The sequence below is a fragment of the Lolium perenne genome, chromosome 5 (assembly GCF_019359855.2).
Source record: "Lolium perenne isolate Kyuss_39 chromosome 5, Kyuss_2.0, whole genome shotgun sequence".
Taxonomy (NCBI): domain Eukaryota; kingdom Viridiplantae; phylum Streptophyta; class Magnoliopsida; order Poales; family Poaceae; genus Lolium; species Lolium perenne.
The window spans coordinates 181,435,766-181,507,854 of NC_067248.2; the positions used below are offsets into that span (position 1 = coordinate 181,435,766).

The window sequence follows — 72,089 nt, forward strand, 5'->3', positions numbered from 1 at the left end:
TAACACAGTTCTCGTCCACATGTAAGTACATTAATATCTTTGGTGGGCCATACTTCTGTGTAGCATGTGTTTCAATACAGAACAGCTAGGGTAAAAACAGAGAACCCGGAATAACAGTGGAACATCACAACATCTTGAGAGGGGATATTCCGCAACTAGTTACGCTCGTACCTCATTTTTGTTCTAACATTTCCAAATTTCCAAAAAAATGCAAACTAAAATTCTAGACATACATTGTATTATTGTATTGTTTCTTATGTATCGTTTCTGTGAATTCGATTAGCTTATACTACCTCCATTTCAAGAAATAAAGTGTCCTCGTTTTACGTAATTTTTGTTGATAAAAAAAATACTTCAAATATAAAAAAATTTGTATGTGCTTTTCAATACGGATCCAACAATACTAATTACATATAATATAATCAAGATTTTTCTGCTCAATTTTTATAGTTAAAGTTCATCATGAAATACGGCGTAAGCCTTATTTTTTTTAGTTAACAGGCCAAAACGGCCGACGCTAAATTAATAACGCCCTGAACGGAAACAAGATACATGGTGCTGAACCCATCTTACAAGGACGCACACCACACCCACTGAAAACTATCAAGGAAGATACAACAAGGATAACGCCATCCGAAGAGGCACCGCACCTCCGCCACACCACCGCCGGAGAGCCGCGCGCCTAGAACTCCAAGACGATTTCTTCAAGAAGAGAGCGACATTAATGATTGCAATGCTGACAATGAAAAATGATATGGAAAAGCCAGGAATATAACAACTTTTGACACAACGCAGGGATTCAGAATTATACTTTGGACACAATGCATGAATTCATAATTATACTGTGGACACAATGCAGGGATTCAGAATTATATATGATTTTAACATTAATGATTGCAATGCTAACACTGAAAAATGTTGTGGAATGGCCAGGAATATAAGAACTTTTGACACAATGCATGGATTGAGAATTATACTTTGGAGACTCGATAAACGATCATGAAATAGTAGAAGCACATGACTACTATGGTGTCGAAGGTACGAGTGTAGATACAAAGATTTATTTTATTCTCAGACATGGATAATGAAAAACAATTAGTATATATTAGGAAATGTAACGATAAAAGTGGATGTGAAAGGAATTTGCTTACGATAATCTCGCGAAGTGAATGATGATTCAATTAATGACAGTCATGGAGGCAATGGAGCTACTCCATCAGGGCACATGCTTCGTAACAACAATACACCTAGAAGCAGTTCAGGGTTCATCAGCCATCTTTAACAGGGGGTGTAAGAATATCTCTAGTCACGTCCCCAAATCGTTCCCTAGAGAGCGCTGGATTGAGCGTTTAGGGGACGCGTTTTGTTTGTATCGTGTTTGCGGAACGCGTCGGACAAAAAGAGGCTTTATGGAACGCGGCTGAAAATGTTTTTTGTCCCACGCGCTTCAAATCCCTTTTAGGAACGGTTGAACGACGAAGATGCTCTAAACATGATTCAAAATAAAGAGCACCGTGCAACGGCACACTATCCCTCCTACCGCCACGTACAGGACTACAATTGACAGCTACAGGACAAAAACACAGTACGCGTTGAAAATTTAGAAACATGTTGGGTATGCTGTCAGCACAGTTGGTGTGCACGTGGTACACATTAAATGAGCTGTGCTAGGAGATACATCAGCGTCGCTCATATACGTGCATATATACTCCAAGGATACTGATAAATGGATGGTCAGTTTGACAGAATGAACGGCTGAGAACAGCGGGAGCACTGAAGCTCGTGTGTCATTAACACTTTTCGCGTGCTGGACTGGTATCTCTCCTGGTACTTACTTAAAAAACAAAAACAAAGATGAAAGGGTTCCGTCTTCCGCTCGCTCGTGTTTCGCTCTCCCGTTTTCCTAAAAGAAAAAGAAAAGGAAAACGCTAAGAGCATCTCCAACCGCGTTTCCCAAAATATTTGGTGCACATCGGACGAATTTTTTTTCCAGCCACGTGTCCAAAGCCATTTTTTTCCGGCACGGTCCAATACCGTGTCCGACGCCTTGAGCCCGTCCCCGCTACACAGGGGATGCCCGGACACGCCGAACACAATGAAAAGCGAGGCGAGGAGGCACGGGAGTCTAAAACCCTGTCGCCTACCTTTGGTCAAGCGACGTTAATGGCGTCCCAGATTTCCCAGACGACGCAGGGACGCGTCTCGTCGTGCATGGCCGCGTGACCATCCGCGCCGGTGTTTATTGCGTCCAACGCCCCGATGCCGCTTCGCCTGCCGCCGATGTACATTAAGAGCGCCCCTGCTTCCTTCCCCATCCCAATCTCTCGCCGCTCCAACCTCTCGCCGCTCCCAAATCTCCTCTCCCTAGCCAATGTCATCGTCCTCCCGCAAGATCGTCGCGGTGAGCGCCTTCGGCCGCGGCAACCTCACCGTGGCGGACGCGTGGGCGATGTACCACGCGGGATATCCCGCCCCGCCGGACATGCGTCTGCCAAGCAGCGGCGGGTGGAGGATGGCCGTCAACAGCATAGGCGTCTCGTCGTCGTCGGGCACGGAGCGCTGGAGGGACGCGATCAGGGCCCACCGGTCTACCGCCGGCCTCATCGGCCGGCGGAACAGCTGGAATAAGGACGGGTGCGTCCTCTTCTGGGGCGTTCCGGGGCGCACCCTGGAGAACGTTGTCGACGGCATCCACAACCGCGCTCCAAGGTTAGAGACGCCGTCCTCGCCGCCACCGTCTCCCGCAGCGGGCTGGCAGCCGAGGAGGACGTACTCGTCCTCCTCCAACTCTTCCTCGTCAGGACCGACGCGATGGACGCCGTCCTCGTCGCACCATGCCGCGCCCTACACCGTTCCCAAGCGCGAGGTGAAGGAGGAGCTGGAGTTCGTGACGCCGCCCGTCAATCCGAGGCGTGGCGGCAGCGGTAGCCGGCATCAGCAAAGGCGAGGCGGTGGTGCCCTCCTCATCCCGAAGCCGGAGGTGAAGGAGGAACATGACGACGAGCCAGCCGGGAAGGCGGTGCTGCTGGCGGAGTACGACCGGCAGCAGCGACTCATCACGAGCAACGATGACCCCGAGAACTTCCCAGGGCTGCACGCGGCCTTCGCGGCGTCGCTGAACGATAAGGACGCATGGAGGGCGACTTCGACATGGCGATCGCCATGTCCATCCGCGACACCGAGAAGCCGCTCGTGGACCTCACCGACGACAGCGAGGCTGGACCAAGCGGCGTGGTGAAGGACGAGACCGTCAACGAGCCCGACGAGCTTGTCAAGCAGGAGGTCGTCACCGACGACATGTACAACATCCACCAGTACTACAATGCCTCTGGTCGTCGCAAGTACTTCTAGATTAGGTTCTAGATTAGGGTTTAGTTTAAATTTTATCGAATTTCGTTCGAATCTTTAATATATAGCAAGTTTGAATGAATTCGCTCAAGTTTTAAATATCTAAAATTTTGTTTAGGGAACGCGGCTGGGGAGCGACATCCCCAAACACCACACGGACAAAACACATACCTCAAACACTCAACACGGTGCTGTTTGGGATGCTTTGGGGACGCGGGTGGAAATGGTGTGGGAACGATCGTCCGGGTCGTTGACACACGCGCTTGCGCTGTTCACTCGCCACGCGTCCCATGGGCCCAAGTAGAACGCGCCGCACTACCAACACCACTCGTTGCTTATCCTTTCGCACATGGCTGTTTTTCTCTAGTAGTACTCCTCTTCTCCATCCAATTTGTTCCCATCTCCCAAATTACAAGCTCCTGCAGGCAAGCTCACCGCGACACCCCTTGTTGCTACTGCCAGCGATGACCACGTTCCCGCCGCCGGTGTGCCCGGGTTCTTCCCGCCGGCGCGGCCCCTGTTCTTACCGTGGCCAGCGCTGCTACTTGCCATTGCAGGCACTGCTACCAAGGTTGTCTGCTGTTGCTACCATGCTTGGGCGGCGCTGATGCAACCGCTGGCCAGCGATGCTACTTGCCGCTGGCGGAGTTGCTACCAGCGGTGCTGCGAGGTCAATTTTCGGGGAGTATACAGCATAGAACTATCATTTTCCACGCAAAATTCCAGAAAATTATCACTTTTCGTTCTAATCATATAGAACTACCACATTTGGTGGAGGTTGTTTCAGATAGCACCGATTATCAATTGAACGCATATTGATAGTGTTTTTTAAACGCTGGCCCAGTGTCAGGTATGACGTGGCACCTTCCGTCTACAAGCTGTTAGCGGTGTGCGGGCCCCACCACTCGTGGACGGTAGAAGAGGCATGCGCGTCCGTTACGCTATCCTCAGTTAGCAACAGTGCCCTAGCTTATCCCCTTTTCCTTGTCCCCTCTCGGCGATGGCGGTGACGACTCCTGGCGATGTCGGTGGCGATGCCGTCGGTGGCGGCCATGCCGGCTCGTCGGCTGGCGAAAGCGGCGGTGCATATTCGTCGGAGGCCCGCAGTGGGAGGATGCGCGACCTGACCATGGGTGGCATGGATTCGAGTTTACCAGCAGATCTCGCTTAGGCGCTAGTACCCTCGCCGGCGAAGAGCAGCCACCATTGGCCATCGGGATTCGATGGTGTGGAGTAAGTTCTGAAACTACTAAAAAAATTCTAATTTTTCCTCCGCTGATGTAAGGTTGCCCATGCTTTTTCGGTTGACTTGGTAGGTTTAGCCTGGTAGGTTATTGAGGTATGTTGATTACAAATGCTAGTTTATTTAGCCTGTTTAATTTAGCTTGTTTAGCCTGGTAGGATATTTAGGTAGGTTTAGCTTGTTGGTAGGTTTATCTGTGCAATGGTAGTTATTTAGCTTGTTTAATTTAACTTAAATTTCTGTAAGGAACATAGAACATTTTATATATAATCGTGCATTTATCCTTAGCTAGGCTGGATGATGATATTTGGGACATCAAATTTAATTTCCCTGGTCAAGATGACCTTGAAAGAAAGTTGAGCCGATCTGACATCATAGTTCTGAATTTGTAATCCTTGATTGTATCCTATGGGTATGGTATTAGGGACAACCTGTACTATGTAAAAGAGAAAGGGAGAGGTGTGGAAGGAATGGAATTAATTGATAGCATGGGAAAAATTGTGAATGAAGCTGAACAAGTTGGTCATATTACTATGTTGAAGAAGAATTCTGTTTGGCCAGCTGGATTCAATATGGGGGCAGATGAAGCTGAAGTGCTGGATGTCCCTGTGAAGTTTTCTGTTGACAACTATGGTTTCAACTACATCTCAGAGAATGAAGATTTTGTGCTAGTAGCAATAGACTTAACAAATTTGCTTTATGTTGGCACTCAACAAAGTTGCAATGTAGCGAAAGGGATGCTGATTCATGTCGATATCATGCCCGATGATGAGGATGCTTTCTTTTATCCGTGTCAGTACAATCATGAAGAAAGGAACCTATTGGTTGTAGATGAATTTGAACTAATGCAGAAATTGAAGAGACAGAATAAGAAAATGAACCTGATGAAGAGGTTGTTCAAATAATGCATAAGCTTGATGAGTATAGGAAGCGGAGATCAAATCCAGCCATGCACTACGAAGGAGAAACAGATGTAGAAGAGATTTATGAGGAGGAAGAAGAAGAGAGTGATGGTGATGAGGCACCAGAACCTGAATACTTTGAGAAGGAGTACTCCCTTGAGAAGAGACAACCATTGAACCCTAGCGCAACTAGCAGATCTCATCATGAGATAGTTGGTACCAGTGTGAAGACTTTGTTCCATCTAGTGATGAGGACAGTAGCCCAGGTGATGTGGGATACAGTGATGATGATGGACTTACCAAGAAACACAAACTTCCATGTGGAAGGAAGAGAAAGCTGAAGAAGTTGAAGAAGAGGGTCTGGTATGATCCACACAGGGCTGATGCTCATCTTCAGTTTTGCAAGAAGTTGTGTTTCAAAGATGTTTATGAATTCAGAGTTGCTCTCATGAATTACCACATTGCACAATTGAGAAAATTTTCCTATCACAGGAACACTCCAAAAAGTATCATTGGTACATGCACAGAAAAAGGGAAGGTGAAAGGCTGCAGATTCTATCTCACAGCCTCAGAGATAGCGCACGAGAGTACTTTCTGCCTTAGAAAATATGGCACTAAACACACTTGAATTCCTCATGGAGAAAACACTCCAGTATCAATTGATTGGTTGGTTGGTCAAGCTGTCCAGACAGTGAGGACATATCCAAATACTTGTGTTGACACTATTATTGAAAATACAAAATGGAAGTTTGGCATTGAAGTGCCTAGGAGCAAAGCCTGTAGGGCACGGAAGAAGGCTTTTGATGTTGTGATGGGAGATCAGAAAGCACAGTATACTAGGCTCAGGGACTACTTATAGGCAATTATAGACACAAATCCAGGCAGTAGGTGTAGTGTCACAACTAAGGAGCTTGTGAAGCATCCTAGCCGTAATCCAAGGTTTCATCCTCTTTGCAGGGTTTCCTGAATGGTTGCAGGAATTTCATAGGTACTAATCCAACTCCATATATACATTGCTATTAGATATTGTTTGCACTTTTCATACTAATTCATTTCTTATTTATGCATGTGTTGATGGTTGCTTCATCAAGTTGAGTACTGGACAACAGATTTTAGCCGCAACTGGTAGGGATGGAAACAACAACATATTCCCTATTGTGTTTGGTGTGGTCGACAAAGAAGACACGGCTAGTTGGTTATGGTTCTTAACCCAGCTTAGGTACTGCATTGGAGAGTCAGGCCAATTTGGCAATTACACAACCATATGAGATAGACAAAAGGTTAGATTGTTCTATGTATTTACTATCATATGTTGACATTTTAACTACCTAGCTATGTATAATAATAAATGATGATTTTCTTACTCAAATGTTTCTTGTGTAGGGATTGTTGAAAGTGGATGAAGCCTGGGGATCAGGGGGATACATGAGCACCCCTTCTCTGCTTGACACGTGTCTAACAATGTTAGCATTGTACACGCATCGACACGGTCCAGCGCGTCGAGTGGAAGGGCGGAGATTCGCGGGGAAGGTGCACGGCGACGCGCTTGGCCGGGGAGACACTGGTGCGACCTCAGATGTGCGAGGTGGAGGCCGGCGAGGTGGAGGTGGAGGCTGGCGAGGTAGTGGCCGTTAGTGAGTAGCAGAATCCAACAGTGGTGGACCAAATCCAACGGTGATAACCGGGTGCTCACATATCCCCCTGATCACCTAATCCACTTGTTGAAAGCAATTTCTCAAGTATTCCCCAACTTCCCACAAAGATTCTATCTGCGACATATTTATGCCAATTTTGAGTCAGCGGGATTTAGAGGGCCAGAGAATATATGGATGCAGCAAGTTACTCATATACCAAAAATGGCTTCAATCTTGCAATGGCTGCAATGAAAGCTGACTTTGAAGAGGCATACAATTGGCTGGCGCAGATCCCTCGTGAAACTTGGGCAAGACAAGCAAGACTGACCTTGTGGTCAACAACATCAGTGAAGTCTTCAACAAAATGATCTTACATGTGAGGGTCAAGCCAATTAGAACAATGCTTGAAGGAATCAGAAACAAACTAATGGGAAAATACAGTGGAACAAGGGACAAAGCAGAAAAGGCTAGATGGGAGATCACTCCTTTCTATTCTGAGAAGCTAGCTGAGGCAAAGAGGTGGTCCAGAGATTGTACTGCTTGACAGAGGCTGGTCTTTTGCAAGTGACAAGTGTTAGTGGAAGAATTGTGGTCGTGGATATGAAAAAACACTCTTGTTCTTGTAGAAAGTGTGATGATCTCACAGGTATTCCGTGCAACCGTGCAGTGGTTGTAATCATGAAGTTGTCACAGCATGCCCCGAAGATTATGTGCACGACTTCTTCAACAAGCCAATGTACAAGTAGGTTTTCTCATATACAGTTTACCCTGTTCCTGGATCTGAGGACTGGAATACAACAGACACGCAAGATATTGGCCCACCTGTGTTTAGGGATAGGTCGGGGAGGAAGCAGACTGTGAGAGGAAAAGCAGGTTTGAACCTCCAGTACCTAGAGAAACACATCAAGGATGACCTCAATCACTTGCAGCAACTGTAATCTTGTAGGCCATAGATATAACACATGTATTGTACCATTAAAGCTAGGGCTTCAATCAAGAAAAGATAATTACCAGGTAACTTAGACATATGTAACTTTTTTTTTGTAAAGGACTAATACATGTTTCCTTACAGATTTGTATCTATTAGATGAGCTGATGCTATGATACTTGCAACACCAAACAATGCATATCACATATAACTCTAGTTTTGACAGAAGACAAGCTCAGATGTAGATTCTTTTGTTGCTAACTTAGATTTTGTTTGCTGCAGCCTAATAGGAACTGTGGTTGCTCCTCCACTTCTGCCACTATAAGTACAGGAAGGCAACTAGGAGAAGCATCAGCAGCTCGACAACCTGTAGGACCACCAGCAGCACCAAGGCAATCAACAGGAGCACCACCAGCTCGTCAACCGGCAGGAGCACCACCAGCACCAAGGCAACATGCAGGACCACCACCAGCACCAAGGCAATCAACAGGAGCACCACCAGCACCAAGGCAATCAGCATTCAGTGCACCAAGGAGTTCTAGGGTTGGCAGACAAACCAAGCTAACTCCAAGGATGGCAGGCTATCTTAATGCTGGAAGGTGGAGTAGCTACAAGAAGTGAAGACTATGTGTTGTCTTGTATCAGTTTATCACAATGCCACTATGTGTACAAGTTTAAGACTATGTGTTGGTTTGTATCAGTTTGAAACAATGTCACTGTGTGCACTAGTTAAAGACTATGTGTTGGTTTGTTTGTGCTAGATGAGTTTGTGCTATTTGATATCAGAATATGAATTTAAATGATGCTCCCATTTTGTTTGTGCTATTTGATGTCAGAATATGAATTTAAACGTTCCCAGTGCTATTTGATGTCAGAATATGCATTCAAATGTTCCGAGGCTATGCATATCCATATAAGAAACTGCCGGCGACCATTTATGGCGGCGCCGCCGTGCCTAAGAAACCGCCGACGACCATTTAGAATTCTCCGAGATCTCGCATACATATTACATAAACCAAATTTAGAATTCTCTGAAATCCCGCGTACATATTGCATAAACCAAATTTAGAATTCTCCGAGATCTCGTGTACATATTACATAAACCAAATTTAGAATTCTCCGAGATACCGCATACATATTACATAAACCAAATTTATAATTCTCCGAGATCCTGCGTACATATTACATAAACCTAATTTAGAATTCTCCGAGATCCTGCATACATATTACATAAAACCTAATTTAGAATTCTTCCGAGATCTTGCATACACATTACATAAACCTAGCATACATCATATGACATGAATCAAATCAGATTTCTCCGATAATCCCTTTGATCTACAGCAGCTTCTCCTTGTTAGCATTGTTAACCTTGAAGAGGTCAAATAGTGTGTACTCTAACTTCTTTTTCTCCTCCTTCCATGCCTCTTCTTTCTTCTCCCACTTTTCCTTTCTAAGCCTCTCCATTGACTCCCAATGCTTCTCCATTGACTCCAACTGCTTCTTCTCCTCCTTCAAATCAAACAACTCTGAATTGAGCTTCGTCACCTTAGCTTCTAATGCAGGCTTGTCCAAGTCAAAGATAGATTCCTTCTCATCATTCATCTTCTTTAAATTTTCCTCCATGACCCTTTTCTCTTGGTCTTTCATAAATTTTGCAACATCATCTATTAGACTGTAGTAGTTCTTTTTGAACTTGTCCCTGTCCTCGACCAACTCTTGAACCAACTTGGCATTCTCAAGCCTCTCTTCAGTTCTTTTGTCACTAGCCGCATGGTACATAGACCCCAACCTTCCCAAATAATTCTTGAGGGCTTCTGGCCCATTCTTCAGAATGAACCCATTTCTAGAAACCACAATTTTTCACATACTACAAAAAACAGTAATTGATGTCAGTAAATGCACATATGTGTTACCAATTATTTAGAGGCATGCCGAACTTGCATTTTAAATAAACTAATGAAGAAAACTGTTGCAATCAACTAACCTGCAACTACCTTATATATAGTTTAATTTTAGCATGTTAGGAGCAAAGACTGAACTTTGATATAGTTATGGTCTCTTATTATTGATAGAAATAGAAATTTAGAATATAGTAGTTAATACAAAAGCCTGGAAAGTCTTCTTTGTACTCTGTGTTAGGAGCAATTTGATGTTACTATCACAAATACATTAGTATTTACTCTACAGAAGTGTTCGTAGGCATCAAGTATCTAGTACTTGGGTAGTTTTTCTATATTGTTGTAGTATGCCGAATATGCATTTTAGCCCTAACCTGCAACTACCTTATGAAGAAAGCTGCTGCAATCAACTAACCTGCAACTACCTTATGCATTTTAGCACTTTAACTGAACTACCATTAACTTAACTGAATTTTGTTAACTCAAATTTACAATAATTATAGACAAAATCGACTAGAACACTTACATCTTGAACGCAACACATGTGAAACCTCCTCCCGGTGTTCGTCCCTTGAAACACGATGCATCTGATCGGCTCCAAGTCATGAACGCGGTAGTGTTCCGCTCCGACAGCAACTCCAGAGAATGAGAGGTCCGCACATGTCTCAGGGGCGCAATCCATGGCAGTGAAGTACTAATCGACAAGAAATTGCAAAAGAAACAAACTTTATTGACCTAGATCGATAGAAATCGTAATATCCCGATTCGGAATAAGAACCCTAACCCTAGATTTGAAATGAGAGATGAGAGGCTAAGAACTTACAGGGAGGCGCTCCGGCGAGCTTTCACCGTCGCTCTAGCTAGGCATGCGGCAACGGCAATGGGCGACGGCGGTGCGGGAGCCTCGGCGGCGCTACAGCTCCGACTTCAAAAGGGGAGAAGGGCACGGTCGCTAAACTGAGCACGGCCATGCGCGTGCCTCTTCTACTGTCCACGAGTGGTGGGGCCCGTATGCCGTTAACGGCTTGTTGACAGAAGGTGCCACGTCATGTCTGACAGTGGGCTAGTGTTGTCAAAAACACTGTCAATCTGAAATCAATGGAGGATCAGTGCTATTTGAAACAACCTCCACCAAATGTGATAGTTCTGTACGATTGGAACCGGAAAGTGGTAGTCTATCAAAATTTTACGTGAAAAGTGGTAGTTCTATGCTATATACTCATTTCCAGGAGATGGGTGCGGACCGGAGCACGGGGCAATCGGAGATGGGAGCAGGTCAAAGCATGGTGGCATCCTGAGATCGAGGCAAGGCGAAGCACGATGGCAGACTGAGATCTAGGCAGGGCGAATCGCGATGGCAGACTGAGATCGAGGCGGGGCGAGGCAGCGTCAGATCGAGTCGGGGCGAAAAGCGGTGGCGGCTGAAGATGTAGTAGCGGCGAAGCGCACTAGCTTTCGGAGATGGGGATGGGGCGGGACCCGAAGGCGGCTAGAGATGGAGGTGGGGCGGAGCACAATAACGTTCGGAGTTGCAGGCCAAGGTAGCTGGCGAGGTGAGCTTGTTTTGGGGAAGAGGAGGAAGACGCATGCGTGACGACGAGTTAGATCAAATGATTCGTCTGCGCCGATCGTACGGCTCCGGACCAGGGGATCGGGGGATTTGATCCGCGGGTCGCTCAGCGTTGTCCGTTCATAAAACCACCTCATACGACAACGCAACAATCTCACAGCGCCGACAGATGGGCCTATATAGGCCCAATGCTAGCTAATTTCGAAATGTACTAACGACCAGACCAGCAACAAAAAACATGTCCTTCGATTCTTCTATGATATAGCTGGAGTCAGTTCTAAACAGCATGACCCCCCTCTCTCTCTCCCAACCAGCTACAGTACCTGAGTGCTCCTTCCGCGTCAACGGGCCGAACCGAGGCCGAGTTGGTTGATGGGAGGCGCTGGACTAGTCTCTGTAGATAGGAGTAGTGTCTTCGGAAGTCTGCCTGTAGTTTGAAGTAGTCTCTGGGTTCTTTAGGCCAGATCCCGAGCGGCTGGAGGTGCGGTTTCACTGGTGTTCTGCTCCGGCGGTGGGAGCGGGCGGCGGTGGCTTCTGCCTCGGCGATCTCCGCGAATAAGGCCTGCAACCTCTTGATCTGGGACGTTACTGTGTTGTCTCTTCTCCTCCTGGCCGGCCGTGGGGGTGAGGGGGAAGAAAAGGACAACTCGGTGATGGCGGATTCTAGAGGTGTGCAGGGATGCGTTGCCGTCCTGGGGCTATGCCGCGGCCCTAGATGGGCACCTAGGGAGGCCATCCTTCTTCTTCCAAGGTGGAAGTGGGCGGATGGTACTCTTGTGGTGAATCCCCTCAATAAGTTGCGCCTCTGTCATCCTCTGCCTACTCTCGATGTCTTCTCCCTGAAAGTATAGAGATGGTAAACCTAGAGGGGGGGGGGGGTGAATAGGTTTCTACAGATTTTAATTCTTTCTTTGCAATATTAGGCTTTGCGGAATATAAAGGTGAGCCTAATGCAAACTAGGTGAAGCAACCTATATGAGGATACAACTAACTCGAGCAAGAAGGCTCTCACAAGCAGTTAAATCACAAGTAAGGAGTTCGGTTAGAGATAACCGATAGCACGCGGAGACGGGGATGTATTCCCGTGTTCCCTTCCTTTGCAAGAAGGTACGTCACGTTTGGAGGGGTGGAGGTCCCACGAAGGATTCCCCACGCCACGAAGGCTCACCCTATTCTCCGGAGCCTATCCCACGAAGGAATAGCTCACTCACTTGTGGACTTTGAGGTAGCCTCCAAACCTTCACAATCTTGCCCGGAGCAAATCCACAGTCCGGATGCTTCCGGACTCCTCTTGCCCACCTAGGGTTTCCAAGGAACCCTAGGAAGCAAGCTTCTCGATGAATACAAGGGGGAATGAGATTTGGCTTGGTAGAACAGTAGATCGGGTCCTCCTCTAACGTTTCCCCGGAGGGATTTGAGTTTGGGTGGAGGAGGAGGGAGATCTGAGGCTTTTGGTGTTTCTAGCAATGGAGCATGAGAGAGAGAGCTCAAGAACAACTTGTAGTGTAGTGCCTAACTGTTCAGAGGTAGGAGAAGGGCTATTTATAGTGTTCTTCGAAATATGGCCGTTGGTCACTTGCCACATCATCCTTTCTCCCGACAAACCCGGTCAACCGGACCACAGACCGGATAGTCCGGTGCAGAGGCCGGTCGGACCGGATCAGGGACCGGACCAGCCGGTCCAAACCGGTCGGCAGGCCGGACCCCGACCGGGGTCACTTTGCGACGTCCAGAAGCTCCTCCGGTTGGCGCCCGGTTGGCGCCCGGTTGGCGCCCGGTCAACCGGTCGGCACGCCGGGCCCGCCGGTCTGTAGGCCGGCTGACCGGGCAGCAGACTGGATCAGTTAGGCACACGTTTGGCGCCCGGTTGACCGGTCTGCACGGCGGACTGGCCGGTTGGGAGGTCGGCTGACCGGGCGGCAAACCGGATTTCTGCTGTAGACCCCTTTTCGATTGTTGTTGAAGTGGGGGGTCTCCTTTAGCCTTCTTGTTCCTTTGATACACCATTTATGCCTCTTTGCCTAATACCTGAGATTATCCTTATAAACGTATTAGGTCAAATACTCTAGCACGGTGTCATTGTTACCAAAATAATGGATAAGGGTAAAATACCCTTACAATCTCCCCATTTTTGGTATACGATGACAAACCGAGCTAGAGTCACATATAGATATTATGATAAGCTCTAAACCTTGATTCCATATAAGATATTAAGACAGCTCCCCCATAATGTGTGCACTTGGAGAATTTGCGTTTGAATACAAAGTGCACTATTTGTGGAATATGAGAAGCTCCCCCAATATCTTTAGGAAACAAGCATGGTATGGACAAGTATAACAAGATATATAAGCATAAAGCATGATCATCCTAATAGAGTGCTTAAGCATACAAATAGTCGTCCATACACGAATTATTCGAAGTAGCAAATGGTTCTTGAGAAATCAAAGCAAATAAGCACAAGCCATATAAGAATCAAATAAAGCAATGATGTCTACGGGAGCTTCTATTCTTGTAGACAGTGTTGGGCCTCCAAGAGCAGAGGTTTGTAGAACAGCAGCAAGTTTCCCTTAAGTGGATCACCCAAGGTTTATCGATCTCAGGGAGGAAGAGGTCAAAGATATCCCTCTCAAGCAACCCTGCAACCACAAAGCAAGAAGTCTGTTGTGTCCCCAACACACCTAATACACTTGTCAGATGTATAGGTGCACTAGTTTGGCGAAGAGATAGTGAAATACAAGTGGTATGAATGAATATGAGTGGTAATAGCAATCTGAATAAAATATGGCAGCGAGTAAACATGCAACAAAACAGTAAACAAATGGAGATTTGATGCTTGGAAGCAAGGCCTAGGGATCCCGCTTTCACTAGTGGACACTCTCAAAGCAAGAAGTCTCTTGTGTCCCCAACACACCTAATAGGTGCACTAGTTCGGCGAAGAGATAGTGAAATACAGGTGGTATGAATAAGTATGAGCAGTAGCAACGGTGCCAGAAAAGTGCTTGCTGGCGTGTAGTTGATGGTGGTAATATTGCAGGCAGTAGAAACATAGTAAAACAGTAAACAAGCAGCGATAGCAGTATTTAGGAACAAGGCCTAGGGATCATACTTTCACTAGTGGACACTCTCAACATTGATCACATAACAGAATAGATAAATAGATGCTAGACTCTACACCCTCTTGTTGGATGATGAACACCACTAACTGTGTAGGATTACACGAACCCTCAATGCCGGAGTTAACAAGCTCCACAATATTCAATGTTCATATTTAAATAACCTTAGAGTGCATGACAGATCAACATAACCAAACCAAGTACTAACATAGCATGCACACTGTCACCTTCACGCTACGAAAGGAGGCATAGATCACATCAATACTATCATAGCAATAGTTAACTTCATAATCTACAAGAGATCACAATCATAGCCTACGCCAAGTACTAACACGATGCACACACTGTCACCATTACACCGTGCAGGAGGAATAGACTACTTTAATAACATCACTAGAGTAGCACACAGATAAATTGTGATACAGAACACATTGCAATCATAAAGAGATATAAATAAGCACTTCACTATGCCATTCATAACAGTGAATAAGTATTCTGTGAAATATAGCCTAAGAGACCCACACGGTGCACACACTGTCACCTTTACACACGTGGGACAAGGAGTCTCCGGAGATCACATAAGTAAAATCCACTTGACTAGCATAATGACATCTAGATTACAAGCATCATCATATGAATCTCAATCATGTAAGGCAGCTCATGAGATTATTGTATTGAAGTACATAGGAGAGAGATTAACCACATAGCTACCGGTACAGCCCCGAGCCTCGATGAAGGACTACTCCCTCCTCATGAGAGACAGCAGCGGTGATGAAGATGGCGGTGGTGTCGATGGAGAAGCCTTCCGGGGGCACTTCCCCGTCCCGGCGGCGTGCCGGAACAGAGACTCCTGTCCCCCAGATCTTGGCTTCTCGATGGCGGCGGCTCTGGATGGTTTCTCGTACCGTGGCTTTTCCGTCTCGAGGTTTTAGGTCGAGGGCCTTTATATAGGCGAAGAGGCGGCGTCAGAGGGTCGAAGAGGCGGTGAGGGGGTAAGGCGGTGCGGCCAGGGCCTGGGCCACGCCGGCCACCCTCCTGGGCCCACCAGGCCTCTCCTGTGGTGACTCTCGGGTGTTCTGGATGCTTCCGGGGATTCTAAGATGCTGGGCGTTGATTTCGTCCGATTCCGAGAATATTTCCTTACTAGGATTTCTGAAACCAAAAACAGCAGAAAACAGCAACTGGCCCTTCGGCATCTCGTCAATAGGTTAGTTCCGGAAAACGCATAAATATGACATAAAGTGTGCATAAAACATGTAGATATCATCAATAATGTGGCATGGAACATAAGAAATTATCGATACGTCGGAGACGTATCAGCATCCCCAAGCTTAGTTTCTGCTTGTCCCGAGCAGGTAAACGATAACAAAGATAATTTCTGGAGTGACATGCCATCATAAACTTGATCATACTATTGTAAGCATATGTAATGAATGCAGCGATAAAAACAATGTAAATGACATGAGTAAACAAATGAATCATATAGCAAAGACTTTTCATGAATAGTACTTCAAGACAAGCATCAATAAGTCTTGCATAAGAGTTAACTCATAAAGCAATAATTCAAAGTAAAGGTATTGAAGCAACACAAAGGAAGATGAAGTTTCAGCGGTTGCTTTCAACTTGTAACATGTATATCTCATGGATAGTTGTCAATGTAAAGTAATATAACAAGTGCAATATACAAGTATGTAGGAATCAATGCACAGTTCACACAAGTGTTTGCTTCTTGAGGTGGAGAGAGATAGGTGAACTGACTCAACATAAAAGTAAAAGAAAGGTCCTTCAAAGAGGAAAGCATCGATTGCTATATTTGTGCTAGAGCTTTGATTTTGAAAACAAGAAACAATTTTGTCAACGGTAGTAATAAAGCATATGTGTTATGTAAATTATATCTTACAAGTTGCAAGCCTCATGCATAGTATACTAATAGTGCCCGCACCTTGTCCTAATTAGCTTGGATTACCGGGATTATCGCAATGCACATGTTTTAACCAAGTGTCACAAAGGGGTACCTCTATGCCGCCTGTACAAAGGTCTAAGGAGAAAGCTCGCATTGGATTTCTCGCTATTGATTATTCTCAACTTAGACATCCATACCGGGACAACATAGACAACAGATAATGGACTCCTCTTTAATGCATAAGCATGTAGCAACAATTAATTTTCTCATATGAGATTGAGGATATATGTCCAAAACTGAAACTTCCACCATGGATCATGGCTTTAGTTAGCGGCCCAATGTTCTTCTCTAACAACATGCATGCTCTAACCATAAGGTGGTAAATCGCCCTTACTTCAGACAAGACGAACATGCATAGCAACTCACATGATATTCAACGAAGAGTAGTTGATGGCGTCCCCAGGAACATGGTTATCGCACAGCAAGCAACTTAATAAGAGATAAAGTGCATAAGTACATATTCAATACCACAATAGTTTTTAGGATATTTGTCCCATGAGCTATATATTGCAAAGGTAGAGGATAGAAATTTAAAGGTAGCACTCAAGCAATTTACTTTGGAATGGCGGAGAAATACCATGTAGTAGGTAGGTATGGTGGACACAAATGGCATAGTGGTTGGCTCAAGTATTTTGGATGCATGAGAAGTATTCCCTCTCGATACAAGGCTTAGGCTAGCAAGGTTGTTTGAAACAAACACAAGGATGAACCGGTGCAGCAAAACTCACATAAAAGACATATTGTAAACATTATAAGACTCTACATCGTCTTCCTTGTTGTTCAAACCCAATACTAGAAATTATCTAGACCTTAGAGAGACCAAATATGCAAACCAAATTTAGCATGCTCTATGTATTTCTTCATTAATAAGTGCAAAGTATATGATGCAAGAGCTTAAACATGAGCACAAAAATTGCCAAGTATCACATTATCCAAGACATTTTAGCAATTACTACATGTATCATTTTCCAATTCCAACCATATAACAATTTAACGAAGCAGTTTCAACCTTCGCCATGAAAATTAAAAGCTAAGAACACATGTGTTCATATGAACCAGCGGAGCGTGTCTCTCTCCCACACAAGCATTTATTCAAACAAAAACAAAAACAAAAGCACACAGACGCTCCAAGTAAAGTACATAAGATGTGATGGAATAAAAATATAGTTTCACTAGAGGAACCTGATAATGTTGTCGATGAAGAAGGGGATGCCTTGGGCATCCCCAAGCTTAGACGCTTGAGTCTTCTTGATATATGCAGGGGTGAACCACCGGGGCATCCCCAAGCTTAGACTTTTCACTCTTCTTGATCGTAGTATATCATCCTCCTCTCTTGACCCTTGAAAACTTCCTTCACACCAAACTCGAAACAAACTCATTAGAGGGTTAGTGCATAATCAAAAACTCACATGTTCAGAGGTGACACAATCATTCTTAACACTTCTGGACATTGCCCAAAGCTTCTGGAAGTTAATGGAACAAAGAAATCCATCCCACATAGCAAAAGAGGCAATGCGAAATAAAAGGCAGAATCTGTCAAAACAGAACAGTCCGTAAAGACGAATTTTATTGAGGCACCAGACTTGCTCAAATGAAAATGCTCAAATTGAATGAAAGTTGCGTACATATCTGAGGATCACTCACATAAATTGGCATAATTTTCTGAGTTACCTACAGAGAATTTGGCCCAGATTCGTGACAGCAAAGAAATCTGTTTCTGCGCAGTAATCCAAATCTAGTATGAACCTTACTATCAATGACTTTACTTGGCACAACAAAACACAAAACTAAGATAAGGAGAGGTTGCTACAGTAGTAACAACTTCCAAGACTCAAATAGAAAATAAAAGTACTGTAGCAAAATAAACACATGGGTTATCTCCCAAGAAGTTCTTTCTTTATAGCCATTAAGATGGGCTCAGCAGTTTTAATGATGCACTCGCAAGAAATAGTAGTTGAAGCAAAAGAGAGCATCAAGAAGCAAATTCAAAACACATTTAAGTCTAACATGCTTCCTATGCATAGGAATCTTGTAAATAAACAAGTTCATGAAGAGCAAAGTAACAAGCATAGGAAGATAAAACAAGTGTAGCTTCAAAAATTTCAGCACATAGAGAGGTGTTTTAGTAACATGAAAATTTCTACCACCATATTTTCCTCTCTCATAGTAACTTTCAGTAGAAACATGAGCAAACTCAACAATATAACTATCACATAAAGCATTCTTATCACGAGTCTCATGCATAAAATTATTACTCTCCACATAAGCATACTCAATTTTATTAGTAATAGCGGGAGCAAATTCAACAAAGTAGCTATCATTATTAATTTCATCATCAAATATAGGAGGCATATTGTAATCATAATCAAATTTATCCTCCATAACAGGCAGTAACAAAGGTCTACTATCATTATAATCATCATAAATAGGAGGCAAAGTATCATCAAAGTAAATTTCCTCCTCATTGCCCGGGGGACTAAAAAGATCATGCTCATCAAAACCAGCTTCCCCAAGCTTAGAATTTTCCATAGCATTAGCAACAATAGTGTTCAAAGCATTCATATTAATAACATTCCCATTAGCATGCATATAAAGTTCCATGAGTTTTTTAATTCTCTCTTCAAACACATCATGTCCTAATTCAAGATAAAGTTCATAAAGATCTCTCATATTTTTGTTGTTTTCCATTATGCCTAACTAGTGTAAACAAGAAACAAAAAGATGCAATTGCAGGATCTAAAGGAAATAGCTTCGAGCACACACACAATGGCGCCAGAAAAGCATTACACTGAACCGAAGTATGAATGCCTTTTACCTTTCCTCCCCGGCAACGGCGCGTAAAAGTGCTTGATGTCTACGGGAGCTTCTATTCTTGTAGACAGTGTTGGGCCTCCAAGAGCAGAGGTTTGTAGAACAGCAGCAAGTTTCCCTTAAGTGGATCACCCAAGGTTTATCGATCTCAGGGAGGAAGAGGTCAAAGATATCCCTCTCAAGCAACCCTGCAACCACAAAGCAAGAAGTCTCTTGTGTCCCCAACACACCTAATAGGTGCACTAGTTCGGCGAAGAGATAGTGAAATACAGGTGGTATGAATAAGTATGAGCAGTAGCAACGGTGCCAGAAAAGTGCTTGCTGGCGTGTAGTTGATGGTGGTAATATTGCAGGCAGTAGAAACGCAGTAAAACAGTAAACAAGCAGCGATAGCAGTATTTAGGAACAAGGCCTAGGGATCATACTTTCACTAGTGGACACTCTCAACATTGATCACATAACAGAATAGATAAATAGATGCTAGACTCTACACCCTCTTATTGGATGATGAACACCACTAACTGTGTAGGATTACACGAACCCTCAATGCCGGAGTTAACAAGCTCCACAATATTCAATGTTCATATTTAAATAACCTTAGAGTGCATGACAGATCAACATAACCAAACCAAGTACTAACATAGCATGCACATTGTCACCTTCACGCTACGAAAGGAGGCATAGATCACATCAATACTATCATAGCAATAGTTAACTTCATAATCTTCAAGAGAGCACAATCATAGCCTACGCCAAGTACTAACACGATGCACACACTGTCACCATTACACCGTGCAGGAGGAATAAACTACTTTAATAACATCACTAGAGTAGCACACAGATAAATTGTGATACAGAACACATTGCAATCATAAAGAGATATAAATAAGCACTTCACTATGCCATTCATAACAGTGAATAAGTATTCTGTGAAATATAGCCTAAGAGACCCACACGGTGCACACACTGTCACCTTTACACACGTGGGACAAGGAGTCTCCGGAGATCACATAAGTAAAATCCACTTGACTAGCATAATGACATCTAGATTACAAGCATCATCATATGAATCTCAATCATGTAAGGCAGCTCACGAGATTATTGTATTGAAGTACATAGGAGAGAGATTAACCACATAGCTACCGGTACAGCCCCGAGCCTCGATGAAGGACTACTCCCTCCTCATGGGAGACAGCAGCGGTGATGAAGATGGCGGTGGTATCGATGAAGAAGCCTTCTGGGGGCACTTCCCCGTCCCGGCGGCGTGCCGGAACAGAGACTCCTGTCCCCCAGATCTTGGCTTCGCGCTGGCGGCGGCTCTGGATGGTTTCTCGTACCGTGGCTTTTCCGTCTCGAGGTTTTAGGTCGAGGGCCTTTATATAGGCGAAGAGGCGGCGTCAGAGGGTCGAAGAGGCGGTGAGGGGGTAAGGCGGCGCGGCCAGGGCCTGGGTCACGCCGGCCACCCTCCTGGGCCCACCAGGCCTCTCCTCTGGCGACTCTCGGGTGTTCTGGATGCTTTCGGGGATTCTAAGATGCTGGGCATTGATTTCGTCCGATTCTGAGAATATTTCCTTACTAGGATTTCGGAAACCAAAAACAGCAGAAAACAGCAACTGGCCCTTCGGCATCTCGTCAATAGGTTAGTTCCAGAAAACGCATAAATATGACATAAAGTGTGCATAAAACATGTAGATATCATCAATAATGTGGCATGGAACATAAGAAATTATCGATACGTCGGAGACGTATCAAGCAACACCCATGGCTTGTGACCATCAAAGAACCCCGTGGTCCTACACTCTACTCTCTTCTCCCCCTTTGGCATCGGAACACCAAAAAGGCGAAGAAAAGAGGAGAGATGCTAGCGCACCCATCAATAGAACTCATGCCCAGCGGAGTAGGAGCTCTCGCCATCATCACGTGCAGCCGCATCACCTTCATTCTCGTCACCATCATCATCAGTAGGAGTAGGAGCACGAGCAGTCCGAGGAGGAGGGCCACCATGAGCATACATGGATAGGTCGAAGTTCTGGAGCATATCATCAGTAATGGGAGGCATCTCCCAAGTAGGTGCAACCACAGGCTCCATCTCAGGGCCAGAAGGAGGAACAGGAGCATTCCGTGCAGTCATGAACTCATTCTGTCTCCTCCGTGTCTCCTGGTTCAAAGCAAGACTTTGATGTGCAACATCATTGGTATTCTTGCACATTTGCCACATGCTGGAGAAGAAGCGAGCGGCACCACGCTGGGGGTGCCGAGAGTAGCTGGAGCTTGCTGCAGGATCATGGTGTTCCTTGGAAGGGCGCTCAGTGGAGGGCATCATGGAAGGGACGTCCTGGCGACCGTCCTGAGTAGGGAACTTGAATGGTTCCATGATGACTCTTTCATCAAAAGTGTTGAGAGGAGGAGGAACCATGTGGTTGATGAGCCGCTGAACATACTGAGCATAGTTGGGAGTCATGCGGCCCATAACTGAACGCTTCAGTTCACAGTGAATGAGATCACAGCCATCAATTTTCCTTATCCTCGTAGGGTGGCAATAGTACATCAGATTCAGGTGGTAGTTCCTGACTTCACTGGTATCGCCTGACTTCTGATGAGACTCTCACGGAACATCTTGGCAAGGACAAGATAAGAGTAGTACATCCCAGAGATAGTGGGAGGCCCAGCTGTGGGGTTAGTGGGATAGCAAAAGGAGATGTCACCTTTAGTGAGCTTAGGCCGAGAATGAATCCTGTACCCTTGAGCACGGCCACCACCAAAACCCATGGCTGCACAGAACTGAGCATAGGTGCAAGAGTACTTCTCCTTGCCAGTCATCCAAGTCATGGTGCGGTCCTCATCATCATGGAAGAAGAAGGTACAATGGAATTGACGGACTAGAAGGGGACAATAGGTGTCATCTTCTTGTTCATCATCGGGCTTCAGGCACACAAGTTCATACAGTCCCAAACCCTTCAAGGTTTCAACCACAAAGCGGTACTTTGTGGCTTCATGCAAGGTAAGCTCTTCAGGGTTGATGGCCTTGGGCATCACAACAACACCATTCTTCATACACTCTCGAGTGTCATTGAAACCGTCCCATAGGGCTTCTTGAGTTTTGGTCCAGAAGAACTTGTCCCCACCAGTGTAAGTCCGTTGCTCATAGCGATACGGATTCGCCGTCCTCAAATCCTGCCAATCACCATGATGTGCGTCTGCTATATTGAAGGTTGGCACTATTTCATCATCCTCCTCTTGGGCGGCATGCTTGTCCTTCCTCTTACCAGCAACTGTCTTGCGCCTGCCCCCAGCTGAGCTGCCAGTGTCAGTGGTCTGAGGTGCTTTAGTGGGCATGCGGCCACTAGTACGGCGGGGTGGAGGCTCAGTAGGCCTTCCTCTCTTGGCAATAGTGCCACGTTCTCCACCGCTCCAACTATCTGTGAATGAGAAATAGAGCGAGTATAGCAGTGGGGTAAGTGTACATGTCATCAGTAAGAGGGAAGCCAAAAAGCATAGCATATATCCAAGTGTTTTGATGAGATTGTGCGAAAACTGGGCGATCCAGTGCACAGGCCGGTCCAACCGGGTGGCAGACCGGACGAGCCGGTTGCCAATCCGGTTGACCGGGCGGCACGCCGGGCCGGCCGGTTGAGAGGCCGGTTGACCGGGCTGGTGACCGGATCTGTCGACTTGTGCGGTGTTGCCCATAATTTCTACCACAAAATCATGCAAAAAATCATAAACTTGAATATAGACTATAGCAATAGAGTGGAGTATGTGCATTGTGCTGTGAGACACTCTAATGGCATGAGGACTTATAAATCCTAACCCTAACCCTAAAATTTCCTCAAATCTTCTCAAAGATTTGCAATGTGTGATGAGGACTAGGAAATAGAGAGAAAGAGAGAACAAATTACCCGAAGACATGGTCCTCCTTGATCAAGAGAGCAAGAAGAACACTAGGTAGGGCTTGAAAACCAAAAACTCCAAGAACTCCCAAAATAGCTTGAGAGAGACCAAATCCTTTGGTGGAAATGTTCCAACGGACCCGATCTATGGTTTGGTGGAGTTTGGGAGGATTCTCGTGGTGGGAAGGTCCTAGAACGTGGTGGAGGTGGTGGAGGTGGCGGCCATGGAGGTTTTGGAGATGGGGGATAATGAGGAAGAAGACCCCAAGGGGTATCCTCTCCCAACACATAACCAGCCGCGCGGCCGGTCGAGCGCCCGGTCGACCGGGCCTGGCGCCGGCTGGTCCGGCCCAGAGGCCGATCCAACCGGGCTAGAGACCGGCCAGGGACAATCTGCCCAGTTTTGTCTCGTTTTGCCTCGTTTTGCCCCTATTCGTTGTGTAAATGTGTATGAATGCTCATATGATGACATGTACATATAGATAGATAGATGATGATGAGATGAGCATAGGCATGGGGTTGGAAACACAAAGTTCTCTAGGCATACCCATTGGAGAGAAAATCCAAACAAGATGTAAATAGCAACAATGGGCATGATTCGAAATATATATCAAGAATCATAAGTCATTTTGAAATGATTTTTGCAATAAGATCATTTGGCCTTATAGAGTCAAATCAAGTTGTAATAGAGGCTCAATGAGGGACGGGGGATTACTCCCCGTATGTGAAAGCGCAAATGTCATGAGACCTCGAAGAGACATGCTTGGGTCCATATAATGACATTGGGTCTATTTATGTTGCACACATAGGTATGCATCATACCAAGACATGGTAAGATGACTATCCCCATATGCGCTATGCCTCTAAGCTAGAGAGCAAGATAAATGCAAGAATATAGTGCAAGAAGTTAATCAATCCAAGTTTTTAGGATCAAGAATACCAAGTTCTCCTCTCAAGTTAATAAAACGGGCTTCATCCAAAGGCTTAGTGAAAATATCCGCCAATTGGTAGGTTGTTCCCACATGAGTGAGATCAATATCCTTATTGGCAACATGATCACGTAGGAAGTGATGGCGAATGTCAATATGTTTGGTGCGACAATGTTGAACCGGGTTGTTGGCGATCTTAATTGCACTTTCATTGCCACAAAGAAGAGGCACCGTACCAAGAGACACACCATAGTCTTTCAAGGTTTGCTTCATCCATAACAATTGAGTGCAACAAGATGCCGCGGATATGTATTCGGTTTCGGCGGTGGATAGAGCGGTGGAGTTTTGTTTCTTGGATGACCAACTCACCAATGACCGGCCAATAAATTGGCAAGCCCCGGAGGTAGACTTCCGGTCAACCTTATCACCGGCCCAATCAGAATCCGAATAGCCAATGAGTTCAAAGGTTGACCCCTTTGGATACCATAGCCGGAGAGTAGGAGTGAGAACAAAGTATCTTAGAATCCGTTTGACCGTGATACATCTCCGACGTATCGATAATTTCTTATGTTCCATGCCACATTATTGATGATATCTACATGTTTTATGCATACATTATGTCATATTTATACATTTTCCGGAACTAACCTATTGACGAGATGCCGAAGGGCCAGTTGCTATTTTCTGCTGTTTTTGGTTTCAGAAATCCTAGTAAGGAAATATTCTCGGAATCGGACGAAATCAACGCCCAATATCTTATTTTGCCCGGAAGCTTCCAGAGCACCGAAGAAGGGCCAGAGGGGAGGAGGGGGGCCCCACCCCACAGGGCGGCGCGACCAAGGGGGGGCACCCCCCTAGTGTGTGGGTCCCCCGTGGCCCCTCCGACTCCGCCTCTTCGCCTATTTAGGCCTCCCTGACCTAAATCCTCGAGACCGCTTGACGAAACCAGAGAAAACCTTCCAGAGCCGCCGCCATCGTGAAACTCCAATTCGGGGGACAGAAGTCTCTGTGCCGGCACCCTGCCGGGATGGGGAATTGCCCCCGGAGTCATCTCCACTGCCGTCTCCACCGCCATCTTCACCGCCATCGCTGTCTCCGTTTGTTTACTGTTTTGTTGCATGTTTACTCGCTGCCATATTTTATTCAGATTGCTATTACCACTCATATTCATTCATACCACTTGTATTTCACTATCTCTTCGCCGAACTAGTGCACCTATACATCTGACAAGTGTATTAGGTGTGTTGGGGACACAAGAGACTTCTTGCTTTGTGGTTGCAGGGTTGCTTGAGAGGGATATCTTTGACCTCTTCCTCCCTGAGTTCGATAAACCTTGGGTGATCCACTTAAGGGAAACTTGCTGCTGTTCTACAAACCTCTGCTCTTGGAGGCCCAACACTGTCTACAAGAATAGAAGCACCCGTAGACATCAAGCACTTTTCTGGCGCCGTTGCCGGGGAGGAAAGGTAAAAGGTACTCACACTCTGGACCTCGGCTACTAAGCTATTTTCCGGCGCCGTTGTAAGTACTCGAAGCTATTTCCTTTAGATCCTGCAATTACATCTTTTTGTTTCTTGTTTTACACTAGTTTGGCATAATGGAAAGCAAGATGGAGCTTTTTATTCTTTTTCCCGAGTTAAGACATGGATGGTTTGATGCGAAAATTAAAAAACCCATGGAACATATTAGTATGAATACTTTGAACACCATTGTTGCTAATGATATGGAAAATTCTAAGCTTGGGGAAGCTGGTTTTGATGAGCATGATATTTTTAGTCCCCCAAGCATTGAGGAGGAAATTTACTTTGATGATACTTTGCCTCCTATTTATGATGATTATAATGATAGTAGCCTTTTGGTGCCGCCTGTTATGGAGGATGAATTTGATTATGATTACAATATGCCTCCTATATTTAATGATGAGAATAATAATGATAGCTACTTTGTTGAATTTGCTCCTACTACAATTAATAAGAATAACTATGCTTATGTGGAGAGTAATAATTTTATGCATGAGACTCATGATAAGAATGCTTTATGTGATAGTTATATTGTTGAGTTTGCTCATGATGCTACTGAAAGTTATTATGAGAGAGGAAAATATGGTTGTAGAAGTTTTCATGTTACTAAAACACCACTCTATATGCTTAAAATTTTGAAGTTGAGCTTGTCTAGTCTTCCTATGCTTGTTACTTTGCTTTTCATGAACTTGTTTATTTACAAGATTCCTTTTCATAAGAAGCATGTTAGGCTTAAATTTGTTTTGAATTTGCCTCTTGATGCTCTCTTTTGCTTCAAATATTATTTCTTGCGAGTGCATCATTAAAACTGCTGAGCCCATCTTAATGGCTATAAAGAAAGAACTTCTTGGGAGATAACCCATGTGTTTATTTTGCTACAGTAATTTTGTTTTATATTTGAGTCTTGGAAGTTGTTACTACTGTAGCAACCTCTCCTTATCTTTATTTTAATGCATTTTTGTGCCAAGTAAGGTCTTTGATAGCAAGGTTGATACTAGATTTGGATTACTGCGCAGAAACAGATTTCTTGCTGTCACGAATCTGGGCCTAATTCTCTGTAGGTAACTCAGAAAATTATGCCAATTTACGTGAGTGATCCTCAGATATGTATGTAACTTTAATTCAATTTGAGAATTTTCATTTGAGCAAGTCTGGTGCCTCTTTAAAATTTGTCTTTACTGACTGTTCTGTTTTGACAGATTCTGCCTTTTATTTTGCATTGCCTCTTTTGCTATGTGGGATGGATTTCTTTGTTCCACTAACTTACAGTAGCTTTAGGCAATGTCCAGAAGTGTTAAAAATGATTGTGTCACCTCTGAACATGTGAGTTTTTGATTATGCACTAATCCTCTAATGAGTTGTTTTGAGTTTGGTGTGGAGGAAGTTTTCAAGGATCAAGAGAGGAGGATGATACAATATGATCAAGGAGAGTGAAAGCTCTAAGCTTGGGGATGCCCCGGTGGTTCATCCCTGCATATTTCAAGAAGACTCAAACATCTAAGCTTGGGGATGCCCAAGGCATCCCCTTCTTCATCGACAAATTATCAGGTTCCTTCTCTTGAAACTATATTTTTATTCCATCACATCTTATGTACTTTACTTGGAGCGTCTGTTTGTTTTTATTTTTGTTTTTGTTTGAATAAATGCTTGTGTGGGAGAGAGACACGCTCCGCTGGTTCATATGAACACATGTGTTCTTAGCTTTTAATTTTCATGGCGAAGGTTGAAACTGCTTCGTTCATTGTTATATGGTTGGAAACGGGAAATGCTACATGTGGTAATTGGTATGATGTCTTGAATAATTTGATACTTGGCAATTTTTGTGCTCATGATTAAGCTCTTGCATCATATACTTTGCACCTATTAGTGAAGAAATACATAGAGCTTGCTAAAATTTGGTTTGCATTATTGGTCTCTCTAAGGTCTAGATATTTTCTGGTAAAGGTGTTTGAACAACAAGGAAGACGGTGTGGAGTCTTATAATGCTTGCAATATGTTCTTATGTAAGTTTTGTTGTACTAGTTCATACTTGTGTTGCTTCAAACAACCTTGCTAGCCTAAGCCTTGTACTGAGAGGGAATACTTCTCGTGCATCCAAAATCCTTGAGCCAAAAACTATGCCATTTGTGTCCACCATACCTACCTACTACATGGTATTTCTCCGCCATTCCAAAGTAAATTGCTTGGGTGCTACCTTTAAAATTTCCATTCTTCATCTTTACAGTATATAGCTCATGGGACAAATAGCCTAAAAACTATTGTGGTATTGAATATGTACTTATGCACTTTATCTCTTATTAAGTTGCTTGTTGTGCGATAACCATGTTCCTGGGGACGCCATCAACTACTCTTTGTTGAATATCATGTGAGTTGCTATGCATGTCCGTCTTGTCTGAAGTAAGGGCGATTTACCATGAGTTGAATGGTTTGAGCATGCATACTGTTAGAGAAGAACATTGGGCCACTAACTAAAGCCATGATCCATGGTGGAAGTTTCAGTTTTGGACAAATATCATCAATCTCATATGAGAAAATTAATTGTTGTTGAATGCCTAAGCATTAAAGAGGAGTCCATTATCTGTTGTCTATGTTGTCCCGGTATGGATGTCTAAGTTGAGAATAATCAAAAGCGAGAAATCCAATGCGAGCTTTCTCCTTAGACCTTTGTACAGGCGGCATAGAGGTACCCCTTTGTGACACTTGGTTAAAACATATGTATTGCGGTGATAATCCAGGTAATCCAAGCTAATTAGGACAAGGTGCGGGCACTATTAGTATACTATGCATGAGGCTTGCAACTTGTAGGATATAATTTACATAACATATATGCTTTATTACTACCGTTGACAAAATTGTTTCTTGTTTTCAAAACCAAAGCTCTAGCACAAATATACCAATCGATGCTTCCCTCGTCGAAGGGCCTTTCTTTTACTTTTATGTTGAGTCAGTTCACCTATTTCTCTCCATCTCAAGAAGCAAACACTTTTGTGAACTGTGCATTGATTCCTACATACTTGCATATTGCACTTGTTATATTACTCTATGTTGACAATATTCATGAGATATACATGTTACAAGTTGAAAGCAACCGCTGAAACTTAATATTCCTTTGTGTTGCTTCAATACCTTTACTTTGAATTATTGCTTTATTAGTTAACTCTTATGCAAGACTTATTGATGCTTGTCTTGAAGTACTATTCATGAAAAGTCTTTGCTATTTGATTCATTTGTTTACTCATTGCATTACCATTGTTTTGATCGCTGCATTCATTACATGTGCTTACAATAGTATGATCAAGGTTATGATTGCATGTCACTCCAGAAATTATCTTTGTTATCGTTTACCTGCTCGGGATGAGCAGGAACTAAGCTTGGGGATGCTGATACGTCTCCGACGTATCGATAATTTCTTATGTTCCATGCCACATTATTGATGATATCTACATGTTTTATGCATACTTTATGTCATATTTATACATTTTCCGGAACTAACCTATTGACGAGATGCCGAAGGGCCAGTTGCTGTTTTCTGTTGTTTTTGGTTTCAGAAATCCTAGTAAGGAAATATTCTCGGAATCGGACGAAATCAACGCCCAATATCTTATTTTGCCCGGGGGCCAGAGGGGAGCCAGGGGGGCCCACCCCACAGGGCGGCGCGGCCAAGGGGGGGCGCCCCCCTAGTGTGTGGGTCCCCCGTGGCCCCTCCGACTCCGCCTCTTCGCCTATTTAGGCCTCCCTGACCTAAATCCTCGAGACCGCTTGACGAAACCAGAGAAAACCTTCCAGAGCCACCGCCATCGCGAAACTCCAATTCGGGGGACAGAAGTCTCTGTTCCGGCACCCTGCCGGGACGGGGAATTGCCCCCGGAGTCATCTCAACCGCCGTCTCCACCGCCATCTTCACCGCCATCGCTGTCTCCATGATGAGGAGGGAGTAATTCACCCCCGGGGCCGAGGGCTCCGCTGTAGCTATGTGGTTCATCTCTCTCTTTATGTGATCTAGTTGAATATCATCTATGTGCTACTCTAGTGATGTTATTAAAGTAGTCTATTCTTCCTCCACGGTGTAATGGTGACAGTGTGTGCATCGTGTAGTACTTGGCGTAGGTTATGATTGTAATCTCTTGTAGATTATGAAGTTAATTATTGCTATGATAGTATTGATGTGGTCTATGCCTCCTTCATAGTGTGATGGTGACAGTGTGCATGCTATGTTAGTACTTGGTGTAGTTGTGTTGATCTATCATGCACTCTAAGGTTATTTAAACATGAATATCGAATATTGTGGAGCTTGTTAACTCCGGCATTGAGGGTTCGTGTAATCCTACACAATTAGTGGTGTTCATCATCCAACAAGAGAGTGTAGAGTGGTTCTATTGTGTGATCATTGTTGAGAGTGTCCACTAGTGAAAGCGGGATCCCTAGGCCTTGCTTCCAAGCATCAAATCTCCGTTTGTTTACTGTTTTGTTGCATGTTTACTCGCTGCCATATTTTATTCAGATTGCTATTACCACTCATATTCATTCATACCACTTGTATTTCACTATCTCTTCGCCGAACTAGTGCACCTATACATCTGACAAGTGTATTAGGTGTGTTGGGGACACAACAGACTTCTTGCTTTGTGGTTGCAGGGTTGCTTGAGAGGGATATCTTTGACCTCTTCCTCCCTGAGTTCGATAAACCTTGGGTGATCCACTTAAGGGAAACTTGCTGCTGTTCTACAAACCTCTGCTCTTGGAGGCCCAACACTGTCTACAAGAATAGAAGCACCCGTAGACATCAGACCGCCATTAAATGGCTCTCCTTAGGATCGGATTGAAAACGAGCACACATCCCTACACTTAGCATGATATCGGGCCTAGAGGCACAAAGGTAGAGCAAGGATCCTATCATGGAGCGGTATACATTTATGTCCACATCCTTCTCATCGTCACATGAGCCAAGTTGTCCTTTTACGGGCATGGGTGTCTTCATTGGGCTTGCATTGGTCATGTTGAATTTCTTGAGCATGTCCTTCACATACTTTTCTTGAGACATGAAGGTGCCTTTTGCAAGTTGCCTCACTTGGAAGCCTAGGAAGAACTTCAACTCTCCCATCATGGACATCTCAAATTTCCTAGTCATCAATAGCTCAAAAGCTTTGTTATGATTGGGGTTAGTTCCACCAAAGATAATATCATCAACATATATTTGACATATAAATAGGCCACCCCCTTTAACCCTCTTGGTGAAAAGGGTGGAATCGACCGTACCCATGCAAAACCCATCATGTAGTAAGAAATCCCTAAGGAACTCATACCAAGCACGTGGAGCTTGCTTGAGACCGTAGAGTGCCTTATGGAGTAAATACACGTGGTTGGGTCGGCATGGGTCTTCGAAACCCGAGGGTTGAGCCACATATGCGGTTTCTTTTATGGGACCATTCAAAAATGCACTTTTCACATCCATTTGATATAGTTTGAAATTGTGGAAAGATGCAAATGCAAGCAAAAGACGAATAGCTTCAAGACGGGCTACCGGCGCAAAGGTATCCTCAAAATCCATACCTTCTATTTGGGCAAACCCTTGCGCCACTAACCTTGCTTTGTTTCGTATGACAATACCATTCTCATCTTGCTTGTTCTTGAATACCCATTTGGTCCCAATAACATTGATGCGATGATCCTTGGGTCTCTCAACTAGAGACCATACTTCATTACAAGTGAAACACTCCAATTCTTCTTGCATGGCAATTACCCAATCCGGATCAACCAAGGCTTCATGTACATTGAGTGGTTCAAAAATAGACACAAAAGCATGATGTTGACAATAAGTGATAAGTAATGCATGGTGTCTACGAGTTACCACTCCTCTTGAGATGCTACCAAGGACTTGATCTACTTTCATGTCACTTGCCCTTGTAGCGGCCTCGATCTTCCGAATGGTTCCTTCATGATCAATGAATTCATCTCTTGCTAGTGCTTGATCATGAGGGATCACTTGAGCTTGATCATGAGTTGAGGATGTTTCTTGATCATCATCATGGTCTTGATCCGTGGAATGAGGGTTTTCTTCTTGTTCTTCGGAACGTGACTCATCTTGAGTACAGGATGGTTCTTGAGTTGCACTTGATGGTTCGGCTTGAGTTGAGCTAGGCTCCACTTGACCCGTGCTTGATACATCTACTCCATCATATTGATCATCATTATGAACTTCCATGGGCCGGATGTGTCCAATGCCCATATGCTTGATGGCACTAGATGGATCATCATTATTACCTGCAACACATGGAACAACTTGCTCCACTTGGGAGCCATTATCCTCCAAGAACACCACGTCACAAGATACTTCAATAGTCCCAGTGGACTGGTTGTAGTATCTATAGGCGTGAGAGTTCTCCGCATATCCAACAAATATACCCTGTATGGTTCTAGTTTCAAATTTACCGAGCTTTCCTTTGTTGTTCTTAACAAGACATTTGCATCCAAAGACACGAATGTACATGACATTAGGCTTGTTACCGGTAAGAAGCTCGTATGGAGTTTTGTTGTGGAGGGGACGGAGGAAGAGCCGGTTGGAGTAGTGGACGGCCGTAGAGATGGCTTCTCCCCAAAAGTTGTGGGGTGAGTTGAATTCACTCAACATGGTTCTTGCCATCTCAATGATAGTCTGGTTCTTCCTTTCAACAACACCATTTTGTTGAGGGGTGTATGGCACCGAAAACTCATGCTTGATGCCCTCATCATCCACAAACTCTTGCATGGTGTAGTTCTTTAACTCGGTGCCATTGTCGGTCCTAATCGCCTTGATCTCGGATTCATACATACGTTGAGCTTTCTTGGCGAAGGTGATGAACTCTCTATGGGTCTCGTCCTTAGACTTAAGGAGAAAGACCCAAGAGTATCTTGAGTAATCATCAACAATGACAAGTCCATACTTGCTCCCACCAAGAGTATCATAATGTGATGGCCCAAAGAGATCCAAATGAAGGAGCTCCAAAGGCCTAGATGTGGTGACAATACTCTTGATAGGATGTTTCTTCTTGAGTAGCTTTCCGGCTACACATGCACTGCAAACACGATCTTTCTCAAAAGAAATGTCGGTTAGTCCCACAATGTGCTCACCCTTTAGGAGTTGTTTAAGATTTCTCATGTTAACATGACCAAGGCGGTGATACGTCCAATTTGCATCACTATTTTATATCATAATTTGCTGTTATTCATTGATATATTTCATATTGGGACACAATACTTATGTTATTTCACCTATTTTGCATGTTTCATCATTATTGGAGGATCAAGCACCGGAGCCAGGATTCTGCTGGAAAAAGCACCGTCAGAACGCAATATTTCGGAAGATCAACTGTGGAAGGAAATTATACCAAAAATCCTATTTTTCAAGATGACGAAGGAAGCCAGAAGGAGGAGCTGAGAAGACCCAAGGTGGGCCCAGACCATAGGGCGGCGCGGCCCATGGCCTGGCCGCGCCACCTTGTGGTGTGGGGGCCCCACAGCCCCTTTCGCCTCCTTTTCTTCGCGAAACCCTTCGTCCCGAAAACCTAAGCCACAGGGGGTACCTCGCAAAGAGTTACAGCCGCCTCTGCGGAGCGGAGAACACCAGAGAGAAAAGAGCTCTCCGGCGGGCTGAGATCCGCCGGGGAAATTCCCTCCCGGAGGGGGAAATCGACGCCATCGTCACCGTCATCGAGCTGGACATCATCTCCATCACCATCATCATCATCTCCACCATCATCACCGCCGTCTCCACCGCTGGACACCGTCACCGCCGTAGCAATTTGGGTTTGATCTTGATTGTTTGATAGGGGAAACTCTCCCGGTATCGATTTCTACTTGTTGTTGATGCTATTGAGTGAAACCATTGAACCAAGGTTTATGTTCAGATTGTTATTCATCATCATATCACCTCTGATCATGTTCCATATGATGTCTCGTGAGTAGTTCGTTTAGTTCTTGAGGACATGGGTGAAGTCTAAATGTTAGTAGTGAATTATGGTTGAGTAATATTCAATGTTATGATATTTAAGTTGTGGTGTCATTCTTCTAGTGGTGTCGTGTGAACGTCGACTACACGACACTTCACCTTCATGGGCCTAGGGGAATGCATCTTGTACTCGTTTGCCGATTGCGGGGTTGCCGGAGTGACAGAAACCTAAACCCCCGTTGGTATATTGATGCAGGAGGGATAGCAGGATCTCAGAGTTTAAGGCTGTGGTTAGATTTATTCTTAATTACTTTCTTGTAGTTGCGGATGCTTGCAAGGGGTATAATCACAAGTATGTATTAGTCCTAGGAAGGGCGGTACATTAGCATAGGTTCACCCATACAACACTTATCATAACAATGAAGATTATTTAGCCGTATGTAGCGAAAGCACTAGACTAAAATCCCGTGTGTCCTCGAGAACGTTTGGTCATTATAAGTAAACAAACCGGCTTGTCCTTTGTGCTAAAAAGGATTGGGCCACTCGCTGCAATTGTTACTCTCGCACTTTACTTACTCGTACTTTATTCAACTGTTACATCAAAACCCCCTGAATACTTGTCTGTGAGCATTTACAGGGAATCCTTCATCGAAACTGCTTGTCAACACCTTCTGCTCCTCGTTGGGATCGACATTCTTACTTATCGAAGATACGACGATACACCCCCTATACTTGTGGGTCATCAAGACTATTTTCTGGCGCCGTTGCCGGGGAGTGAAGCGCTATTGGTAAGTGAAATTGGTAAGGAAAACCTTTACTGTTTGTGCTAATTTTATTTCTGCCTGCTGCTATAAGTCATTATGGAGAGATCTTCTCTTCAATTTCTATTTGGGAAATCTACTACTACTGCAACGGTAGTGGATGAGGCGCCAGGTGAGGAAGTGATACCATATAAAATACCTATGAAAATTATTGAACGTGTTATGGATAACCGCTATGAAGGGGATGGAACTGTCCATCCTGGTGATCATTTACTGTTTTTGCATGAATTATGCGGGTTATTCAAATGTGCAGGTATTGCTATGAATGAAGTTAGAAAGAAACTATTCTCTATATCGCTGTCTGGTGAAGCGGCGCATTGGTATAAATTGCTGAAGAATGGTGATTCTCTTGATTGGGAGGACATTGTGCCTTTATTTTATTCTAAATTCTATCCTCCAAGTGAAATTCACAAAGATCGTAACCGCATATATAATTTCTAGCCTCATGATGGAGAAAGTATTGCCCAAGCTTGGGGGAGATTGAAGTCTTTAATGCTCAAATGCCCCATTCATGAGCTTCCTGGTAATGTTATTATTGATAATTTCTATGCAAGACTTTCTTTTCAAGACAAGACCTTGCTGGATACTTCTTGTTCTGGATCATTTACACGCAACAAAGAAGAGTTTAAAAGGGACCTTCTTGATCGGATCCAAGAAAATACTGAAGGTTGGGAGAACGACAAGGATAGAGAATCAGGTATAATTTATGATTATAAATGCATTGAAGCTTTTATGGATACTGATAAATTTCGTAATATGAGTGCTACATATGGTCTTGATTCTCAAGTTGCTGCAAATCTTTATAAAGCTTTTGCCTCTCATTATGAATTGCCTAAGAAGAATTTTGATAAGTATCATGAACCGTATAAAGATAAAATTGATTCATCTATTAATAAATGCGTTGTAGTTGAAACTGCAGATCATGTTATTCCTGAAGCTTATATTGAAAAAACTCCTTTCCCTGCTAAAATGAAGGATTACTCTGTTATAAATAGTGCGGTTCATAAAAGTGAAAAGAAACCTGTAGAACCTGTAGAACAAATAAAAGTTGAACCTGCTGTTGCAATAGTTAAAGATCTTGTGACTGAAAATGTGGAGGATGGTCATATTATTTTCTGTGAAGATGCTTCTAATATTGTTTCACATCCTAATAAACCCAAACAAGTTAGTGTTCCTATGCTATCTGTTAGAATTGGTGATCATTGCTATTATGGTTTATGTGATATTGGTGCAAGTGTTAGTGCTATTCCTTATGAGCTTTACACGGAAATTATGCACAAAATTGATTCTTGTGAACTTGAAGATATTGATGTGGTTATTCAGCTGGCTAATAGAGAAACTATTTCTCCAATTGGTATTGTTCGAGATGTAGAAGTTCTATGTGGTAAGATTAAATATCCTGCTGACTTTTTGGTACTTGGTTCTGCTGCTAGTGATTATTGTCCTATCATTTTTGGTAGACCTTTTCTAAATACTTGTGGAGCTATTATAGATTGCAAGAAAGAGAAAATTTTGACTAAATTTGCTGGTGAATCTTATGAGTTTAACTTCTCTAAATTTACCAAAACTCCTTATAAAGCTGATTTGCCTAGTGATGATTTTAAAATGGAGCAGTGTGCATCTATTGTTCTTGTTCCTAATAATCCTTTGCAGCAACATTTGGAGAATAGCGAGAGTGAAGTTTTTAGGAAAGAAAGAGATGAGCTTGAGGAAATTTTTCTTCGCCAACCTATTCTCAAGCATGATTTACCGGTGGAAGATTTGGGTACAACACCGCCACCAAAGGAAGATCCTATTTTTGATTTAAAGCCTTTACCTGATAATCTTAAATATGCTCAAATTGATGATAAGAAAATATATCCTGTTATTATTAGTTCTAAGCTTTCAGAGATTGAGGAAGAAAGGTTATTGGAAATATTGAAGAAACACCGAGGAGCTATTGGCTACACTCTTGATGATTTGAAGGGGATTTCTCCTTCTATTTGCCAACATGCTATTAATATGGAAGATGATGCAAAGCCTGTTGTTGAACATCAGCGTCGTCTAATTCCCAAGATGAAGGATGTGGTAAGGAATGAGGTATTAAAACTTCTTGAAGCTGGTATTATATATCCTATTGCTGATAGTAGATGGGTTAGTCCTGTGCATTGCGTTCCCAAGAAAGGAGGAATGACTGTTGTGCCTAATGATAATGATGAGCTCATCCCTCAAAGAGTAGTTGTAGGGTATAGAATGTGCATTGATTTTCGAAAAGTTAATAAAGTTACTAAGAAAGATCATTACCCTTTACCATTTATTGATCAAATGCTAGAAAGATTGTCTAAAAATACTCATTTTTGCTTTCTTGATGGTTATTCTGGGTTTTCACAAATTGCTGTTAAAACTAAAGATCAAGAGAAAACCACTTTTACTTGTCCCTATGGAACTTATGCTTATAGGCGTATGCCTTTTGGTTTATGTAATGCTCCTGCTACTTTTCAAAGATGCGTGTCTGCTATTTTTCATGGCTTTTGTGAGAGTATTGTGGAAGTATTCATGGATGATTTTTCCGTCTATGGGAATTCTTTTGATAGTGTCTTGCGAAACCTTGATAAAGTTTTGCAGAGATGTGAAGAAACTAACCTTGTTCTTAATTGGGAGAAATGCCACTTTATGGTTAATGAAGGAATTGTATTGGGACATAAAATTTCTGAGAGAGGTATTGAAGTTGATAGAGCTAAAGTTGAAGCAATTGAGAAGATGCCCTATCCGAGGGATGTTAAAGGTATTCGTAGTGTTCTTGGTCATGCTGGGTTTCATAGGAGATTTATTAAAGATTTCTCCAAGATTTCAAAGCCTCTTACTAATCTTCTTCAAAAAGACGTACCTTTTGTTTTTGATGATGATTGTAAGGAAGCTTTTGAAACTCTAAAGAAAGCCTTAACAACTGCTCCTGTAGTTGAACCTCCTGATTGGAATTTGCCTTTTGAAATTATATGTGATGCTAGTGATTTTACGGTAGGCGCTGTTCTTGGACAGCGAGTAGATAAAAAACTGAATGTTATTCATTATGCAAGTAAAACTCTTGATGCTGCTCAAAGAAATTATGCTACAACTGAAAAAGAATTATTAGCTGTAGTCTTTGCTTGTGATAAATTTAGATCTTATATTGTTGATTCAAAAGTTACGATTCATACTGATCATGCTGCAATTAGATACCTTATGACAAAGAAAGATGCTAAGCCGAGGCTTATTAGATGGGTACTTCTTTTGCAAGAATTTGATTTACATATTGTAGATAGGAAAGGTGCTGATAATCCTGTTGCTGATAATTTGTCTAGATTGGAAAATATTGCTTATGATCCTGTTCCTGTTAATGATAGTTTTCCAAATGAACAATTGGCTGTAATAAAGGTGAGCTCGCGAGACAGTCCTTGGTATGCTGATTATGCTAACTTTATTGTTTCCAAGTACTTGCCTCCAACCTTTTCAGCTCAGCAAAGGAGGAAATTCTTTTATGACTTGAGGCATTATTTCTGGGATGACCCACACTTATATAAAGAAGGAGTGGATGGTATTCTGCGAAGGTGTGTTCCCGAATATGAACAACAAGAGATATTGAGTAAATGTCATGGTAGTGCTTATGGAGGACATCATGCCGGAGAAAGAACCGCGCAAAAGGTTCTACAATCAGGTTTTTATTGGCCAACTCTCTTCAAGGATGCGAGAATGTTTATTTTATCTTGTGATGAATGCCAAAGGGTTGGTAATATCTCCAGACGTAATGAAATGCCTATGAATTATACTCTTGTTATTGAACCATTTGATTGTTGGGGATTTGACTTCATGGGACCTTTTCCGTCTTCAGAAGGTAACACGCATATACTTGTTGCTGTTGATTATGTTACTAAATGGGTGGAAGTCATACCTACAAAAAGTGCTGATGGTGAGACCTCTTTAAGAATGCTTTTAGACATTATTTTTCCTAGATTTGGAGTGCCTAGATATATTATGACTGATGGAGGTTCTCATTTTATTCATGGAGGTTTTAGAAAAACTCTTGCTAGGTATGGTATTAATCATAGAATTGCTTCCGCTTATCATCCTCAAACTAGTGGTCAAGTAGAATTATCAAATAGAGAGATTAAATCTATCTTGCAAAAGACTATTAATAAAACTAGAAAGAATTGGGCTAGTAAATTGAAGGATGCACTTTGGGCTTATAGAACTGCTTATAAAAATCCCATGGGAATGTCACCTTATAAAATGGTTTACGGAAAAGCTTGTCATTTACCTTTAGAACTAGAGCACAAAGCTTATTGGGCTGTTAGAGAATTAAATAAAGATCCTAAACTTGCCGGTAATAAGAGGTTGTTGCAATTGAGTTCTCTAGATGAATGGAGAAGTGAAGCTTATGAAAATGCTAAACTCTTTAAAGAGAAAGTTAAAAAATGGCATGATAGAAGGATTATCAAAAGAGAATTTAATATTGGGGATAAAGTCCTATTGTATCGGTCTCGTCTCAGATTCTTTGCAGGGAAATTACTCTCGAAATGGGAAGGACCGTATGTTGTTGAGGAGGTGTATCGTTCAGGAGCAATTAAAATTAGCTCTCTCCAAGGCAATGCCACGCAAGTGGTGAATGGACAAAGACTCAAGCATTATATCTCAGGTGATTCTTATAATGTTGATGTTGATATTATTCAAGTGGAAACACCGGAGGCTTTCATTAAAGGACAAATTGACAGTCCGCCAGAACTCGACTTTGAATAGGTAACAAGATCTTGGTAATGAAAAGTTCGCAATTTACTTTCCGAACTATATTTTTGCTGTTTTTGGAAAATATGAAAAATTACGAGTTCGAAACGGAGTGGAAAAGACGCACGAGGGCGTGCCACCATAGGCCGGCGCGGCCTGGCCTGGGCCCGCGCCGCCCTATGGTCTGGCCGCCTCGTCGCCCCTTTCCGACTCTGGTTCGATCTGGTACTTTCCTTTTGTCGTGAAATTTTTTGCTATATAATCCCCCGGACCCCTGGAGTTCCGTATATCGTTTTCTCGACGTGTTTTGTTTCGAGCTGTTTCTGCCAGGATCTGTTTTCGGTCTAGAAGCACCATGGCCTCCAACAACAAGGGCAAGGGGCTTTCGGAGGAAGAAGTGAAGAGGGTGCCATCAAGACAAGAGCAGCAAGCCGTTGGGAGCAAGCAAATCTTGGTGGGATCTGTTGACACTCGACGTTCTTTTTCTCATAACTTGCAGGGACCTTTACCACCCGCTCTTAGCCTCGACTCCTTCCCTGTGTTGGAAGAAGCTCTACGGACTACCGATGAGTTTTGTGATCAATATCGGGCTCTAAGAAGAGAAGTGGAGATACTCCAGGAGGAGAATTGCCGTCTCCGAAGAATGCTGGAATACCACTCGATTCACATCACAAGGTCATCATCGCCAACTTCAGATAACAATGAATCTCTTCGAGTCTTAGTGCAGAATTGCCAAGCTGAGAAACTGAAGCTGAAGGAGATCTGTAAGAAGCGCGGGAGGAGTTCATCACCATCATCGCCAAAGGAGTAATTCATCATCGGTATTGGCATCCCCTTGGTTTGTTCCAAGCTTGGGGGAGTGCTGCGGTATCATATCATCACTATCTTTTACTTTTTACTGTCAAGTAGTGTCATATCATGAGTAGGGAAGTTATCATATAAGATGGGTTGCAGTTTGGAAGTATCTCTCCTTTAGTTGGTTATCTATGTATCCCTTGGTGTGAGTTATCGTTATGGAATATTAATGAGAAGTCTTATCATTTACATATTGCACATCTTATTTTAGTTTGCAATCTCTATTATATGATTTACCTTGTTGTTAGTATTGGTATCACTTTGGGAGCATTGAATAAATCTATTTGGTTTTGGCAAACTTAGCATTGGTCAATAGCAACAACACTTTGAGGTTTAAGTAGAAAAGAGAAATACATGTAGATGTTTCATTGTCTTTCTTTCTTGTTAGCTCATAGCTTATTATTCTGAAGTTAAAATTGTTTGTGCTTACAAGGAAGATGCATGATTGTTTCTATCACATGTATATTTGTTTGTTTCCTTCAACTCTTATGCTTTCTAATTAGCCTTGCTAGCCAAAGACTTGTATTGAGAGGGAATACTTCTCGTGCGTCCAAACCTTAGCCCAAACCTATGTCATTTGTGTCCACCACACATACCTACTACATGGTATTTTCTGCCATTCCAAGTAAATACTTCATGTGCTACCTTTAAACAATTCAAAACTTAGTATCTCTTATTTGTGTCAATGTTTTATAGCTCATGAGGAAGTATGTGGTGTTTTATCTTTCAATCTTGTTGGGCAACTTTCACCAATGGACTAGTGGCTTCATCCGCTTATCCAATAATTTTGCAAAAAGAGCTGGCAATGGGATTCCCAGTCCCAAACTAATTAACCTAATTAGACACTCCTCCATGTTATGTGATTGATGGACGGCACCCGAAGGATTCGGTTAGCCATGGCTTGTGTAAGCAAAGGTTGGGGGGAGTGTCATCATAATAAAACTAAAATAAAAAGGCACTCCTTCATGGTATGAGATTGTTGGCAGGCACCCGAGGATTCGGTTAGCCATGGTTTGTGAAAGAAAGGTTGGAAGGAGTGCCACACAAAATAAAAATAAAATGGGAGCCGCTCTTTGAAGGTTGTCTGGCAAGGGGGTTAGAGTACCCGCTACCAGTCGTTGACAACAACAAACACCTCTCAAAATGTTACTTTTATTATCTCTATATGATTTCAAAACTGAAAAAGCTCTAGCACATGATTTAATCACTGCTTCCCTCTGCGAAGGGCCTGTCTTTTATTTTATGTTGAGTCAGTAAACCTATTTCCCTCCATCTCAAGCAAGCATTTTAGTTGTTGTGATCAAACCATTATATTGTGATTTGCTTTATCATGTCTTTTATTCTTCCTTGTTTAGTACAAGTTTTATCTGAATGAATATAGCTTTGCAAGTTATCAATGATCATGAGGAGACCATTATGATTGAGTATGCAAGTTGTGCCTTATAAACTTTAACATGAGAGCGCTGCTCAATGAGATAAGTATAATCTGTTAATTGTTCTCTGACCAAGAACGAAGTTTGCCATCACCAACTATGATTTCTTATGCACCTTTATTTGTGATTACTTTATACTTGTTTCAAGTTGAGTTATATGAGGAAGTTGTTTACTAGAATGTCTTCTGTGAATGAATATGATGCTTCTTGTCCGTATTTTATTTATCGACTCTTCACTCCATAAACATGTGGTCCTGTTTACCGAGTTCAGTTTCGCTTGGGGACAAGCGAAGTCTAAGCTTGGGGGGAGTTGATACGTCCAATTTGCATCACTATTTTATATCATAATTTGCTGTTATTCATTGATATATTTCATATTGGGACACAATACTTATGTTATTTCACCTATTTTGCATGTTTCATCATTATTGGAGGATCAAGCACCGGAGCCAGGATTCTGCTGGAAAAAGCACCGTCAGAACGCAATATTTCGGAAGATCAACTGTGGAAGGAAATTATACCAAAAATCCTATTTTTCAAGATGACGAAGGAAACCAGAAGGAGGAGCTGAGAAGACCCAAGGTGGGCCCAGACCATAGGGCGGCGCGACCCATGGCCTGGCCGCGCCACCTTGTGGTGTGGGGGCCCCACAGCCCCTTTCGCCTCCTTTTCTTCGCGAAACCCTTCGTCCCGAAAACCTAAGCCACAGGGGGTACCTCGCGAAGAGTTACAGCCGCCTCTGCGGAGCGGAGAACACCAGAGAGAAAAGAGCTCTCCGGCGGGCTGAGATCCGCCGGGGAAATTCCCTCCCGGAGGGGGAAATCGACGCCATCGTCACCGTCATCGAGCTGGACATCATCTCCATCACCATCATCATCATCTCCACCATCATCACCGCCGTCTCCACCGCTGGACACCGTCACCGCCGTAGCAATTTGGGTTTGCTCTTGATTGTTTGATAGGGGAAACTCTCCCGGTATCGATTTCTACTTGTTGTTGATGCTATTGAGTGAAACCATTGAACCAAGGTTTATGTTCAGATTGTTATTCATCATCATATCACCTCTGATCATGTTCCATATGATGTCTCGTGAGTAGTTCGTTTAGTTCTTGAGGACATGGGTGAAGTCTAAATGTTAGTAGTGAATTATGGTTGAGTAATATTCAATGTTATGATATTTAAGTTGTGGTGTCATTCTTCTAGTGGTGTCGTGTGAACGTCGACTACACGACACTTCACCTTTATGGGCCTAGGGGAATGCATCTTGTACTCGTTTGCCGATTGCGGGGTTGCCGGAGTGACAGAAACCTAAACCCCCGTTGGTATATCGATGCAGGAGGGATAGCAGGATCTCAGAGTTTAAGGCTGTGGTTAGATTTATTCTTAATTACTTTCTTGTAGTTGCGGATGCTTGCAAGGGGTATAATCACAAGTATGTATTAGTCCTAGGAAGGGCGGTACATTAGCATAGGTTCACCCATACAACACTTATCATAACAATGAAGATTATTTAGCCGTATGTAGCGAAAGCACTAGACTAAAATCCCGTGTGTCCTCGAGAACGTTTGGTCATTATAAGTAAACAAACCGGCTTGTCCTTTGTGCTAAAAAGGATTGGGCCACTCGCTGCAATTGTTACTCTCGCACTTTACTTACTCGTATTTTATTCAACTGTTACGTCAAAACCCCCTGAATACTTGTCTGTGAGCATTTACAGGGAATCCTTCATCGAAACTGCTTGTCAACACCTTCTGCTCCTCGTTGGGATCGACATTCTTACTTATCGAAGATACTACGATACAACCCCTATACTTGTCGGTCATCAGGCGGCGATGCCACAACCAACCTTCGTCATGCTTGGCCGCCATTAGACATGTGGAGGGAGAGGAGCTCTCTTTCGAGAGGTCAACCACGTAAAGGTTGTTCTCCACATATCCAACAAGGACCAATTTGAGATTGTCACTCCTAAAGACTTTCACACAATAATTAGTAAAATATGAATTGTAACCGGCATCGGCAAGATGATATATAGAAAGTAAGTTATAGCCAAGGGATTCAACAAGCATGACCGTCTCAAGGCACAAGTCCTTAGAGATTGCCACCTTGCCATACCCAAGTACTTTTCCCTTTGAGTTGTCACCAAAGGTGATGCTTGACTTCTTGTTGATATCTTCAATGAATTGATCAAGCACACCTCTTCCTCCGGTCATATGGTTGGTGCATCCACTATCAAACACCCATTTTGGACCACCGGAGGAATATCCCTACAAAATTAAGTAGATGATTTAGGAACCCATCGATTAATGGGTTCCTTTGCAATGGCAACAATATCTTTTGGTACCCAAATTGAGTACTCTCTATAAGCATAGCCATTACGAGGGCCAACATAGTTAGCATAGACATCACCATAATAATCAACAAATAAAGCATACACTACAAGAAAAGTTGCCATGGCCGACGAAGTTGAAGTCGCGCCGTGGTTGCTGGTGTACCATGGGCGACGATTTTGGGTCTGTCCGTTGTGCATGTCAAAACGTTTTTTTCTCGTTTTTGAGGCCACCTAGCCCGATGAAACAGGCCAAAACGTTGCGTATGGTGGCCCGGGACGTGGTGCATCTCGAATTCTTGGGTTCACCAGCCGAGTCAACGCAAATCCGCACCAACGAGGGATGTAGGGCCCAGATGGCAGCCTCTCTGGCATTGTTTTTTCTCTCGATCGCGCCATCTCGTTCAACGCTCTCCGATCGAGCCATTTACGATGCAGGATCATGGATCCTGCATGTCATCCTCTATGAACCAAAATTCTTTCTATTCTTGGATTTTTTTTGACCCCCTGATTTCTGGCTACTTCCTTTTTCTTTTGATCCCTTGCCGCCTTGGAAACGTTGAGACCGCTGCTGCTAAATGGGACCCGCATGTCATCCTCTATGAGCAATCAACTTTCTTTTCTTGGAGTTTTTTTGGCACCTCAAATTTGGTCACTTACCTTTTTCTTTCGATCCCCTGCCACCTCTCAAACGGTGATACCGCTGATGCTAAATGGGACCCGCATGTCATCCTCTATGTACTGTAAAACTTTCTTTTCTTGGATTTTTTTTGGCACCTCATATTTGGTCACTTACCTTTTTCTTTCGATCCCCTGCCGCCTCTCAAACGGTGAGACCGCTGCTGCTAAATGGGACTCGCATGTCATCCTCTATGTACTATAAAACTTTATTTTCTTGAATTATTTTTGGATCCTGATATTTGGTCACTTGCCTTTTTCTTTCGATCCCGTGCAGCCTCTCAAACGGTGATACCGCTGCTGCTAAATGGGACCCGCATGTCATCCTCTATGTACAATCAAGTTTCTTTTCTTGAATTATTTTTGGATCCTGATATTTGGTCACTTGCCTTTTTCTTTCGATCTTTATGCCACGTTTGAAACGTTTAGGAACTTGCAGGCTCATGGGACCCGCATGTCATCCTCTATGTACTATAAAAGTTCATTTTCTTGGTTTTTTTTCACCCTCTGATTTTTGGCTATTTCCTTTTTCTTTTGATCCCCTGCCGCCTTTGAAACGTTTAGGACTCTACTGGCTCATAGGTCCCACATGTCAGCCTCTATGTACAATCAAGTTTCTTTTCTTGAATTATTTTTGGATCCTGATATTTGGTCACTTGCCTTTTTCTTTCGATCTCATGCCACGTTTGAAACGTTGAGGAACCTGCTGGCTCATGGGACCCGCATGTCATCCTCTATGTCCATCAACTTTATTTTCTTGGATTTTTTTGACCCCCTAATTTCTGGCTACTTTCTTTTTCTTTTGATCTCAAGTCGCATTTGAAACGTTAGGACCGCTGCTGCAAAATGGGACCCGCATGTCATCATGTATGTACAATAAAAGTTTCTTTTCTTGGATTATTTTCCACCCTCTGATTTTTGGTCACTTGCCTTTTTCTTTCGATCTCATGCCGCCTTTGAAAACGTTGAGGAACCTGCTGGCTCATGGGACCCGCATGTCATCCTCTATGTACTATAAAAGTTTTTTCTTGGATTTTTCTTTTGATCCCCTGTCGCCTTGAAAACGTTGAGTAAGCTGCTGACTCATGGGAGCCGCATGTCATCCTCTATGTACAATCAACTTTCTTTTTCTTTTGATCTCAAGCCGCATTTGAAACGTTGAGACCGCTGCTGCTAAATGGTACCCGCATGTCATCCTCTATGTACAATAAAGTTTCTTTTCTTGGATTATCTTTGGCTCCTGATATTTTGTCACGTGCCTTTTTCTTTCGATCTCATGCTGCCTTTGAAACGTTGACTAAGCTGCTGGCTTATGGGTCCCGCATGTCATCCTCTATGAACAATAAAAGTTTCCTTTCTTGGAGTTATTTTTGACCCCTAATTTCTAGCTATTTGCCTTTTTCTTTTGATCCCCTGCCCATTTGAAACGATGAGGACGCTGTTGGCAGGTCGGTCCCACATGTCATCCTCTATGAACAATAAAAGTTTCCTTTAGTGGATTTATTTTTGACCCCTAATTAATTTCTGGCTATTTCCTTTTTTTCTTTTGATCCCCTGCCGCCTTGGAATCGTTGAGGATGCTGCTGCCTCATGGGTCCCGCATGGCATACTCTCGTAACGGTAAATATTTCTTTACTTGGATTTTGTTTACCAACCGATTTTTGTCTTATTTTTCCTTTCGATCTCCTGCCGCCTTTAAAACGTTGTCGAGAGGCTGCTGGCTCACGGGTCCCACATGTCAGCCTCTATAAACAATAAACGTTGAGGATGCTGCCTCATGGGTCCCGCATGCCATCCTCTCAGAACGATAAATGTTTTCTTTTCTTCGATTTTTTAACCAATTGTGATACAGAACACATTGCAATCATAAAGAGATATAAATAAGCACTTCACTATGCCATTCATAACAGTGAATAAGTATTCTGTGAAATATAGCCTAAGAGACCCACACAGTGCACACACTGTCACCTTTACACACGTGGGACAAGGAGTCTCCGGAGATCACATAAGTAAAATCCACTTGACTAGCATAATGACATCTAGATTACAAGCATCATCATATGAATCTCAATCATGTAAGGCAGCTCATGAGATTATTGTATTGAAGTACATAGGAGAGAGATTAACCACATAGCTACCGGTACAGCCCCGAGCCTCGATGAAGGACTACTCCCTCCTCATGAGAGACAGCAGCGGTGATGAAGATGGCGGTGGTGTCGATGGAGAAGCCTTCCGGGGGCACTTCCCCGTCCCGGCGGCGTGCCGGAACAGAGACTCATGTCCCCCAGATCTTGGCTTCGCGATGGCGGCGGCTCTGGATGGTTTCTCGTACCGTGGCTTTTCCGTCTCGAGGTTTTAGGTCGAGGGCCTTTATATAGGCGAAGAGGCGGCGTCAGAGGGTCGAAGAGGCGGTGAGGGGGTAAGGCGGCGCGACCAGGGCCTGGGCCGCGCCGGCCACCCTCCTGGGCCCACCAGGCCTCTCCTCTGGCGACTCTCGGGTGTTCTGGATGCTTCCGGGGATTCTAAGATGTTGGGCGTTGATTTCGTCTGATTCCGAGAATATTTCCTTACTAGGATTTCTGAAACCAAAAACAGCAGAAAACAGCAGCTGGCCCTTCGGCATCTCGTCAATAGGTTAGTTCCGGAAAACGCATAAATATGACATAAAGTGTGCATAAAACATGTAGATATCATCAATAATGTGGCATGGAACATAAGAAATTATCGATACGTCGGAGACGTATCAAGCAACACCCATGGCTTGTGACCATCAAAGAACCCCGTGGTCCTGCACTCTACTCTCTTCTCCCCCTTTGGCATCGGAACACCAAAAAGGCGAAGAAAAGAGGAGAGATGCTAGCGCACCCATCAATAGAACTCATGCCCAGCGGAGTAGGAGCTCTCGCCATCATCACGTGCAGCCGCATCACCTTCATTCTCATCACCATCATCATCAGTAGGAGTAGGAGCACGAGCAGTCCGAGGAGGAGGGCCACCATGAGCATACATGGATAGGTCGAAGTTCTGGAGCATATCATCAGTAATGGGAGGCATCTCCCAAGCAGGTGCAACCACAGGCTCCATCTCAGGGCCAGAAGGAGGAACAGGAGCATTCCGTGCAGTCATGAACTCATTCTGTCTCCTCCGTGTCTCCTGGTTCAAAGCAAGACTTTGATGTGCAACATCATTGGTATTCTTGCACATTTGCCACATGCTGGAGAAGAAGCGAGCGGCACCACGCTGGGGGTGCCGAGAGTAGCTGGAGCTTGCTGCAGGATCATGGCATTCCTTGGAAGGGCGCTCAGTGGAGGGCATCATGGAAGGGACGTCCTGGCGACCGTCCTGAGTAGGGAACTTGAATGGTTCCATGATGACTCTTTCATCAAAAGTGTTGAGAGGAGGAGGAACCATGTGGTTGATGAGCCGCTGAACATACTGAGCATAGTTGGGAGTCATGCGGCCCATAACTGAACGCTTCAGTTCACAGTGAATGAGATCACAGCCATCAATTTTCCTTATCCTCGCAGGGTGGCAATAGTACATCAGATTCAGGTGGTAGTTCCTGACTTCACTGGTATCGCCTGACTTGCTGATGAGACTCTCACGGAACATCTTGCCAAGGACAAGATAAGAGTAGTACATCCCAGAGATAGTGGGAGGCCCAGCTGTGGGGTTAGTGGGATAGCAAAAGGAGATGTCACCTTTAGTGAGCTTAGGCCGAGAATGAATCCTGTACCCTTGAGCACGGCCACCACCAAAATCCATGGCTGCACAGAACTGAGCGTAGGTGCAAGAGTACTTCTCCTTGCTAGTCATCCAAGTCATGGTGCGGTCCTCATCATCATGGAAGAAGACGGTACAATGGAATTGACGGACTAGAAGGGGACAATAGGTGCCATCTTCTTGTTCATCATCGGGCTTCAGGCACACAAGTTCATACAGTCCCAAACCCTTCAAGGTTTCAACCACAAAGCGGTACTTTGTGGCTTCATGCAAGGTAAGCTCTTCAGGGTTGATGGCCTTGGGCATCACAACAACACCATTCTTCATACACTCTCGAGTGTCATAGAAACCGTCACATAGGGCTTCTTGAGTCTTGGTCCAGAAGAACTTGTCCCCACCAGTGTAAGTCCGTTGCTCATAGCGATACGGATTCGCCGTCCTCAAATCCTGCCAATCACCATGATGTGCGTCTGCTATATTGAAGGTTGGCACTATTTCATCCTCCTCCTCTTGGGCGGCATGCTTGTCCTTCCTCTTACCAGCAACTGTCTTGCGCCTGCCCCCAGCTGAGCTGCCAGTGTCAGTGGTCTGAGGTGCTTTAGTGGGCATGCGGCCACTAGTACGGCGGGGTGGAGGCTCAGTAGGCCTTCCTCTCTTGGCAATAGTGCCACGTTCTCCACCGCTCCAACTATCTGTGAATGAGAAATAGAGCGAGTATAGCAGTGGGGTAAGTGTACATGTCATCAGTAAGAGGGAAGCCAAAAAGCATAGCATATATCCAAGTGTTTTGATGAGATTGTGCGAAAACTGGGCGATCCAGTGCACAGGCCGGTCCAACCGGGTGGCAGACCGGACGAGCCGGCCGGTTGAGAGGCCGGTTGACCGGGCTGGTGACCGGATCTGTCGACTTGTGCGGTGTTGCCCAGAATTTCTACCACAAAATCATGCAAAAAATCATAAACTTGAATATATACTATAGCAATAGAGTGGAGTATGTGCATTGTGCTGTGAGACACTCTAATGGCATGAGGACTTACAAATCCTAACCCTAACCCTAAAATTTCCTCAAATCTTCTCAAAGATTTGCAATGTGTGATGAGGACTAGGAAATAGAGAGAAAGAGAGAACAAATTACCCGAAGACATGGTCCTCCTTGATCAAGAGAGCAAGAAGAACACTAGGTAGGGCTTGAAAACCAAAAACTCCAAGAACTCCCAAAATAGCTTGAGAGAGACCAAATCCTTTGGTGGAGATGTTCCAACGGACCCGATCTATGGTTTGGTGGAGTTTGGGAGGATTCTCGTGGTGGGAAGGTCCTAGAACGTGGTGGAGGTGGTGGAGGCGGCGGCCATGGAGGTTTTGGAGATGGGGGATAATGAGGAAGAAGACCCCAAGGGGTATCCTCTCCCAACACATAACCAGCCGCGCGGCCGGTCGAGCGCCCGGTCGACCGGGCTCGGCTGGCTGGTCCGGCCCAGAGGCCGATCCAACCGGGCTAGAGACCGGCCAGGGACAATCTGCCCAGTTTTGTCTCGTTTTGCCTCGTTTTGCCCCTATTCATTGTGTAAATGTGTATGAATGCTCATATGATGACATGTACATATAGATAGATAGATGATGATGAGATGAGCATAGGCATGGGGTTGGAAACACAAAGTTCTCTAGGCATACCCATTGGAGAGAAAATCCAAACAAGATGTAAATAGCAACAATGGGCATGATTCAAAATATATATCAAGAATCATAAGTCATTTTGAAATGATTTTTGCAATAAGATCATTTGGCCTTATAGAGTCAAATCAAGTTGTAATAGAGGCTCAATGAGGGACGGGGGATTACTCCCCCTATGTGAAAGCGCAAATGTCATGAGACCTCGAAGAGACATGCTTGGGTCCATATAATGACATTGGGTCTATTTATGTTGCACACATAGGTATGCATCATACCAAGACATGGTAAGATGACTATCCCCATATGTGCTATGCCTCTAAGCTAGAGAGCAAGATAAATGCAAGAATATAGTGCAAGAAGTGTAACGGCCCCCGATACTACCCCTAATAGATTTGTTTGTTATTTTCTTTTGTGCAGCATCATGACATCATGCATCATATCATCCATGTAATTTTACAAACAAAATTATTTTTATAAATCTTATCTATTTTATTTTAACCTCTCATATGGTTTTATTTAACCAAATCTCCTCTTCCTTTTCTCTTAAAACAAAATCTAACCTATATATCCCTGGGGTCCCTCGTTTATCTGGCCCATCTCTCCTTGTTCCCACCGCAGGCCCGAGCACACTCATCTTTTCCCGGTCGCTTTCTTCCAGCCGAGCGAGCACATGGATGGCGTGACCGTGGTCCATCCACCCAACCACCATTGACCTCCACTCACCTGCTCCCTCATGCGCCCCCTCTCCTTATCTTCTACACGCCTTCTCCTCTACGCCAACCACGCTCCCTCTCCTTTCCCCTTCTCCACGAAAGGGAAGCCCCTCCAGGAACACCACGGAGAAACCCCCCACAGCAACCACCGACCTTGCTATGGCGCCGCCGCTACACACCTTCCCTCGCCACTCCGAGGGCACCAAAAGATGCGCCTCGTCCTCCTCTTCAAGCTGGTACAAGGAATCGAGCCGGGAGAGCTCTAATCAACAGCGAATTCGCCGATTCCATCTCCGACCTGCTGCACTCCGGCGAGGATTCCAGCCACCTCCTTCCTTCCCCGCCATCTCCAGCCACACGTACACGTTCAGGGTGAGATACCCGTCCTCCAGAACCTCCCCTCCAACTCTATCTCCTTCTATGTTGTCATGCTGACGTTGACCATGCCGTTTTCCCGCAGATGCTCGCCGTCGGCCTACCTCCGGTGGTTCCCCGGCGCCAAGGCCACCACCAACAGACTCCCCTTGAACTCGTGCGTCGAACGCGCTACCTCCCGCGTCCTAGTTCACGCTAAATCGCCAGATCCGTGCTCGACCAGATCTCCCGGCCATGGCTGCAGTTTTCAAGCTCGTCCCTGCCTACCTGTTCGTTCTTCTTCGGCCGCACCAGTACTTTAACAAGATCTGAACAGCAGCCCAGATGGTTCTATCCTTTTCTCAGTAAGGAGAGATCCTGAGTTCTAATTCCAGCTCTGGCAATTTAAGCCCACCTTTTTTCTTTTCTCTGTTTAGGCCACATCTCCCACAAATGGGCTCAGCCCACTTGCCAGCTAGCTTTCTCGCCGCCTAGCGCGCGGCAGGCCGCTATCCACCGCCGTCTCTGCGCAGGTCCGGCCCAATTCGTCCCTGCCTTCCCTCTCTTCTTTGTTTTTGCAGAAAATGTTTAAATCTTGCGAAATTCATATCTCCTAAACTATAACTCCAAATAAAAAGTGTTTTATATAAAAATTGCTCAGAAAAATATGTTGAACATGATTATGCCATCCATATGCATGTTTGCATCTCGCATCATGTCGTGACGTGTAGATTGTGTATATCACCTAATATTGAACCGCGGAGTATTTCGGACACCGCCTAGGGTTTCCCCGCTCCATTTAATATTGAAGTAGCGCACCTCTGCCATGTTTGCTATGCTAATCCACCCTTAAATTTGTCGGTAGAAAATGCAACTCCAACTCTAATTTGTTTGTTCGGGGTTTCGACTCCGATTAATATGGATAAATTGCATTGCACCATATTCGCCATGCCATGCATATCATCTTGAGCATGCCGAATTCTTCTCCGTAGTTGTAAGATTTGCATCCGTTGTTTGTTGTAGCATTTGCTTCTTCCGGATAGGATCACGAAGTGTTGATGTGAGATACGACGAGTTCTCCGACAAGTTCTTCTGCAGCTTTTCACTGGCGAGCCCACCCCTTCACCTATTTTACTTTTACATGCTCTTTTGATCTATTGCTATCCTTGTGTTGCGATTCTGCTGTGTCACGTGTCCTATCCACCTGTTACCTATATGTCCGAGATACACCTCCTCGCCCTACCTATTGTTTGTTGTTTGCCAGCCTTGCGAGTCGTAGGCGTGTTTAGGCTCTGTTGTTTATCTCGATCTGTTATCGGGATATGTTGGGTTGTTGGGAGGTTTTTACATGCTATATCATTTGTTGGAGATAATCACACTTTACTTTATTGTTAACAACTAAAATTGTAAGCAGAGGCATCTGTGAGCCCCTTTGCGAAAGCATCGGAACTTTGACTTGCTAATGTCCCCTAGGATCCGAGTTCTTGTTATCTGTTCCGAGATTGAGCGCTCTACCCGTACGTGGGGGAGTGGGACCCCCATCACCCACTACCTTTCCTCGAGTCTGTTTACTGGGAGCCACAACCTTGGTTTTATTTGCTCATATGCACGATGCACGATTTACTTCCTGTTGCCTTCGGGTGTTTATATTATGTACTGTACTCATATCGTGGAACGATTAGCGAAAGCAGGTTGTTCACACTTAGCTTAGCCGTTGGCACAAACCTCTGGGTCCGTATCGGAGTACGGCCGAACTTCGTCACGGGTAGCTTAGTGGGGTGGCTCCCCTTAAACTTTCTCTTGCATTGGGAACGGTCTTGATGTGAGACTCCACCTGTAGTAAGTGGGTTCGAGCATGCGTATGGTTACATTTGGGCAACCCCTGCAGGGTGTACATCTTATCGATAAGCCGTGTCCGCGGTTATGGACGACTTGAAATTGTATAGCTTGATCATAGAACAACTTACACCTTATTTCCTGTTGCTAATAATTTGCTAATAAAACTCTTTCAAAAAGTGTGTGTGCCTTTGCAATACCTCTTGGCGAAGGGGGATCGCCTCGGCTGGGTTTTGATTGCAGAGTATAGAACTGCTAGATTATGCGCTCTCTCACCTTTTCTAATAGACGAATGTTGTAGCGTGTCTCTATTGGTTAGTTGCTTTGCTGTCGCTAAACTCCACATATAGCCGGGTGAAGTTTATACCGCCCACCAGCGAGCATAGCTGGTCTTGTCTCGCAAGTACGTGCCATTGGTACTTACCCTCGCCTTCCTTTCTTTTTGTCTCCTCCCCCTTTTGTCGGCAACCGATGGCCCGACTTTGACAGGTACGAGATGACGACGTTAGCAAGGTTACCCTTCCGGCTTGGCCTGGGCAGGGTTATGGACGCCATCGTTTATCTTCAGGACTCTTAGTCCAATTTGTATCTTGTCCGTACTCGGACGTATTTGATCTTCTGTATGATTTGGATCTTTGTATTGTATATTTGTATCTTGACTCGTTGGAGTCATTATTGTAATATATGTATCTTGTGGGCTCTATTGTAAGCCTGTTGTAATGTTACTACTCGTGGTAATTCCTCTGGCATCACGTGTGTGATTCGTCGCGCACGTCGTGTCGGAGGGCGTCTCTGGATCGATATCGTGCGGATTTCGGTGTTTTCGCTGGGATCCTCATGGTACCGGTTCCGGGGCGTCACAAGAAGTTAATCAATCCAAGTTTTTAGGATCAAGAATACCAAGTTCTCCTCTCAAGTTAATAAAACGGGCTTCATCCAAAGGCTTAGGGAAAATATCCGCCAATTGGTAGGTTGTTCCCACATGAGTGAGATCAATATCCTTATTGGCAACATGATCACGTAGGAAGTGATGGCGAATGTCAATATGTTTGGTGCGACAATGTTGAACCGGGTTGTTGGCGATCTTAATTGCACTTTCATTGTCACAAAGAAGAGGCACCGTACCAAGAGACACACCATAGTCTTTCAAGGTTTGCTTCATCCATAACAATTGAGTGCAACAAGATGCCGTAGATATGTATTCGGTTTCGGCGGTGGATAGAGCGGTGGAGTTTTGTTTCTTGGATGACAAACTCACCAATGACCGGCCAATAAATTGGCAAGCCCCGGAGGTAGACTTCCGGTCAACCTTATCACCGGCCCAATCAGAATCCGAATAGCCAATGAGTTCAAAGGTTGACCGCTTTGGATACCATAGCCGGAGAGTAGGAGTGAGAACAAAGTATCTTAGAATCCGTTTGACCGTGATACGTCTCCGACGTATCGATAATTTCTTATGTTCCATGCCACATTATTGATGATATCTACATGTTTTATGCATACATTATGTCATATTTATACATTTTCCGGAACTAACCTATTGACGAGATGCCGAAGGGCCAGTTGCTGTTTTCTGCTGTTTTTGGTTTCAGAAATCCTAGTAAGGAAATATTCTCGGAATCGGACGAAATCAACGCCCAATATCTTATTTTGCCCGGAAGCTTCCAGAGCACCGAAGAAGGGCCAGAGGGGAGCCAGGGGGCCCCACCCCACAGGGCGGCGCGGCCAAGGGGGGCACCCCCCTAGTGTGTGGGTCCCCCGTGGCCCCTCCGACTCCGCCTCTTCGCCTATTTAGGCCTCCCTGACCTAAATCCTCGAGACCGCTTGACGAAACAAGAGAAAACTTTCCAGAGCCGCCGCCATCGCGAAACTCCAATTCGGGGGACAGAAGTCTCTGTTCCGGCACCCTGCCGGGATGGGGAATTGCCCCCGGAGTCATCTCCACCGCCGTCTCCACCGCCATCTTCACCGCCATCGCTGTCTCCATGATGAGGAGGGAGTAATTCACCCCCGGGGCTGAGGGCTCCGTTGTAGCTATGTGGTTCATCTCTCTCTTTATGTGATCTAGTTGAATATCATCTATGTGCTACTCTAGTGATGTTATTAAAGTAGTCTATTCCTCCTCCACGGTGTAATGGTGACAGTGTGTGCATCGTGTAGTACTTGGCGTAGGTTATGATTGTAATCTCTTGTAGATTATGAAGTTAATTATTGCTATGATAGTATTGATGTGGTCTATGCCTCCTTCATAGTGTGATGGTGACAGTGTGCATGCTATGTTAGTACTTGGTGTAGTTGTGTTGATCTATCATGCACTCTAAGGTTATTTAAACATGAATATCGAATATTGTGGAGCTTGTTAACTCCGGCATTGAGGGTTCGTGTAATCCTACACAATTATTGGTGTTCATCATCCAACAAGAGAGTGTAGAGTGGTTCTATTGTGTGATCATTGTTGAGAGTGTCCACTAGTGAAAGCGGGATCCCTAGGCCTTGCTTCCAAGCATCGAATCTCCGTTTGTTTACTGTTTTGTTGCATGTTTACTCGTTGCCATATTTTATTCAGATTGCTATTACCACTCATATTCATTCATACCACTTGTATTTCACTATCTCTTCGCCGAACTAGTGCACCTATACATCTGACAAGTGTATTAGGTGTGTTGGGGACACAAGAGACTTCTTGCTTTGTGGTTGTAGGGTTGCTTGAGAGGGATATCTTTGACCTCTTCCTCCCTGAGTTCGATAAACCTTGGGTGATCCACTTAAGGGAAACTTGCTGCTGTTCTACAAACCTCTGCTCTTGGAGGCCCAACAGTGTCTACAAGAATAGAAGCACCCGTAGACATCAAGCACTTTTCTGGCGCCGTTGCCGGGGAGGAAAGGTAAAAGGTACTCACACTCCGGACCTCGGCTACTAAGCTATTTTCCGGCGCCGTTGTAAGTACTCGAAGCTATTTCCTTTAGATCCTGCAATTACATCTTTTTGTTTCTTGTTTTACACTAGCTTGGCATAATGGAAAGCAAGATGGAGCTTTTTATTCTTTTTCCCGAGTTAAGACATGGATGGTTTGATGCGAAAATTAAAAAACCCATGGAACATATTAGTATGAATACTTTGAACACCATTGTTGCTAGGGATTTCTATTTTCGTGCCCCTGGTTCGTTAGTTGTACTCAGTTTTCCCCAGTCCCTTAGTTTTTCCTCAGTTTTCCCCTCCTCTAGTTTGAAACACGCACAAGTGCTGGAACGGCCGGTAGCCGTCAGGTCAGAGGCCTTGACCGTTAGTCTGACCGGGTGGGGCCGCACAGGGGCAGCTCCTCCCTGACCATCTCGTGCTGACGGGTAGGGTCAGGAGACACGTCGGAGCAGCCATCCATCTATCGCTGACGTGTGGGCCGTTTTATTTCATGATTTTATACGCGGTGCTGCCAATGACAAATGGGGCCGCTCTATAGGGCTGCCGCAGCCAATAACCAGTGGGGTCGTATATTTTTCAGGAAAAGACATATATTGCCGCTCTGTGGGGCTGCCGCAACCAATGACCAGTGGGGTCGTCTATTTTTCAGGAAAAGACATATATTTGCCGCTCTGTGGGGCTGCCGCAGCCAATGACCAGTGGGGTCGTCTATTTATTTATAGAAAATCATATATTGCCGCTCTGTGGGGCCTCCGCAGCCAATGACCGCTGGGGTTGTCTATTTATTTAGAGAATATAATATAGAACCGCTCTGTGGGGCCGCCTCAGCCCATGGCAGATGACTATTTTCGTAGTTTAATCTAAAGTGACTCTTATGCTAAACATTGTGCATAATATATAGAAAATAGCTAGATCTCTAAATATATAGAAAATAGCTAGATCTCTAAAGGGGATGGATGCATGGCTTCACGTCGACGTCACTTTCATCGTCGCATCTTCGTCGTCGAGTAGTAGTACTTCCTGCACATTGTTCCGTCGAACACCTTCACTGTGAGCACATCATCGCCTTCATATTTGAAGTGTACGTAGCAGCCGAAATCCACACCGTGCGCGATGGCGAAATTCTCCCAGCCCTTGTCGAGATACATCCGGCCTTGTCCGTCAAATAGGACCTCCACGGTCCAGAGACGAGGACCGCAGTCAGCTGCTCGTAGATACACCTTAGCTGGCTCCTGGCCGTCAAGATAGTCCGCAAACTTTTTTGGGAGTGCCTGCAAAGAGATCGAGCACCGATCGTTTGAAATTAAAGGTTTTTTAGAACATGCCCATAATTAATCACATGCATCATATATGTGGGAACGCATACGTACCTTCTTGACCAAAGGGTCTTCATAGATGACGATGAAGAACTCCTCTATGATCAATGGCAGTGTTGACGACGGTGGTGGTGGCAATGATGATGATCCACCACCCCGGCCGCCCCTTCCCCTTCCCCTTCCCCTTCCCCTTCCCCTTCCGTTCCGCGTCCGAGACGTGGAAGCCATGGCAATGGATGATCAAGTGTATGTGAACGAAGAAGAGAGAGGCAGAACCTATTGACACAAGGGATGGCCGTTGTGGGTGTTTATAAGGGAGAGATGACCGTTGTAGGGGTTTACACAATAAATTAAGGAGGAGGTGACCGTTGTGGGGGTTTACACAATAATTTAAGGAGGAGATGACCGTTGTGGGGGTATATATCTCAACAAAAAAGTAATGCGGACTATCTTGACGGAAATGGAACTTCGTGATATAGTTTATCATTTTACCGTGAAAAGTAATGCCTAAAAAAAATGGTAATTCGTGATAGTTTATCATTTACCGTAATGGCTACAACAAATCGTTGATGGTGTATCATTTTTTGCGTGAAAAGTAATGGCTACAACAAAATCGGTGATGGTTTATTGTTTTTTGCGTGAAAAGTAATGGCTACAACAAAATCGGTGATGGTTTATCGTTTTTTGCGTGAAAAGTAATGGCTACAAGAAATGGGTGATGGTGTATCATTTTTTGCGTGAAAAGTAATTGCTACAACAAAATCGGTGATGGTTTATCGTTTTTTGCGTGAAAAGTAATGGCTACAAGAAATGGGTGATGGTGTATCATTTTTTGCGTGAAAAGTAATGGCTACAACAAAATCGGTGATGGTTTATCGTTTTTTGCGTGAAAAGTAATGGGTACACGAAATGGGTGATGGTGTATCATTTTTTTGCGTGAAAAGTAATGGCTACAACAAATCGGTGATGGTTTATCATTTTTTGCGTGAAAAGTAATGCCTAAAAAGAGTTTATAATTTAGGTCGTGAAAAATAATGCAGAAAACCAAACTTTGCGTGAAGCTAACCGACGACAGAGAGAGAGAGAGAGGGGGTGGTGGCCCCGACCAGAGAGAGAGATAGGGGTTATCCTGCCCGTTAGATCATACGATCAACGATCGGCGGGCACGATCCGCGTGACATGGGCTAGACCAATCAGGGCAATGTTGGGCGTCTGTGAGAGTTTGTGAAGGGAGAGGGCAAAACTGAGTAGTATCAAGAAACCAAGGGCAGGTGAGTAGTAAACAGACTAAGGGATTCAAATATGAGATTTAAAAAATGGAAAATGCGTGTTTTGTACAATGAAACCCATCTTGGCCTACCTCAAACTATTTGCAATACCAATATACATCAGTGTGAGAATTGTGGCCTCATTTACACAAAGTATGATTTGGGGGAAGCTGTTTTGGGAAGGGCTTATTGTGGAAAACCATGCACCTTCATAGCTACTAGGTGATTTGAGAAGTGGCAATTTGTGGTAAAACTTGATTTATCTACGATTTATCTATGATTTGAGAAGTGGCAATTTGTGGTAAAGACTCCATGAGTAAGTGCCACTCTTTTTCGGATTTTTTTGCACATTAAATAACTCATTTAACTAGTTAATCCCATTTGTTGACTCTCTGTTGACCAGCCACTTGAGGGTAAAACTGAGTATATTACACTAGCCAGTATTAGCACTCAAGGAGAAAACTGAGCACACAAAAAATGCTAGTATATGACTCGGGGGTATACCTGAGTATATCTAAATTTCCAGGGTTAGACCCGAGGACGCGTGTTGCGGTGCAGAAGTGCAAGACGTGCCATTGTTGACGCGTGTCGCGGTGCAGACGTGCAAATAGTGGACGCATAGGACGCGGGTCGCATTTAGGACGCGTAAGCCCCTCCCTCCCTCCCTCTGCACACAGTCGTCTCATTCTCGCTCACGCACGAAACAACCCCTCTCATGTCCCATCAACTTCTCCAAATCGAAAAAACCCCAACCGCCGTACGCACGCTACCCTGCCGGCGATGGAGAAGAAGAATGCGCCGGCGGCCGTCGCCTCCGAGCCCGTCGCCTCCGAGCCCGTCGCCGCCGCGCCCGTCGCCTCCGAGCCCGTTGCCTCCGAGCTCGCCGCCGCCGAGCCCGTCGCCGCGAGCGCGCCGCCGCCGAGCGCGTCGCCTCCGAGGGCGGCGCATCCAAGCGCGGCGCCTCCGTGAACCGGGCCTCTCTCTCGGCTGATGGACCACTTCACAAGATCGGCCAATGCCATCGGCGAACGAGGAGTACGCCGACACCTACTCTGCTATGAGGCAAGTCTGTAGAAATTGGCGCTCAGGTTTGCTCGAGCCCGACGTGCACCGGACGAATGGATCATGCTACACCACGCCCTTCCACGCGTCGCTGAGTTCACCTTCCTCCAACTCGGCACATCACGCTACGTCACCATAGATCTATCGGAAGTTCATACAAGGTTCAAATTCCTCCATATCTACCTTTTTATTTTCAATCTTAAACACATCTTAGTGCTGAATGTTATCTTCATCAATATATTTTAGATACTACTTCGTCGACTTTTGCCATGGTGTCATCGTGCTTGCCCAGAAGAACCCGCTGCACAAGATACGGCTGCTGAACCCACTCACAAAGAAATCGAACACTATGTTTGAGGCGCAGATGCCATCTGTTTTTCTGAAATCAGTCGCTGTTATCAAATCCCCGACTATGATCTTCGTTGCTGCCAATTACCCGTTGGAAATTGGTTGGGTCGATGAGAGCACTCCAACTAAGGATATAAATGAAGATTGGGGAGAAGGAAGATTTTCGATCAAGAACCATTGTCTGCGTTGCATTACCCCGTTCATTGGTGAACTGTATGCAGTAGCTGCGGACAATTTTGAGATCGGAAGAATAGTGTGCACCAATGTACAGTTGCGCAAACGCGAGCACTGTCAAGATGGAGACACTAATTTCATTTCCAGAACTTGGACATCAGAAGTTCTACCTTGTGAAGTCGGATGGTGATCTGCTGCTTGTGTTGTTGGTCAGCGAGGCTTTGGCGGGCAAACCTTTGGTGTACCATGTGGACACTCAGAGCCGCTCTCTCCATCCGGTCAGTAACATTGGCAGTAATGCCTTCTTCGTGAATTATATCCGGTGTATTTCCGTCGACACCAGAGTGTACCCGACACTTCGACCTGGCAGCATCTACTACGCGGATTTGGGTTATATCAGAGAGTACTCTCATGATACAAAGGCCTGGGATGAGTGGCCAGTTCGTGTGGATAGAATAGGAAGCTACGGTATGAGTAATGAACACAGGCCATACCGTTTGGAGGATGTATTGGCCGCACACTGCAGACGGAAGGAGTTCAATGAATATTTCCTTGGGGAAATGCACGAATGGAGCGACGAAGAAATATATGAGGAGGAATGAAGAACAAATTCATTCATCCTAATCTTCTTGTTGTCCATACATTCGTGCGTCTTGTATATTTTTCAGCTTAGTTTGTCGTGAACATTAACAACGTTATTGCCTGCTTTTGGCTGCTGTATGCAGTTTATGTATTATACTTAGTTTTGTGATTATGCTGTTGTGAATTTATCATATACTAGCTTCTAGATTTGCTACTAGATTTGCTGCCATATTGGGCAAAAAACGAGGGCCAAAAGGCATAAGTAACCCCAGAGATTTGCTACTAGATTTGCTGCCATATTGAAGAAAGATAGAAATAGAAGCTTCTCTAGATTTGATACTAATTTGGTGAAAAAGACAGAGAGAGAAAGAGGGGAAAAGGTGCTCTTAAAAATGCCAATTTGGGCCGAGAGAGACAAAACCCAGCTCCTGCTCACGTGCAACCAAACGCTTCTCGTCCTGTCCCACGCGGTCCCTTTCTACCAGCCCCACGCGACGCGGCCCCACACGACGCGGCCCCACAGACGACGCGGCGCAACACGTCAGCACAGAACGTCCAAATAAACGGATTCCTTCCGTCTGAGCTCCTTCTGCGGGTCTTCAGACAAAGGCTAGGGTAAAACTGAGGAAAAACTAAGGGGCTGGGGAAAACTAAGTACAACTAAGGACCCGAGGGCACGAAAATAGAAATCCCTTGTTGCTAATGATATGGAAAATTCTAAGCTTGGGGAAGCTGGTTTTGATGAGCATGATATTTTTAGTCCCCCAAGCATTGAGGAGGAAATTTACTTTGATGATACTTTGCCTCCTATTTATGATGATTATAATGATAGTAGCCTTTTGGTGCCGCCTGTTATGGAGGATGAATTTGATTATGATTACAATATGCCTCCTATATTTGATGACGAGAATAATAATGATAGCTACTTTGTTGAATTTGCTCCTACTACAATTAATAAGAATAACTATGCTTATGTGGAGAGTAATAATTTTATGCATGAGACTCATGATAAGAATGCTTTATGTGATAGTTATATTGTTGAGTTTGCTCATGATGCTACTGAAAGTTATTATGAGAGAGGAAAATATGGTTGTAGAAGTTTTCATGTTACTAAAACACCACTCTATATGCTTAAAATTTTGAAGTTGAGCTTGTCTAGTCTTCCTATGCTTGTTACTTTGCTTTTCATGAACTTGTTTATTTACAAGATTCCTTTTCATAAGAAGCATGTTAGGCTTAAATTTGTTTTGAATTTGCCTCTTGATGCTCTCTTTTGCTTCAAATATTATTTCTTGCGAGTGCATCATTAAAACTGCTGAGCCCATCTTAATGGCTATAAAGAAAGAACTTCTTGGGAGATAACCCATGTGTTTATTTTGCTACAGTAATTTTGTTTTATATTTGAGTCTTGGAAGTTGTTACTACTGTAGCAACCTCTCCTTATCTTTATTTTAATGCATTTTTGTGCCAAGTAAGGTCTTTGATAGCAAGGTTGATACTAGATTTGGATTACTGCGCAGAAACAGATTTCTTGCTGTCACGAATCTGGGCCTAATTCTCTGTAGGTAACTCAGAAAATTATGCCAATTTACGTGAGTGATCCTCAGATATGTATGTAACTTTCATTCAGTTTGAGCATTTTCATTTGAGCAAGTCTGGTGCCTCTTTAAAATTTGTCTTTGCTGACTGTTCTATTTTGATAGATTCTGCCTTTTATTTTGCATTGCCTCTTTTGCTATGTGGGATGGATTTCTTTGTTCCACTAACTTACAGTAGCTTTAGGCAATGTCCAGAAGTGTTAAAAATGATTGTGTCACCTCTGAACATGTGAGTTTTTGATTATGCACTAATCCTCTAATGAGTTGTTTTGAGTTTGGTGTGGAGGAAGTTTTCAAGGATCAAGAGAGGAGGATGATACAATATGATCAAGGAGAGTGAAAGCTCTAAGCTTGGGGATGCCCCGGTGGTTCATCCCTGCATATTTCAAGAAGACTCAAACATCTAAGCTTGGGGATGCCCAAGGCATCCCCTTCTTCATCGACAAATTATCAGGTTCCTTCTCTTGAAACTATATTTTTATTCCATCACATCTTATGTACTTTACTTGGAGCGTCTGTTTGTTTTTATTTTTGTTTTTGTTTGAATAAATGCTTGTGTGGGAGAGAGACACGCTCCGCTGGTTCATATGAACACATGTGTTCTTAGCTTTTAATTTTCATGGCGAAGGTTGAAACTGCTTCGTTCATTGTTATATGGTTGGAAACGGGAAATGCTACATGTGGTAATTGGTATGATGTCTTGAATAATTTGATACTTGGAAATTTTTGTGCTCATGATTAAGCTCTTGCATCATATACTTTGCACCTATTAGTGAAGAAATACATAGAGCTTGCTAAAATTTGGTTTGCATGATTGGTCTCTCTAAGGTCTAGATATTTTCTGGTAAAGGTGTTTGAACAACAAGGAAGACGGTGTGGAGTCTTATAATGCTTGCAATATGTTCTTATGTAAGTTTTGTTGTACTAGTTCATACTTGTGTTTGCTTCAAACAACCTTGCTAGCCTAAGCCTTGTACTGAGAGGGAATACTTCTCGTGCATCCAAAATCCTTGAGCCAAAAACTATGCCATTTGTGTCCACCATACCTACCTACTACATGGTATTTCTCCGCCATTCCAAAGTAAATTGCTTGGGTGCTACCTTTAAAATTTCCATTCTTCATCTTTACAATATATAGCTCATGGGATAAATAGCCTAAAAACTATTGTGGTATTGAATATGTACTTATGCACTTTATCTCTTATTAAGTTGCTTGTTGTGCGATAACCATGTTCCTGGGGACGCCATCAACTACTCTTTGTTGAATATCATGTGAGTTGCTATGCATGTCCGTCTTGTCTGAAGTAAGGGCGATTTACCATGAGTTGAATGGTTTGAGCATGCATACTGTTAGAGAAGAACATTGGGCCACTAACTAAAGCCATGATCCATGGTGGAAGTTTCAGTTTTGGACAAATATCATCAATCTCATATGAGAAAATTAATTGTTGTTGAATGCCTAAGCATTAAAGAGGAGTCCATTATCTGTTGTCTATGTTGTCCCGGTATGGATGTCTAAGTTGAGAATAATCAAAAGCGAGAAATCCAATGCGAGCTTTCTCCTTAGACCTTTGTACAAAGTGCATAGAGGTACCCCTTTGTGACACTTGGTTAAAACATATGTATTGCGGTGATAATCCAGGTAATCCGAGCTAATTAGGACAAGGTGCGGGCACTATTAGTATACTATGCATGAGGCTTGCAACTTGTAGGATATAATTTACATAACACATATGCTTTATTACTACCGTTGACAAAATTGTTTCTTGTTTTCAAAACCAAAGCTCTAGCACAAATATACCAATCGATGCTTCCCTCGTCGAAGGGCCTTTCTTTTACTTTTATGTTGAGTCAGTTCACCTATTTCTCTCCATCTCAAGAAGCAAACACTTTTGTGAACTGTGCATTGATTCCTACATACTTGCATATTGCACTTGTTATATTACTCTATGTTGACAATATTCATGAGATATACATGTTACAAGTTGAAAGCAACCGCTGAAACTTAATCTTCCTTTGTGTTGCTTCAATACCTTTACTTTGAATTATTGCTTTATTAGTTAACTCTTATGCAAGACTTATTGATGCTTGTCTTGAAGTACTATTCATGAAAAGTCTTTGCTATATGATTCATTTGTTTACTCATTGCATTACCATTGTTTTGATCGCTGCATTCATTACATGTGCTTACAATAGTATGATCAAGGTTATGATTTCATGTCACTCCAGAAATTATCTTTGTTATCGTTTACCTGCTCGGGACGAGCAGGAACTAAGCTTGGGGATGCTGATACGTCTCCGACGTATCGATAATTTCTTATGTTCCATGCCACATTATTGATGATATCTACATGTTTTATGCATACTTTATGTCATATTTATACATTTTCCGGAACTAACCTATTGACGAGATGCCGAAGGGCCAGTTGCTGTTTTCTGTTGTTTTTGGTTTCAGAAATCCTAGTAAGGAAATATTCTCGCAATCGGACAAAATCAACGCCCAATATCTTATTTTGCCCGGAAGCTTCCAGAGCACCGAAGAAGGGCCAGAGGGGAGCCAGGGGGGCCCCACCCCACAGGGCGGCGCGGCCAAGGGGGGGCGCCCCCCTAGTGTGTGGGTCCCCCGTGGCCCCTCCGACTCCGCCTCTTCACCTATTTAGGCCTCCCTGACCTAAATCCTCGAGACCGCTTGACGAAACCAGAGAAAACCTTCCAGAGCCGCCGCCATCGCGAAACTCCAATTCGGGGGACAGAAGTCTCTGTTCCGGCACCCTGCCGGGACGGGGAATTGCCCCCGGAGTCATCTCCACCGCCGTCTCCACTGCCATCTTCACCGCCATCGCTGTCTCCATGATGAGGAGGGAGTAATTCACCCCCGGGGCCGAGGGCTCCGCTGTAGCTATGTGGTTCATCTCTCTCTTTATGTGATCTAGTTGAATATCATCTATGTTCTACTCTAGTGATGTTATTAAAGTAGTCTATTCCTCCTCCACGGTGTAATGGTGACAGTGTGTGCATCGTGTAGTACTTGGCGTAGGTTATGATTGTAATCTCTTGTAGATTATGAAGTTAATTATTGCTATGATAGTATTGATGTGGTCTATGCCTCCTTCATAGTGTGATGGTGACAGTGTGCATGCTATGTTAGTACTTGGTGTAGTTGTGTTGATCTATCATGCACTCTAAGGTTATTTAAACATGAATATCGAATATTGTGGAGCTTGTTAACTCCGGCATTGAGGGTTCGTGTAATCCTACACAATTAGTGGTGTTCATCATCCAACAAGAGAGTGTAGAGTGGTTCTATTGTGTGATCATTGTTGAGAGTGTCCACTAGTGAAAGCGGGATCCCTAGGCCTTGCTTCCAAGCATCAAATCTCCGTTTGTTTACTGTTTTGCTGCATGTTTACTCGCTACCATATTTTATTCAGATTGCTATTACCACTCATATTCATTCATACCACTTGTATTTCACTATCTCTTCGCCAAACTAGTGCACCTATACATCTGACAAGTGTATTAGGTGTGTTGGGGACACAACAGACTTCTTGCTTTGTGGTTGCAGGGTTGCTTGAGAGGGATATCTTTAACCTCTTCCTCCCTGAGTTCGATAAACCTTGGGTGATCCACTTAAGGGAAACTTGCTGCTGTTCTACAAACCTCTGCTCTTGGAGGCCCAACACTGTCTACAAGAATAGAAGCACCCGTAGACATCAGACCGCCATTAAATGGCTCTCCTTAGGATTAGATTGAAAACGAGCACACATCCCTACACTTAGCATGATATCGGGCCTAGAGGCACAAAGGTAGAGCAAGGATCCTATCATGGAGCGGTATACCTTTATGTCCACATCCTTCTCACCGTCACATGAGCCAAGTTGTCCTTTTACGGGCATGGGTGTCTTCATTGGGCTTGCATTGGTCATGTTGAATTTCTTGAGCATGTCCTTCACATACTTTTCTTGAGACATGAAGGTGCCTTTTGCAAGTTGCCTCACTTGGAAGCCTAGGAAGAACTTCAACTCTCCCATCATGGACATCTCAAATTTCCTAGTCATCAATAGCTCAAAAGCTTTGTTATGATTGGGGTTAGTTCCACCAAAGATAATATCATCAACATATATTTGACATATAAATAGGCCACCCCCTTTAACCCTCTTGGTGAAAAGGGTGGAATCGACCGTACCCATGCAAAACCCATCATGTAGTAAGAAATCCCTAAGGAACTCATACCAAGCACGTGGAGCTTGCTTGAGACCGTAGAGTGCCTTATGGAGTAAATACACGTGGTTGGGTCGGCATGGGTCTTCGAAACCCGAGGGTTGAGCCACATATGCGGTTTCTTTTAGGGGACCATTCAAAAATGCACTTTTCACATCCATTTGATATAGTTTGAAATTGTGGAAAGATGCAAATGCAAGCAAAATACGAATAGCTTCAAGACGGGCTACCGGCACAAAGGTATCCTCAAAATCCATACCTTCTATTTGGGCAAACCCTTGCGCCACTAACCTTGCTTTGTTTCGTATGACAATACCATTCTCATCTTGCTTGTTCTTGAATACCCATTTGGTCCCAATAACATTGATGCGATGATCCTTGGGTCTCTCAACTACAGACCATACTTCATTACAAGTGAAACACTCCAATTCTTCTTGCATGGCAATTACCCAATCCGGATCAACCAAGGCTTCATGTACATTGAGTGGTTCAAAAATAGACACAAAAGCATGATGTTGACAATAAGTGATAAGTAATGCATGGTGTCTACGAGTTACCACTCCTCTTGAGATGCTACCAAGGACTTGATCTACTTTCATGTCACTTGCCCTTGTAGCGGCCTCGATCTTCCGAATGGTTCCTTCATGATCAATGAATTCATCTCTTGCTAGTGCTTGATCATGAGGGATCACTTGAGCTTGATCATGAGTTGAGGATGTTTCTTGATCATCATCATGGTCTTGATCCGTGGAATGAGGGTTTTCTTCTTGTTCTTCGGAACGTGACTCATCTTGAGTACAGGATGGTTCTTCGGAAGTTGATGAACTCTCTATGGGTCTCGTCCTTAGACTTAAGGAGAAAGACCCAAGAGTATCTTGAGTAATCATCAACAATGACAAGTCCATACTTGCTCCCACCAAGAGTATCATAATGTGATGGGCCAAAGAGATCCAAATGAAGGAGCTCCAAAGGCCTAGATGTGGTGACAATACTCTTGATAGGATGTTTCTTCTTGAGTTGCTTTCCGGCTACACATGCACTGCAAACACGATCTTTCTCAAAAGAAATGCCGGTTAGTCCCACAATGTGCTCACCCTTTAGGAGTTGTTTAAGATTTCTCATGTTAACATGACCAAGGCGGCGATGCCACAACCAACCTTCGTCATGCTTTGCCACCATTAGACATGTGGAGGGAGAGGAGCTCTCTTTCGAGAGGTCAACCACGTAAAGGTTGTTCTCCACATATCCAACAAGGACCAATTTGAGATTGTCACTCCTAAAGACTTTCACACAATAATTAGTAAAATATGAATTGTAACCGGCATCGGCAAGATGATATATAGAAAGTAAGTTATAGCCAAGGGATTCAACAAGCATGACCGTCTCAAGGCACAAGTGCTTAGAGATTGCCACCTTGCCAGACCCAAGTACTTTTCCCTTTGAGTTGTCACCAAAGGTGATGCTTGACTTCTTGTTGATATCTTCAATGAATTGATCAAGCACACCTCTTCCTCCGGTCATATGGTTGGTGCATCCACTATCAAACACCCATTTTGGACCACCGGAGGAATATCCCTACAAAATTAAGTAGATGATTTAGGAACCCATCGATTAATGGGTTCCTTTGCAATGGCAACAATATCTTTTGGTACCCAAATTGAGTACTCTCTATAAGCATAGCCATTACGAGGGCCAACATAGTTAGCATAGACATCACCATAAAAATCAACAAATAAAGCATACACTACAAGAAAAGTTGCCATGGCCGACGAAGTTGAAGTCGCGCCGTGGTTGCTGGTGTACCATGGGCGACGATTTTGGGTCTGTCCGTTGTGCATGTCAAAACGTTTTTTTCTCGTTTTTGAGGCCACCTAGCCCGATAAAACAGGCCAAAACATTGCGTATGGTGGCCCGGGACGTGGTGCATCTCGAATTCTCGGGTTCACCGGCCGAGTCAACGCAAATCCGCACCAACGAGGGATGTAGGGCCCAGATGGCAGCCTCTCTGGCATTGTTTTTTCTCTCGATCGTGCCATCTCGTTCAACGCTCTCCGATCGAGCCGTTTACGATGCAGGATCATGGGTCCTGCATGTCATCCTCTATGAACCAAAATTCTTTCTATTCTTGGATTTTTTTTGACCCCCTGATTTCTGGCTACTTCCTTTTTCTTTTGATCCCTTGCCGCCTTGGAAACGTTGAGACCGCTGCTGCTAAATGGGACCCGCATGTCATCCTCTATGAGCAATCAACTTTCTTTTCTTGGAGTTTTTTTGGCACCTCAAATTTGGTCACTTACCTTTTTCTTTCGATCCCCTGCCACCTCTCAAACGGTGATACCGCTGATGCTAAATGGGACCCGCATGTCATCCTCTATGTACTATAAAACTTTCTTTTCTTGGATTTTTTTTGGCACCTCATATTTGGTCACTTACCTTTTTCTTTCGATCCCCTGCCGCCTCTCAAATGGTGAGACCGCTGCTGCTAAATGGGACTCGCATGTCATCCTCTATGTACTATAAAACTTTATTTTCTTGAATTATTTTTGGATCCTGATATTTGGTCACTTGCCTTTTTCTTTCGATCCCGTGCAGCCTCTCAAACGGTGATACCGCTGCTGCTAAATGGGACCCGCATGTCATCCTCTATGTACAATCAAGTTTCTTTTCTTGAATTATTTTTGGATCCTGATATTTTGTCACTTGCCTTTTTCTTTCGATCTCATGCCACGTTTGAAACGTTTAGGAACTTGCAGGCTCATGGGACCCGCATGTCATCCTCTATGTACTATAAAAGTTCATTTTCTTGGTTTTTTTTCACCCTCTGATTTTTGGCTATTTCCTTTTTCTTTTGATCCCCTGCCGCCTTTGAAACGTTTAGGACTCTACTGGCTCATAGGTCCCACATGTCAGCCTCTATGTACAATCAAGTTTCTTTTCTTGAATTATTTTTAGATCTTGATATTTGGTCACTTGCCTTTTTGTTTCGATCTCATGCCACGTTTGAAACGTTGAGGAACCTGCTGGCTCATGGGACCCGCATGTCATCCTCTATGTCCATCAACTTTCTTTTCTTGGATTTTTTTGACCCCCTAATTTCTGGCTACTTTCTTTTTCTTTTGATCTCAAGTCGCATTTGAAACTTTAGGACCGCTGCTGCAAAATGGGACCCGCATGTCATCATGTATGTACAATAAAATTTTCTTTTCTTGGATTATTTTCCACCCTCTGATTTTTGGTCACTTGCCTTTTTCTTTCGATCTCATGCCGCCTTTGAAAACGTTGAGGAACCTGCTGGCTCATGGGACCCGCATGTCATCCTCTATGTACTATAAAAGTTTTTTCTTGGATTTTTTCTTTTGATCCCCTGTCGCCTTGAAAACGTTGAGTAAGCTGCTGACTCATGGGACCCGCATGTCATCCTCTATGTACAATCAACTTTCTTTTTCTTTTGATCTCAAGCCGCATTTGAAACGTTGAGACCGCTGCTGCTAAATGGTACCCGCATGTCATCCTCTATGTACAATAAAGTTTCTTTTCTTGGATTATCTTTGGCTCCTGATATTTTGTCACGTGCCTTTTTCTTTCGATCTCATGCCGCCTTTGAAACGTTGACTAAGCTGCTGGCTTATGGGTCCCGCATGTCATCCTCTACGAACAATAAAAGTTTCCTTTCTTGGAGTTATTTTTTGACCCCTAATTTCTAGCTATTTGCCTTTTTCTTTTGATCCCCTGCCCCTTTGAAACGATGAGGACGCTGTTGGCAGGTCGGTCCCACATGTCATCCTCTATGAACAATAAAAGTTTCCTTTAGTGGATTTATTTTTGACCCCTAATTAATTTCTGGCTATTTCCTTTTTTTCTTTTGATCCCCTGCCGCCTTGGAATCGTTGAGGATGCTGCTGCCTCATGGGTCCCGCATGTCATCCTCTCAGAACGGTAAATATTTCTTTACTTGGATTTTGTTTACCAACCGATTTTTGTCTTATTTTTCCTTTCGATCTCCTGCCGCCTTTAAAACGTTGTCGAGAGGCTGCTGGCTCACGGGTCCCACATGTCAGCCTCTATAAACAATAAACGTTGAGGATGCTGCCTCATGGGTCCCTCATGCCATCCTCTCAGAACGATAAATGTTTTCTTTTCTTCGATTTTTTTACCAACTGATTTTTGGTTTTTTTTCATCCTCTGCCGCCTTTAAAACGTTGACGACGCTGCTGGCTCATGGGTCCCCGATGTCAGCCTCCCCATACAAAAAACATGTGATATCTTGATTATTTTGCAGACAATAAACAGTGTATTTCGCTCTGAGCTATTGCAAACGGATAAATTAAATATTTATTTTTACATAAACAAACTTATATGTTGAATCTCCTTGTTTTGTGTTTTTGCGAAGCATAGGACTTTCCTGTTTTTTTAGAAAATTCCAAACTTTCCTGTTTTGGAGTGGGCTGAAATTGTACGAGTCAAAAGGCCAAGCAGGATAGTTCGAAGGCCCAGATGTCCAGATGCAGCCCAATTGAAATCTTTCTTCTTGTATTTTTTTCACCCCTGATTTCTGGCTACTTCATTTTTCTTTTTGTCCTGTGCCACCTTGGAAACGTTGAGACCGCTGCTGCAAAATGGGACCCGCATGTCATCCTCTATGTACAATAAAATTTCTTTTCTTGGATTATTTGTGGCTCATGATATTTGGTCACTTGCCTTTTTCTTTCGATCCCGTGCAGCCTCTCAAACGGTGATACCGCTGCTGCTAAATGGGACCCGCATGTCATCCTCTATGTACAATCAAGTTTCTTTGCTTGAATTATTTTTGGATCTTGATATTTGGTCACTTGCCTTTTTGTTTCGATCTCATGCCACGTTTGAAACGTTGAGGAACCTGCTGGCTCATGGGACCCGCATGTCATCCTCTATGTCCATCAACTTTCTTTTCTTGGATTTTTTTGACCCCCTAATTTCTGGCTACTTTCTTTTTCTTTTGATCTCAAGTCGCATTTGAAACGTTAGGACCGCTGCTGCAAAATGGGACCCGCATGTCATCATGTATGTACAATAAAAGTTTATTTTCTTGGATTATTTTCCACCCTCTGATTTTTGGTCACTTGCCTTTTTCTTTCGATCTCATGCCGCCTTTGAAAACGTTGAGGAACCTGCTGGCTCATGGGACCCGCATGTCATCCTCTATGTACTATAAAAGTTTTTTCTTGGATTTTTTCTTTTGATCCCCTGTCGCCTTGAAAACGTTGAGTAAGCTGCTGACTCATGGGACCCGCATGTCATCCTCTATGTACAATCAACTTTCTTTTTCTTTTGATCTCAAGCCGCATTTGAAACGTTGAGACCGCTGCTGCTAAATGGTACCCGCATGTCATCCTCTATGTACAATAAAGTTTCTTTTCTTGGATTATCTTTGGCTCCTGATATTTTGTCACGTGCCTTTTTCTTTCGATCTCATGCCGCCTTTGAAACGTTGACTAAGCTGCTGGCTTATGGGTCCCGCATGTCATCCTCTACGAACAATAAAAGTTTCCTTTCTTGGAGTTATTTTTTGACCCCTAATTTCTAGCTATTTGCCTTTTTCTTTTGATCCCCTGCCCCTTTGAAACGATGAGGACGTCATATGTGGTCGGTCCCACATGTCATCCTCTATGAACAATAAAAGTTTCCTTTAGTGGATTTATTTTTGACCCCTAATTAATTTCTGGCTATTTCCTTTTTTTCTTTTGATCCCCTGCCGCCTTGGAATCGTTGAGGATGCTGCTGCCTCATGGGTCCCGCA

The 72,089-nt window shown here is 44.0% G+C and overlaps 1 long non-coding RNA gene across 1 annotated transcript; it reads left to right on the forward strand.

Moving 5' to 3' along the window:
* Window positions 1–50,603: 50,603 nt before the first annotated feature.
* Window positions 50,604–53,505, forward strand: LOC127301146 (uncharacterized). Its single transcript, XR_007851869.1, has 2 exons — window positions 50,604–51,006; window positions 51,095–53,505. It is a non-coding gene; the product is annotated as an uncharacterized lncRNA (long non-coding RNA).
* Window positions 53,506–72,089: the final 18,584 nt, after the last annotated feature.